At 41.8% G+C, this 72,089-nt stretch overlaps 2 protein-coding genes across 8 annotated transcripts in view; one reads left to right on the top strand and one right to left on the bottom strand.

Moving 5' to 3' along the window:
- Nucleotides 1-20,034: 20,034 nt before the first annotated feature.
- On the bottom strand, nt 20,035-46,416 carry LOC146550561 (protein FAM110A). Of its 7 annotated transcripts, none has more exons than XM_085260416.1 (4): nt 46,281-46,380; nt 45,513-45,590; nt 22,649-23,045; nt 20,035-22,363 (listed from the first exon to the last, which is right to left on the bottom strand). In XM_085260416.1, the coding sequence occupies exon 4, from the start codon at nt 22,351-22,353 to the stop codon at nt 20,968-20,970; it is 1,386 nt and encodes a 461-aa protein (XP_085116542.1). In that variant the 5' UTR covers nt 22,354-22,363; nt 22,649-23,045; nt 45,513-45,590; nt 46,281-46,380; the 3' UTR covers nt 20,035-20,967. The 7 variants fall into 7 exon arrangements, with proteins under 7 accessions (XP_085116542.1, XP_085116541.1, XP_085116540.1 ...); XM_085260415.1 differs by having other exon boundaries at nt 45,521-45,590; XM_085260414.1 differs by lacking the exon at nt 45,513-45,590 and having other exon boundaries at nt 46,281-46,416.
- Nucleotides 46,417-70,969: 24,553 nt separating this feature from the next.
- Nucleotides 70,970-72,089, top strand: part of cox4i2 (cytochrome c oxidase subunit 4I2) — a 7,764-nt gene continuing 6,644 nt past the window's right edge. Inside the window, exon 1 of the mRNA XM_085260245.1 lies at nt 70,970-71,129. The gene's annotated coding sequence lies outside the window, so the exon portion shown is untranslated. The remainder of the gene's footprint in view (nt 71,130-72,089) is intronic.

The following is a 72,089-nucleotide window of genomic DNA, read 5'->3' as shown; positions in this document are numbered from 1 at the left end:
CGAAGCTGTATTAAATCAAAGCAACAAACTTGTACTGTGTAGTAAGCCATTCTCTGATGGACAGTTTATCAAAGATTGTTTGGTCACTGAACTGGGGCAAACTGTAAGGTTTATATTTATTTACATCTCACGCAGGTCGCTCAGGGGAAACAAACAGGGCTCATGTGGCCTGTAGAATATGCAGTGCCTAGGTCTAGTGAAGGGACATGTACTGCAGTGGTTATTAACCAGAAAGGACATAATGATAACCTTTGGCCTGAGAAACTGATGATAGCAAACATACATTGCATCCACACTTGAGCACACACCCACACAAGTGCACTGAAGAAATTCACTGAAGCACACAGTATTTTAGATGCAGCCACCTTGCTCTGATGAAACTGCAAGCATACACGCACGCACATAGAGTTAAGCCCCTGCACATACAGATCTAAATGCACGCATACACACATGAGATGAGTACTCATTCTCAAACACACACACACAAATCCATTGTACAACAATAGTGAAATATTAATCTGGGTTCACAGGCAGACTCTTCCTCAGTTAGATGAGCCGACGAGACGAGAAACAACATTCAACAGTAACCTACATATCATGCTGGTTCACCGGGTTACATCACATTAAATCGCTCCAGTTATTTTACTGTCTTCCACAGCTCTGTGATAATTTAGCAGCAGTCTTTTGGCTGTGTAATGCTGACTTGGAAGGAGAAAAGAAGCATTAAAATAGAATAAAACCTGTGTGACAAACTGCTATGACTGCTCCTTTTTAATCAGTTTGTAATGCTGGTGAACTGACATTTGATGAAACTGAATCCTGAATATCTGGAGCCACTGCAGTGTGTGTTACTGCAGCTCTAGGTCACCACGCACAGCTTGGATGTGAAACCGTACATGATAGGATGCTGCTGCTCGTACTGTGTTTCATTCACCACAAAATCCTTCATTCTCTGCTTCAAATGCTCCATCATCATCAAAGCATTTTGTTGTGTGTTTCTGCACCATCAGAGATATTTTTATACATGTGTAATAAAAGGGTTTAGTGTCCAGGTGCATTGGGTATATGCGTTTAGACTGCAGGAGAAAAAGCTAATGTGTTTGTCCGATGTTCTGCACGCTTAAGTGAAACAAAAGAGATTTAGCTTCATTGTGCAGCCTAGTATAAGCTGTGCAGCCTCATGCAGGCGGTTTTACAGACATAAACTCAAACATAGTCAAAAGTGGGTTAGCTTGTGCATGTGTAACTAGAAGAGGGTTTTTGCTTTGTCTTCTCAAAGGATGAAAACACAGCTGAAAGAAGTGAAATAAAAAGCTGTCACTGTTTGTATGTGTGTGTGTGTGCATTATTTACATGGTTTGAACACCCTGAGTGTGTTTCTGTCGCCGTGTGCGTCTATGCTCCAGGCTCTTCCTGTCTGGCTTTTTTGGTCCCAGCTGTTCTCAGATAGAGGGAACAATTCAAGCTCGCTGGATTACAAATTCTGGTCAATTTGTGAAATCGCAGTTTGATCCTTGAGAGGTTTCCAGACACTTTAATGTCTCGGCAGGGAAACGGCACCCAGATCAACTTAAATATTTTTACCCACTGGGAAAAGCTCCCCTGCGGGGGACATTGCTTAAAGTTGAGATGAAGCCATCAAGCTGGTTTTATCAGCACAAGTGTTTTTTTATCCACATCACATATAAAGTTTTTGCATTTTAATACAGACGCAACATCCTTAAGTAGGATTTTCTAATCCACAACATCATAGCTGGCATAAACACACTTGGCAAAGAAGACTTGGCTCGCGATCCTCTTTATTAAATGCTTTCCCATAGTTGAGTTCAAATGACAGCTGCACATGGACGATTTACTGTATTGCTGAATACCAGCTGTGATCCAACGGTCAAAGACAGCTGGCATGCAGATATACATTTCCTGTGGCCATGAAGGCCCCATAACCAATCACCATAATGATTCTAGTAGCACACAAGGAGTCTCTGGAGGCACACGTGTCAAGCACTGGCACAGATATCTCAAAAAACAACCCTGCTCAAGTAACGCATTATCACTTCCAACTCGTCACAAACTGATGCTTAGTCAGGAACCCCACTCGCCATATTTTTACACATTTTTACTCATTTTCTGACTCACAACAACACTCCTTTATCACTGATGAGGAAGTCCCTAAATGCCAAGACTATTGAAGACCTTGCAAAAAACTTACATAATAAACATGAGCAGCAATACTGATGTTCCACGACATTATAGAGTCTGTGAAGACTCATAGAGGAGTTCGGTGCCTCCTGAAGAAAGCATTCTGAGTAAATCCCATGCATATAACCACAATATTAAAAACCTCTGACCTCGAAGTGAAGAACGCTGATCATCTTGTACAGTGCAATCTAGTAAAACTTTGGAACTTGGCATTCATGCAAATGTTGGATTATATTTAAATACATGTTAAATATTATGAAGAACATTAGTGTTTTAATATGTGAAATATAAGTTATGAATATAAATTATTTTGGTATGAAGTAATCTAAAATACTTTATTGAATATTATGAAATTTAATGTCTAATTGCATTATGAAATGAAAGCATATCACAACTAAGCAATTGGAGTTTTATTCTTTCTACAATAGAAATCAAATATTCTTCAGAAAGTTCTTCCCATATCTGTTTGCAGAAGTTCCCATGAACATGTGGCACTTGTAGGTTGCTTTGCTTCTGTCCATTTCATCCCAAACAAGTTAGATGGGGTTTAAGTCTGGAGACTGTGCTGCCACTCCATGTTTTCAAGCTTACAGTCTTGTTCTTTTTTCCTCAGGTAGCTCTAACATAGCTTGGACTTATGTTTTGGGTCATTATCTTGCTGTAGGATGAACCCCTGACCAACTAGGCGCATATCAGAGGGTACTCCATGGCGCTGCAGAATGCTGTGGTAGCCTTTTTGGTTCAGGGTGCCTCTCACTCTGTACAAGTTACTGACCCTGGATCCAGTAAAACCACCCCAGACCATCACACTTCCTCCATGTTTGACAGTTGATGCCACACACTGTGGAACCACCCTTTCACCTACTCGAGATTTCACTTACACCTACAAAGATCCTACATGATGGATCAAAGATTTACAATTTTAATTCATCAGTCCATAAAACCTTCAGTCTTCTGTAGTCCAATGGTGGTGTGGCCAAGGCAAGGCTCTTTGTCTTATTCTAGCGTCTTAGTAATGGCTTTCTTGCTGCAACTTGTCCCGTCAAACCTGCAGCTCGAAGCCTTCTCTTCACAGTTGAAACAGAAACTTGCTTACTATGACCACTATTAAGCTGTGCTTAAAGGTGTCGTCCTGTGAGCCACCTATCACACAAGCTGTTAACTCTCAGAAACTTGTCCTCTGATTCAGTTGTGCCTTTGCGTCTGCAGAAGCACAGACCTCGTCCTTTCAGTGTTTTCCCCAGTTCTTGAGTGGCTTTTGATGGTGAAGGAAACTGTACTCATTGACACCTTGACTTTTTTTGCAATTTCCCTGTAGGAAAGAAATACATTTTTAAATGTTAGGATGGTCTTACTCTTTTCCATTGTTAATTGCCATTTTCTCGCCATTTTTGTAGCAACACACTACTTTCTGCAGTGCAATACTGTTCAAGTGATGCTCATGAGGGTATGGTACAACAGTGTGTTCCAACACTGCTTTTATGCCGACAGAGGGGGTTGTACGTAATCCAGAAAAGATGGAACACCTGCAGGAATTAGTAGCACCAGCTTTCAAGATTGATCAACCTCCGCTGCTGTCACAATCTGGCAGAAGCAGACTGTCTGGCGTGAGGAGGAGTATCCAAGTGCGGACACATGAAAACAAAACTTTTATTAAGGCTGGATTAATGGACTTGAGATTTTTGTGAGCTTTTCATGATCCTTCTTCCTGATGTTGCTTTCACTTGGTATAGCTACATCATGTCACATACAGCTGTGTGGCAGGCATGGATGGAGACACCCAGGGCTGGGTGATAGCAAGAATGAACTAAACGAGGCAGTTTAGAAAATTCTAAAAACATAACCTAGAGGATCTTAGCTTGGTCATTCTCAATTAACCTAGGTGATCATCGCATTTTGACCTTGGGATTTCCAGGTCATACTAGTCACAGATGTTTATGGCATTCCATATATGCCCTGGCTGCTAGCATCTGCACCCAGCTGTTATGTGCTGGATTGTCTGAGAGGCATTTTTGCACAGCCTGCACTGGCTGTGCTCTATCGCTCTTGTTCTTAGAGCGTGTTCCTGTGCTGCCATGATTAGTTCCTCTGTACTCCAGTTTTCTCCATCCATTGATAGGATTTTTTGATATCAGTCACTTTTTCTATCTGCCGGTGATACATGCCGTAGAGGGGCCTCCCCTTCCATGATGAATTCTTTTCTTGCTCCTCTTCCTCTGGTTGCTGCTACCTGAGGTTTTCACTATAAGCACATGATCAGTCATGGCCATCTTCCTGGTGTACTCATGGATCTTTTTTGTTTCATCCCGGATAGTGGTTCTGACTCTTAGTAGTCCCCAGCCTCCTTCCTTTCTATTAGGGTGCTGAGCTTGGAGTGAAACGCTATCTAGTTTGATGTCAGTGGCTTCTATTTCCTTATTGGCCAGTGTAGTATCCCAGCAGGGTATCTGGTAGTCTGGCGAGGTGTTGACTGCCTGGATCTTGTTCTTACTCTTCACCTGACTCCTCAGGACATGCATTACTCTCTGCAGGTATTTGGTGCTTGTGGCTTTCCTAGCAGCCTCTTCATTGTTCCCATTTTCCTGTGGGATCCCAAGGTACTTGTAGCTATCCTCAATGGCTGCAATGGTAGTGCAATCCCCTCAGTTCTGATTGCTTTCCCTCTCTTAGTTACTATCTGACTACACTTATGCAGTCTGCTTGACATTTGAATATCACTGCTGTAGATCCTTGTGGTGTGGATGAGTAAGTCAATGTCTTGTTCACTCCAGCTCAACGTCATCCATGTAGAGGAGGTGACTGACAATTTCTCCATTCTGTAGTCCCTATGGTTCATAGGGAAGCTCCAGGCACTGATGGAGCTTCTTTAGCCAGTAGGCATGAATCATGTCAGGACTTAGTGCTGTCCAACTCTTCATACTTGAGACTCTTTCATGGATTTTCAGGGAGGTTTCTATGGTCTGCAAGTAGCTCCAGTAGCCGCTGACCATTGTTGTTATGAGTTGTGTCCTTCTTCCATATGCTCTTTCAGTATTGCTCTGTTTCCAGCCATGGTAGGGGTGTTTTCAGATTGTTGCTCTGCCACTGGGAGTAGACTTTGGATGGTTCAGTGGAAAACAGTTGGTTAATTCTCCTGTCTGTGAAGGTTCTCAGTTATCCAGGTCACCGAAGTCTAAGGAGCTTGGAAAGAAAAGCGTGTGTGTGTGTGTGTGTGTGTGTGTGTGTGTGTGTGTGTGTGTGTGTGTGTGTGTGCGCGCGCGTGTGTGTGTGTGTGTGTGTGTGTGTGTTTGTGTGCGTGAGAGAGAGAGAGAGAGAGAGAGAGTGTGTGTGTGTGTGTGTGTGTGTGTGTGTGTGTGTGTGTGTGTGTGTGTGTGTGTGTGTGCGTGTGTGTGTGTGTGTGTGTGTGTGTAACAGGAATCATCGTCTCATGTTATTTTAGTTCAGATTAGGCATTGTCCAAAACAAAATGCAGAAAACTGAACATAGAAGTTTGGTGACAGAATCCAACCAGAGGTCATTAATGAATCATTATATATATATATATATATATATATATATATATATATATATATATATATATATATATAGGGGTGCAACGATATTCGTATCGATATTGAACCGTTCGATACAGTGCTTTCGGTTCGGTACGCATATGTATCGAACAATACAACATTTGTAATTTATTTTATCAACTTTCCTTCTGACGATGCTGTCTGTGTTGAGCGCTCAGTGAATCTGTGTTCGACTACTCCGCCTAGGCTGCACTGTCGAGCGCAGATCCACTGAGCGCTCAACACAGACAGCATAGTCAGAAGGAAGAGCGCAGGGCAAGCTAGCAAGACAGAAGTTAAGCTCTCCTTGCAACAGGCAAATTGAACGTCATTCAGATCTGGCGTTTGGAATTATTTTGGTTTTCATGTGACGTATGACCCTGAAGGTAAGCGAGTCATGGACTAAAGTAAAACAGTATGTTGAATGTGCCATGCAATGCTCAATTACATTGGTGTGAACTAGTGTGTTAGCGCAGTTAGCTCGTTAACGTGTTGGCCGTCTAGCCCCATGCACGGAGCGATCGGCGGTAGCTCGTTAACGGAGATTTGCCGTGTTGTGGCGTTAAGGTCATTTCAACGAGATTAACCTGAAAGCACTAGTGGGAACACAACGAATATGACTGCACATTTACGCCGACATCATCCTAGTGCAAAGACAAGTGGAAGCAGACAAAAAAAAGCAAGCATGCTACTAACTTTAGCCGAGTCATTTAGACAGCTGTTAGCACATGATTCTCCTTATGCTGCTGAGAATATAGCCCAGAAGAAACGGATAGTATAGCTTTTATTTTGGAAAGAGCCATTTCTCTGTAATAAACTCTCTTTTCCAAAGATGAGTGATTCCTCAATCAGATACAGGGCTTGCAATATCGCTAGCCCGACGTCCCGGAGCTAGCGATTTTTTCAGTCTCTTCCCTGCCCGTCGGGCTATTGTAGGAAAAATATGTGTCAATGCTTTTGCATTCTTTCAGAAATGTAGCTGGGTAATTATGTCATTGGCATCGGTGAGCCACTGTCAATATGTGACATATTGAAGTCGCGTTTGAATTTGCGCTTGTTTTTTTGCTTTCACTTTGCAATCGTGCGAACTGTGTATAGAGAGCGACAGCACTGATCTGTGAGTGATGATAATTTGTGCACCAATTCCTCTGACATCGTCTCATTAATCGTCATGTTTGCATAGTAAGCTAACAAGTGAAATCTCCCGCAGCAAGCTTAAACATGTGAGACGTTGATCGCGCAGAGAATCGCTGAGCTTATGTGAGTGAGTGTGTAAAAGCATATATATGTATATGTATATATATATATATATATATATATGTATATGTATATATATATATATATATATATATATATATGTATATGTATATATGTATATGTATATATATATATATATATATATATATATATGTATATGTATGTATATGTATATATATATATATATATATATATATATATACATATACATACATATATATATATATATAACAAGCCTCTCTGTTTTGGATTTGCATGTTCATCCATTAATAAATGGGTTCTCTGCAGGTGCTCTGTCTTCCTCCCTCAATCCCACAATTAATTCTAAATTGGCCTTTGTTGTGCATGTGAGAATGAGTGGTTGTCTGTTTCTTCGTGTTAGCCCTGCAGGGTCAAGTGACCAGGATGTACCCTGCTTCTCGCACTATGACACCTGGGACAGTTTTCAGCTCTCCTGTGACCCTGAACTGGAAAGAGGGTAGCCAGCAAACATATTTTCTTAATTGTTACTATTAATTGTTTAATTTGCCACCCACAGCGGAAGACCTGAACAGTTGAAGTAACAGCAAGTTGGAAAATTAACTATAATGCAGTTGTGTCAAAAACTGGGATTTTTCATTCAGTCAGAGGTTAGGTAAACATTAAGCCTCTGGAGATCAGCCTACTTTCTCTTTGCCTCACACACACTTGCCAGGCACATTTGTGTGCGTCTGGCAGTTTTTCAGAGGCGGGTACACTCCATGCATCCGCTGATTACTGCTGAGGGGAAAAGGAAGAGAGATTTTGTTTTGGCTGCAGGAAAAAATTCTGTCCAATTATTAAAAAAAAAAAATTTGTCACAGTGCTTTTAAGCTTTGCAATGACGTATATTCAAATCAAAGTTTCCTTGGTTGTACTTTGCTCTTTTCTTTGAATGTTCTTTTAGGAGTACAGTTATTTGTTAACTGTGTCCTCCCTCTAAGGCACTGGCTGCTGTACGAAAGATAATTTACATGAGAGCAAAATGACTGCAAAGGATCCAAATCCACGTCTGTTTGGTGTTTGCATGTTGTTGTCTTAAAGCTCAGCAGATTTGTTCACAGATTACTTGGCTGAGTCTGAGACCTCAGGTCAGTCCAAATTCTTGTCGGAATGTCAGCACATAAAATCCAAGAGGCATGAGTCATAAAAATGCCAGGGCAAGGAATAACATTGACAGAAAGAGAAAGATTAAACAGATAACAGAGGAAAAAAGAGAAAATACGGGCGTCAAGACATTTTTTTTGAAACTGTAATGAAACAATCGAGGCATTTATATGGGTACTTTTCATGTTCAATACTTCAAATTTGACCTTTTCTATTTGGTTCCCTCACTACCTTTACAGCTCCATTGGAAAAATTAGGTACTTTTCAGATTGTCCTTTGTTTCCTTTAACTCTGGCAAGGTGTTTCAGACTGTTTTCAAACTTTCCACATCTGTCTCCGACATGTCCAGCCAAGACTCCTAAGGCTCCAGCCACATAATCCTTGTTTACTTATAACGACAGACCGTCCAGACAACCATTTGAGTATTTGAAACAATCTAATTCTGACATGCCTGTAAATATATATCACATGACGTTTATACTTGGCAGGTATGCTTGTGGAACAGTGGTGGTAAAAACTATATACATTGTTACTACAACATTGCTGGCCCTGTAGAGGAACACGTGTAGATCAACAAAGTTCACGTAACCATTAGGTTTTTATGGCAGCGCAATGCAGAACCATATAGCTACTAGGCAATGTGAATCAAATGGACTTGACTAACTGATTATCAGCAAGTGTGAGCATCTCTATAAAACAAGAGGTTTTGGCAGTTTGCTAGTCTGGAGCATTCAGGTATCGGGAGGAAATATATCAGCAAATATGTGAGAAAGAAGCAATTGTTTCTGCCAGTCAATTTGGGAAACCCATTTCCAAACAACTTGAAGGCCATCCTTCTACAATGAGAAAGATTATCGACAAGTGGAGTAGACCTCCCAGCAAATTCACCTTAGACTGTGTGATACTCACAGAAACTGCAAAAAACCCAGGAGCTACATATCAGACTCTACCAGTTAGCATGTTAAATATTAAGGTTCATGCGAATGAACTTGAAAACATGAAACATCTCATACCAGCTGTCAAGCACGGTGGTGGAGAGGTGATGATTCCAACTGCAGGACCGGAATGCCTCTGTATACAAATGTGAGGCATCTGAAGTGTGGTTGAAACTGGGTCATTTAACAGGTCAATGTTCCCAAAGAGCAGCAAATCTACAACAGAATGAAAAGAAAAGAATCATGCTGGTCCAATGGGCCAATCAAATCTCAGACCTGCACGGCGTCAACGCATTAGCGTGGTTAGCTCATTAACACATTAGCGCCGTCCAGACCCACACACGGTGCAATCCACGATAACTCACTAACGGAGATTTGCTGCGATAATGTGGTTATGGCGTTAAAGTCCTTTTAACGAGATTAACGCTGACAACACTATAAATAATATTAGAACCTACTAGACTAGACTAGATTATTTTTAATTATGTCCCATAATTTACTTTCCTTTTCACAACTGCACTTCTTGAATCAATGTAAAGAACATAAGGGTAAAGATACCATCACACTAAATTCAAAACGCGACAACTGTGAGACTAAGGCCAATTTATTTATAATCACTTATGTAGGCTTTTACACAACACCTGATAAGCAAGCTTAATTACTGGCATCTTCCCTTTGTACAGACATGAGTGTGTATTTCAGATGTGGCTTTGCTGCTCTGCAACTCTGTGCTGTCCCGTCTGAGTGTGTCTTGTGTGTGTTATAAACTGCTGATCTTTGCTGTGGTCTGTGAGTGCGTCAGTATTATGAAATATCCACAATCCACCTCATTTAATCACACGCATCCTAAACACACTCTTAATCACACCATGCTTTCTAGATCAGCCTCCCACGTCTTCTGTTTCTAGTGGGAAAACATGGGAGTAAAATTGTGCCTGTCAGCAAACACTTGGAATCCTATCTTGCACAATGCAGACACACTGTAACATCACTATGGGTGATTCTTACCTCACCTTAGTAGAAAAATGCTTATATTTTTAACCTATTACTGTAGTTATTCATGGTTAAAATGGGCTAAACTATGTGGTGAAAATGTGTACTTTAAACCTGATAGTGAAAATGACCACAGCAGCACCAATTCATCTCTAGTCGGAAAAATGAAAACTTTGACTTACTGATGGCATTAGGTGAAGGGCACTCATTCTTTACTGTTTTAGAAAATATCTTTAGTGATCATATGTGATTTCAGGGTGGCCAGAAATAACTGTCAACCCAAATTGTGATAAAAATTCTATTTATTTACATTTTATGGTTTGACCAGGGTTACGGTTAGAGTTACAAAAGATGACATGACACCTACAACCCCCAAAAGTCTCAAAAACACTGGAACACTGTGTAAATTATAAATAAAAGCAGACTGTAATCATTTGAAAATTTCATAAATGCATATTTGACCGTGTCCTTCTGAATGCCCTGTGGGGGTTGCTCCGGGAGTGTGGGGTGTTTGGCCCATTGCTACAGACCATTCGATCCTTGGTTCGCATAGCCGGCAATACGTCGGACTCGTTCCTGGTGGGTGATGGGCTCCACCAGGGCTACCCTTTGTCACCAATTCTGTTCATAATTTCTATGCATAGCCAAGTAGCGGAAGGCTTTCACTTGGATGGTCTCAGAATTTCGTCTCTGCTTTTCGCTGATTATGTGGTTCTGTTGGCTTCATCGTGTGATGGCCTCCTGCTCACATTGGAATGGTTGGCAGCCAAGTGTGAAGTGGTGGGAATGAGACTTGGCACCTCCAAATCCGAGGCCATGAAAAGGGTGGAGTGCCCACTCTGGGTCAGGGATGAGTTCCTGCCCCAAGTGGAAGTTTAAGTATCTCGGGGTCTTGTTCACAAATGACAGGAGAAGGGAGCGGGAGATCGACAGACAGATTGGTGCTGTGGCTACAGTGATGTAGTCTGTTGTGGTGAAGAGAGAGCTAAGTGTAAAAGCGAAGCTCTCAATTTACCGGTCGATCTACATCCCTACCCTAACCCTATGGTCATGAGCTGTGTGTAGTGACCGAAAGAAGGACATTGCAGATACAAGTGGCAGAAATTGACTTCCTCCGAAGGGTGGCTGGCCTCTCTCTTAGAGATAGGGTGAGAAGTTCATCCATCCGGGAGGGGCTCAGACTAGAGCCGCTGCTCCTCCACATCGAAAGGAGGCAATTTAGGTGGTTTGGGCATCTGACAAGGATGTGTCCTGGGCACCTGCTGGGTGAGGTGTTCCAGTCATGTCCCACCGGGAGGAGGCCCCGGGGAAGACCCAGGACATGCTGGAGAGATTATATCTCTTGGCTGGCGTGGGAACACCTTGGTGTTCCCCCAGATAAGCTAGAGAAGGTGGCTGGGGAGAGGGAGGTCTTGGCTTCTCTTCTTAGGCTGCTGCCCCCTTGACCCGAATGGATGGATGGCGTATTTTATACAGAGTATAACACAGAAAACAAATCAAATGTTTAAACTGAAAGTCCAAAGCCTAAAGCCAAAATGAATACATGACTGTGCTGGACTTGTGTTTGCCTAAAATGCACCATTTTTATGTAGATTCTTAGTCATCCAGGTCATGGTAGACGTAGGAGCTTAAAAAGGCAACTGGAGTTCATGAAAAGTTCAACTAAAGCAGGCGTTTGGAAGAGAGGAGTAGCGTCTAGAGCAAACATAAAGATGTCCAGTCACCTTCTTTTTAAGTTTCTTAGTCTACCATTTTAAGAAAAATATTCGTTCACTTGAAATGTGATGGCAGCAACATGTTTCCAGAAAGTTGGGATAGGACCATGTTTACCAAAATGTAGCATCCACTCGTCTTTTAGCAGCAGTCCATAAACATTTGGGAACTGAAGGGACTGGTTGCTGGTCTTCTTTGTGATCATTTTCATTTCATAATGCACCAAATGTTCTCAGTTGGTGAAAGGTCAACTAAGAACATCATTATATACAGACAGACATAGATACTGTCATAACATTGTCTTGATGAAACATTTCTTAGATAGTCTGGATGGAAGCATATGTTGCTTTTAGCATTGATGTTTGAGATGTTTAAGCTGCTAATTTCAGAAGCCCTCCCATACCTTCAGAAAACATTGCACTGAATCCTGATAACAAACTCCTGTTTAGCCTGCTGGTGGACACAGCACACATGTTATCAGAAAAGCATTAAAATGTTCTCTTGTCTGATCACAGAGCAGTTTTATACTTTACTTTTGTCCATTTTAAATAAGACTGCAGTGTTTCTGGACTATGTTCACATATGGATTCTTCTTTGCATGGTGGAGCTTTAAACTGCATTTGTGGATGCCACACTGAACTGTGTTCACAGGCAGATTTCTGAAAGTGAACATGTGGTGATTTCTATTTTTAATGCAGTGCCACCTCAAGGTCCAAAGTTCAGTATTGATTTTGAGCCTTATCATTTGAGTACAGATTCTCCAGATTCTCATAAACTCTTGATGATGTCATGTACAATAGATAATTAAATATTCAAGGTCGACACAATTTTATGTTAAGGATCATTATTCTGAAATTTTACCACACTTTGTAGACATTGTGTTCAGCTTTCTGAGCTTCTGTCCATCTTTACTTGTAAGAAACTCTGCCTGTCTAGATGCTCTTCTTAGACCCAGTCGTGTTAATGACCTGTTGCCAACCTAACTATTACTACATCTTTTTCTTGAAATAGCTGTAGTTATGTCTGTAGTTATGTTAAAATCAAACAGGCGGTGGTAGCAAACACACAATGGCACTGCAACCATGTAACAAGCAATTGTGGTGTCTAGACACATTATATTTACAAAGTTTTCATTTCTACCATAATTCCCCAGTGAAGCTCTCAATCACTACCAAATCCTTCATCATTCTAGTTCATAAAACATTTTTTAAACCATTTCATTCAAAATAACACCTGCCGCTGTTTTTGCTAGCACTAATGCTGTTCAAATACTTATGGCTTATGGCCATACCACCCTGAGCACAGCTGATCTCATAAGCTACGCATGGGCAGGTCTGGTTAGTAGTTGGCTGGGAGACAGCCTGTGAATGCTAGATGCTGTAAGCTTGGGTGGCAGTGGTCAGCACCATTGCTTCGCAGCAAGAAGGTTCCTAGCTCAAACCCTTGCTGGGGCCTCTCTGTGTGGAGTGTTTCCATGTTCTCCCTGTGCCTGTTTAGGTTTCTTCATGATACTCCAGCTTCTGCTCAAAAACATGCATGTAAGGCTTATTGATGATTCTACAGTGGCCATGGATGTGATGCAGACAAAAATGGATGGTTGTATAGTAAAAATGCGACGTAGTCTAAAGTGCTTTGCGCAGTCAGTGAGACTAGAAATGTGCTATTTATACATTACATTAAACATGCTTTGTGAAACACAAGCAGCCTCATATGAGCAACATTGTGACTATCACAGTAACTATGACTAAACACGCTGATACTGATGTTGCTAAATTTAAATACTGAATCATTAAACTTGGTAATTACATTTGAAAAAGTTTGATGCAGCCCAGTCAGCAAGATTACAAATCAGCAGGTAATTAAAAGTAAAATGACGAATTCTTGTCAGTTGAAATTCAGCATTCAATTAAATCTCATTTATATGGCGCCAAATCACAACAGCAGTTGCCTCAAGGTGGTTTATATTGTAAGGTAGACTATAACAGGGGTAGGCGACTCCAGGCCTCAAGGGCCGGTGTCCTGCAGGTTTTGGATCTCACCCTGGCTCAACACACCTGAATCAAATGATTAGTTCATTACCAGGCCTCTGGATAACTTCAAGACGTGTTGAGGAGGTCATTTAACAATTTGAATCAGCTGTGTTGGACCAAGGACGCATCTAAAACCTGCAGGACATCAGCACTGGAGGCCTAGAGTTGCCTACCCCTGCTCTATAACATTGTTGCCACGTCGAACATTATGATGTTGCCCCTTACTAAGGTTTTTCTATCTAGGATAACACATTACATATAAGTGTAAATTTACGCTGAAAAAAAGATTGCTAATCTTTTATTTTAATTAAATTTTTAATTCATTCTAATTATTTGTGAGCACAACATAAAAAATGTCACCTTGTGATTATTTATTTGCTCCATGGAGCCAACAAAGGACTCCCAATCTGAAGAAAAGGACTTTTCTTTGTGACTGATATAAATAGCCACCCAATCCTGGACTGTAATCAACACTGACTACTGTACATAGCACCATAGACAGTATAAAAGATGGACAACCAAATCCTGGTTTAGCTCAGTGGGATGAGCCATATGAGCAGAGAGGAGTAGGCCTGAGTTTGAGTCTGGAGCCCTTTGCTGCATGCCTTCTCCCCTCTCTCTCTTCCTGCTTTACTGTCTCTATTGGATAAAAGCTAAAAAAAAATTAAAAATGATGAATAACGAGTTGCAGTAGATCACTGCTGCTCCCTGAGAGTTTTTCCTTCCCACTGTTACCAAGTGTTTGCTCAGTGGGTCATGTGATTGTTGCAGTCTATTATAGTAGGGTCTTTACCTTACAGTATACATTGAATTGAGATGACTGTTGTTATGATTCGCCTCACCAGCAGTTATTTGATCTGTGATTACTTGAAGTTGCTGAATGTAATTGACTGCCAGTGATCGCTCTGGTCATTGGTGTTAGTTGCTGTTTAGACTCTCTTACGCTACACAGGAGTGCTGAACAGCTCCATTTTCAGAGGAAAAAAATCTGTCACCACAGTCTCATGTCTTGAAGACAACCTGCAGTGAATTCTTTGCTCGGAATAAATAAGATTTGAATATTGGTTCTAGTGGATATTCAAATATTTTGGACTGTTTTTCAATGCACTTTTCCAGCATATTCACAGTTTAATATGCCAAATAGTCAAACCACAGCAGGAACTAAGTATCAGGTCTGTCTGAGGCCAGCTGAATGACAAAAGCTGCTTCGTGTCCATATGTATAGAGGAATGTAAACAAAGCATAATGCTCCATGTGATTAGGAAGCATCCAGAGGCTGGTATGATTTAGATGAACAGATAAATGCTCAGAGTCTTTAGACGGAGCATGGAAAATTGGGAGATGGGTGTCGAGAGATAAGGGAAGCAGCGCAGCACTCTGCAACAACATGTAAAGCTAACACAGACAGCCCAGTTTTGCTTTCCCACGGGATGTACAGTAGGTCCCACTGAAAGACACACACACACACACAAATATAGTAAAAAACACAGAGATCCCATCTGCCCCAGCGTTTTAATCAGCTTATCACTCCCAGGGCCATTCAGAACGACTATATCAAGCTCTGACATACATTAGCGGTACTACAGGGATCAAGCGATATACAATCCTCACTGCAATACTCCTCACGTCACACACGTACTCACACGCACAGTCACACAAGTCCAGCACAGTTGTGCATTCATTTGGCCTTAAGTATGCGTGCAATGAAAACATGGATCCCAAAAGGATTGAAAACATCATCTGTGTGTAAGCGCCACAAAAGTCATCAAACATGCTAACGCACTCACACAAATACAAACTCTGTGCGTGTGCTTGTGTATTCTGACATAGTGCCAAAGCCCAGCTGATCTCTCAGTAAATATGGACATATGGTCAGCCAGAGTGGGGAGAGAGGTAGTATGAGGATGACACAGAGATGGTTCTTCGTGTGTTTTCATTTGTCTGTGGGGAGACCACAGCAGGGGGAGACATCTTATCCTCTCGAGACATGTGTTGCTCTCCCAAAGCTGAAGTGCTTAGCCTTTTTGGACTCTTTACATCAGCCCATACCACCAAACCCTACCTCACCCAGAGGAACAGGTCAGAGGTGTCCGCTCTTGGTTACGTAACTACTCTATTATGGAATGAAAACAAGGGAATTGTTGTGCCAGACTGAGGGGCTTGTTATGTAAGGCCCAGAAGATGTGATGCAAGATGATCAGCTTGGAATACTTCCTGGCAGCTGAAGTCAACCTGTGACCTCTGTCTTTCTTTCTCTATATTTGTCAAAAACCCAGGGCTGCTGCCCTGTTGTCCTTTTTATTAAAGAAAATTAATCAGTGTAGTTAACTTTTCAGATCTTTTATCTATCTCTTCTCATAAAAAAGTGCAAACACAGTGACAACTAATTTTGAAAAATAAAGTAAAACAGACTTAGAGTGGCACTCACGTGTGACCTAAAAGTCAATTTAGCAGAAGAACAGATTAAAGTTACAGAAATGACTTAGTTCTTCTTTCACAATGCTATAATGGCACCACATAGAGAAATTAGCAGCACTAGCTTGACAAACCGACCAACTGCTAATATCCTTGTGAATGTAGAGGGCAGAAAAGCATGCTCAATCACATTACTCTCTGTTGATTCGATCAAAATTTGGCTAAAATTAGCACTGAATTTGGATGACAAATGCAAACCATTAACATCCACCTCCCAGTAATCCTGTCCCTACTCTTCAGAAGATCCATCCATCCATCTTCTGGTTATCAGGGGCCAGGTCGCAGGGGCAGCAGCTTAAGCAGAGAAGCCCAGATCTCGCTCTCCCAGCCTCCTCCTCCAGCTTGTCCAGGGGATCATCAAGGCGTTCCCAGGCCAGCAGTGAGATATAATCTCTCCAGCATGTCCTGTGTCTGCTCCAGGGCCTCCTCTCGGTGGGACATGCTCGGTACACCTCGCCAAGGAGTTGCCCACGAGGCATCTTGTCAGATGCCCAAACCACCTCGACTGGCTCCTTTCGATGTGGAGGGGTCCTGGGTGAGGGACCAGACAAAGAGCGACTCAGAAGACCCCTTTTGAGCAGAACACCAGGGGAGCAGTTCACCCTGGATAGGGTTACTGGGCCCTGCCTTGGAGCCAGGCCCGGGGAGGATGAGCCCATGTCCCCAAATACGGGACATGGGCTCATCCTCCTGCAGGCCCACCACCAGCATTGTGAGCCGGGCGGCGACCAGGAGTGGAGGCCCTGGCAGACCGAACCCCGGCTACCAACACTGGCAATTGGCACATGGAATGTCACCTCTTCAGAATATGATGTACGTACTGGACCTGTGGCATCTACAAACCAAGTTGTATTTTGCTAATATTATATCACTGAAAGTACTATTAGCTAATATTGTAAGTAAGTAGCAACAAAGTAGCTGGGCAAACCATAACCAAGCTAGCATAACTAGCTAAAATAACTAACATTATTGGGATGGAAGAAGCATTTGTAACAATGTGGCATTACTTCAGTGTTTATAGGCATTCTGTAACATTAGGCACATCATTAATTAAGGCTATCGGCTATCTTATTTTTTATTTCAGATGTCTGTTCAACTGAAATAATTACATTCTGATGGTGTCAACTAAGCCTGTCATACAGTATCAACAGCAATTGGTCAATGGGTTTGTTTTTCATTTTAAAGAGCTGGTTGTTAAAAACTAACAATGTGCTGACCAAATGTAGACTAAGTTAGCCTCGGGCTAGTTTTCTCTAATTTAGCATGAATGATCACCTGGATTCAAGATAAACCGATCAGAATTTGTTGTTCAAAGGTCAAAGTCGGTTTAAGTTAAGACTTGCCCCACTCTTATTTCAGAAAATAAGATCACAGAACATCTGATACAACCAAATACTTACAAAATGAAGACTCAAATAATAACAGAATTTCAAGCAGATGTCAAACAAGTGTTGACATTATATCCAATGATATGGTTCCCAAAGTTCTGCAAAAACACTTCTGGTCATTCAGCAAAAAATAAAGGTTTTTATGATTGCATTTCATATTTGGTTGGTGCTCACCTTTCTTCTACACTATAATGACACACATGACTAGTTGCTGGAAACGTTACCCGATTCCTCGGTAGTAACATTTCCATTGTAAGTTAACTTACTGCGATTTAAAGGAATACCCAGCTGTTTTGACCAAGTTACCGTATGCTCAGAAGTCCATTCAATTCTCGCACAAGTCTTTACCCCAATTTTCTTTCTTGTTATTTAGCTCCATTCACAGGCTTCTCTGTGGTGCTCTTCCATCTCTGAGCCCTTGACTTTTGCGATCCATTGGTCAGTTAGATTTTCTACTTCTCTCCTTCCAGCTCAGTGTTGCTTGCTGTTCATCAGAGCTGCTTGGGAAATGAAGCAGGCTGCTGTCGTGATGCCCAAACCCAGGTTCCAGGCAGCAATATTTATCATTTGCAACAAAGTTCCCCACTTCATCACACTTCAACTCTCTAGCCACCCACACACTAAAAACCAGTCAAGAGAATGTCAATCAAAGCTATGTTTTGGCAGACATAATGAATGAGACCATACCAGGGTTTGAAAGGACTGGTTTCAGGCATGAAACAAGAACCTCAGTCCAGCTGTTTGAAAATGCCATAACACAGACATAAGAAACCAGAACTACTCATCTGAAGTGGTGTTTGATCTGAAGAGTTGGTCTGGAGGGGTGATGAAATTATAGTTTACAGTGAACTGGATCCCAGACTGTTCAAAAACCCAGGATGGTTGAGTTGAAACTAAATGTTATTCCTTACAAAACATATTAAAGCAAGTTTATTCATCATTAGTACAAAATATTCTTACACTTGAGGGCTTTGACACTGCATCTTGCCTGAATTGTTGAGTATATTTAATATGTTCTGGAAACTCTCTCTGCAGCTTTAGGATCAAACACTTATGTGATAAAATAAATCTATCAATTACAAATACCCTAACAAGTCCACAACTGAGTTCTTAGTCTTTAAAGCGCACAACTCTCGAGAACATACATCTTGCACCACATGCATGTTTATTTCAAGTCAGTTGCAGTGGAATCAAACAATAACAGAATCACTGTGTTTCAGGCTACTCCAGCATGAGCCACTTCTCTGCACGTGTCCTTTGATCCATAAAGCACTAAGCTTTTCGGTCACCTTCCAAAACCCAAAAGCAGAGATTCTGGAGTTAGATGGAGTTTCAGCTTTTGATTGCAAAGCTGCTGCTAGAAATGGGCCCCTTTCACACTGCCTCCCCTTAAATAAAGCAGTTTAAAGACCTAAAAGGTCCAGATCTCTGAAAAAGGTGTCACAAATGGCACAGTGAAGGAAAGTCGGACTTTATCTACACTGCAGTTTGTTCCGTCTCACTAAATATCCGTTTCAGTACTTTTGAGTAAAAACATAACAGTAGCTCCTAACCTGGTGTTACTGATTACAACTTGCTCAGCAATTTTGTGCTGATGTCAGATTGCCATGTGTCAATTATTCATGTTGAAATATAATTTAAAGCAGACCTGCTTCAAATGAACTGAGCTGGACTCGGCAGCAGCCTATCATAAACACCAAATAAATCAGAGGAGTGACTGTTTGGAGCCATACGCTGGAAGCACCACCATCTGCCTTAATATTTAGAGAGAAATAAAGAAAAACCACAAAGAGTAACGTAATTGAACATTTTGTTTTTTTTTTATTAACTGCTCAGAATACACCATGGTAAAGCATTTTCCATCTCTCATCTCTTGAAGATTCTTTGGGCATTGAGTGATGGACTCAACAGCATACTGCATGTGTTCTCCGGCCCTCTCGTCTGAGGAAACGTGGCCGCCACTCACACTGCTGGATAACTTACGAAGGCAGTAGATGCAGAGGAGAACTCGAGAGAACTCACACAGGGTGAGGGAGGAGACAGACCTCTTGTTCCCAGACAAACAGGAAGTTGAATAAATACACAACAGTCTCACTTTCTGTGCTCCCCACAGAGAGACAGGTGCAACATTCACACTTTGCATTTGTCTCCTTCCTGGATTTAACTGTCATCCTACATATACTGTGATTCTAGTAAACACCATCAGATTGCACTTAAGAACAGAGATTGAATTCTGTACACAAAGTCATCCAATATTAAAAAATACATTAAATTACATTTTCCAAATAAATATTGGTCCATTTTGTTAGTATGCCATCTTCCTGAGACACTTTCAGAGCCGCAGACATATTCATACAGCAAAGGTAGCTTTTCTTTTGATCCATGAGTATTCTCTTTTCAGTCTTCCTTTCATCCATCTTTTCGTTTTTCCCTCCAATTTTTTCCCACCCTGGAGGCTAAATATCTTTGTCATGTTACACTTACTTCAACCGTCTACATGTGAGCTCATCCTTCATCATATGACTTGCTCTCATACGTGCAGGGACATACACAGCAAACTGATTTCTCGGGCTGCACCAGCACAGCGTGAGCCACGATGTGAGAAAGTGTTGCGGATGCGCACAATTAGAAGACGTTGCACTCCGATATACAGACAGCACTAACTGTAATTGACCTGAACGTGAGTCAGTGCAGCGAACTTCTGTGCAAGGAAGACGTGTGCTTGATGACATACCCTAAAATATAATGTATACAAATGATTCACTTGCATGCTGACACAAACGTGTATAATAACAGTCCAACAGCCTAAAAGGTTTTTGAAAACAAAAAAACAAAAAACAGGAATATGATCGTAGAAGCTTTTTGTGTGAAAAAGTTTCACAGTATCAACGTGGTTTTCTTCCTGGCTTGCTCAGTGGCAGTCTGCCTTTGTGCCAAAACACACACACACGCACACACACAGACACACACACAGACACACACAGACACACACACACAGAGAGTACCTTTACATAAGGAGACCCTATCGCAATCATCCTCTGCCTTCATCCTCACCATTCTCTGACTATTATTGCTTTCAATACCAATATTGTTATACAAGACCTACAAAGGGGGGGGGGGGGGGGGGGGGTGCATCTTCCGCTGCAAGTACTGACTTGCAGCCCAGTTCTAAACATCCGATGTGAAATTCCGAGAACAAAAAAGAAAGTCTTTACAGGAAACACATCAACTGCAGGATTATCCGTATCTGTAACGTAAGGCAGCAAAAGATGAACAAACAGGAGTCCGAGTCCCTGACGGTCTATACGTTAGAGACGGCGTTGTTAGAATCTCTCGCCTGTCGGATGCCATACAGCCACTTGATGACTCGAGCGTTCCTCTCGATGACAGAGATGCCATACGGGACCCGCTCGTTGGCCCTTGACGGACCGTCGTCTTCGTCGTCCTCCCTGACCCGGTCGTCCCCACACTCCGAGCTGGGCGTGCTAACGCTTCGGAGCTTGGAGACTGACACAATGTCTGAGTTGGCCCTCGTGAAGCGCTCCACCCCGCCCATTCCCTCCACCTCCTCGGGGTCTAACCCGCAGTAGTTAAAGAAACGCTCCAGGTCGGCTGTGGCACGGGAGTAGCGGTCGCTCAGGTCCGACTTGGAGCGGTGCAGTGATGGGTGCTTGCGGGCAGACCCTTTGGAGCTGGCGTTTGAGATGCGGGTGAAAGCGGGTGAGGCTGGAGGGATCATGCCTGCTCGGACTAGCATTGGACTGGGTGGCAGGTAGGCTGATGGAGCGGGGATGGCTTGGGATGACTGAGGGAGGGGTTGCGGTTGATTCTGGGAGGGGGGAGGGGGTGACGGGGGTGGGACTTGGGGGTGTGCGACTTGGCCCTGGGGTGTCTGTCTGGGCCTGAGCTGTGGCTGCAGCTGAGCTCTCTGGGGCTTCCGTATCTCAGCATGAGGCCGAACGTCCACCCTGCGTACTGTCACCGAGTTAGGGGAGCTGTAGGGAACTGGAACGCCAAAGCGGGGTGCGCGAGCTGGCACAGGGGGTGGACGTCGAGTCACTTCTGCTGCCGCCGTCCGAAGATGATTGTTGAGTGGAGAGGAGGTGCAGGAGGAGGTGGACGATGAGTTGGCGAGGGCGTGATTCAAAGGTTTGAGGTTGTTGGAGAGTCGGCTGCTCCTCTCCTGCTCTCCTGAAAGACTGCTACTGATGCTCTTAGCTCCCGATGACGGAGATGACGAGGAAGGGGAGGTGGAGGAAGAGGACTGGGAACAATGTGATGGTCCATCACATACGTCATTGATTAGGTTATTTAGAATATCCAAGTTTAGAGCAGGTCGTCTCCTGTCTCCTGCTCCCTGCCTGCCTGCAGTGTTCTCCCCCTCAGCCGGCGATCGGTTAACTTTCCGGGCTGGAGGGGTGTTGATCATCATCCCCGAAGGGACGAGGGGCTTGCGGATGATTGGAGGCTGGATGGGGGCCTGGCGGGTGAGTGCCACCTGCTGGCTTTTAACATACTTGGCCTTGTCGGCCTCCAGGCGCTCCACGGCGCTCAGTTTGCGGGCCCCGGGCTCAGCCTGTCGGCGGAAATAATCCGGACCCTTATTGAGTATCCTGAAAGGCATGGCAGAGGTAAAGGGGACCCCGGCCAGACGGCCATCTGAGGGCCGCAGGGTCTCCACTGGCATTCTGCACGAGCTGGACAGAGAAAATAGAGATTTTCCATGAGTTACAAGTAATTGGAACATAAAATAATTCACTTGTATGTGAAAACAGTTTTACAGCTTCATGGTCAGACACTAGCTGACAGGAGGAGAGGCAGGCAAACACCTGGCTTTAATGGTCAGTGAACATCCTTTTAGAGCTCCCACACATCCTCTCTAAGCTTAAGGGAAACAAAAAAAGGGCTCTTTTGTACTCTTTTTCTCCCCACTCCTCCCCCTCTCACACCCGTGCTCTCAGAACCCCATTTAACTTCCTTACCGGTCGCTGTGCTGCTCCTCTGCCTTTCGTCTGTCCTCCACGACACCTCTCTTGCACTTTTATTTGTCCCTTTTCCCAGTCCGGGCTCAGTGAAAGGCTACTTGCGAGACAGGGTCAGTTGGGGTCAGATCCTCCACACCAGCCTTGTGCAGACCACCTCTATTAACTCAGCTGTGATCCAGAACAGTGAGAGACTGGGTCAGGGTCAGTCTTTTTCTTTTTTTTTTGTTTCTTTAAATCCAAAAGGCAAGTCTTGTAGATCAGTCGCCAGTTACTCAGACAACACCACAGTCTCTCTGATCCTCTTTACAATCCTCTGTTTAGCCCCAGCCCGCCTGTCCAGTTGTGATCAGATCCAAAAAGCCGGCCGGCAACTCAGCAGGAGCGCCCTGTAGTCCTGGAGAGGGTTAGAAAGAAACAAGTCCAAGTCAGATAAACCTCCACTTTCTTTCCACCGCTTAATACCATAACGCATCCACACATACTCTCTCTTTTTCCACACATGCACGCACACTTCTCTGGCTGACAGACGGGGACTCTCTTTAACACTGAAGTGGAGCAGACGGGACAGGCTTTAATACAGAGTCTGGCTCCTCCCAGCCAGCCAATCGCATGTCGCCGGGAGACTCGGAGGGGTACAAGGGGCGGGCTGGGAGGCGAGAGGTGTGCTCGCATTGGCTAGGCTCAAAGGAGATCCTGACCAATTGGGCCCCTCCCCCTGCCTTTCAAGCACAACAAAACTGAGGCAGGGCTTTCATTCAAATGAAAATTCTTTGAAAGGGAGAAAGGGGGGAGAGAAAGGGGACGGCGGGGGAAAAGAGGGGCACCGCAGATGCAATTTTTACATTGACTTGCATCAAGCTCAGTGGGGTGCTATGAAAACATGTGAAAAAAAAAAAACCCGAAACAAAAACCACTGAAAGCCTGCACAACTGTTCCTGCTGCTGAGCTCTTTGTGTGGCTGTTTGTGTGTTTGCATTTTAGCCTAATGAAGACAAAGTAGATGAAGATCACCGAAACCAAACCTGATTCAGCTTTTAAAAAAAAGAAAGAAAGAAAAGAAAAATAGTGTAAGAACAAAGTTTAAACAAAGAACTGGGACAAAGTTTTTCCTCTGCCGGAGCACAATTAACTTGTGGATTATTTCTCTCAGTTTCAGGGCTTTAAAACACTGCTAACACACATGCTGTTCATTTATTTCCCCCTTCAATTCCACAGAAAAAAAAAAAACAAAAAAAAAACAACCCCACTCTCCCCCTCCTCCACACCTCTTCCCTGCTGCATGTTATCATTTACAGCCTTACACTCCAGGGTTACATCACATCCAGATAGACGGCACGGTGCGTCCCCTCCCCCACCTCCACCTCTTCTCCAGCACGTCTATCCACACATTTTTAATTAATCTTTTTATAGCCGTCTTCCTTCCCTGTCTCCCTCAACATGTGACCCTGTTTTTCCCCCAACATCTCGCCCCGTCTGACTCCCTCTTCACGCTCACATCCACAAACAGCAGACCAGCAGCAGACGAGAGAGAAAAACTGACAGCTTACACTTAAAAAGAAAAACGCACACACACGCTTAGCTTTCATCTTGTAACAGACCAAAGAAGAGTTTAAAATAGCCTACCTCAAACTACTCAAACTAAACACTTTTGCAGCACAAAAATAAAAACAGAAAGAAAAAAAAAAAAAAGATTCCCAAGCATGAGTGAGACGACCTGAAGCTTCTGCACAAAGCCTTTGGGAATATATGCATTCAGGGGATGGAACAAAAAATAATAATAAAATAAAGAGTCTTTCATGAAAAACACAATACAGAGAAAGCTTGAAGTGAGCTTGAAGTAGGAAAAGAAAGGAGAGGTGGATTAGCGGACAAAGTCACGAGATAGATGACGTCAGCACAGACTTGTCTTGGTGTCCTAAAAAAGCTCAAACCACTGCAGGGAAGCAGCTCTACTGTATTTTTTCCACATGTTCATCCTTATCATAGCGCTCAATGCAACTTAACACGGTTAAGCTTTAACGCACAACACGTCCAGTTATGTGACACCATGGTGGCGCTCCACCCGCTAATGTAAATGCCTGCAGCGCACAACAGTAAATACACTGAAGACCACAACCCACCTGGAGCCACTCACACACTCCCCGTCACTGTGCTGATTAGCACTTTCATCTGACTGTGTAAGTTGAGGAATTCGCCATAAAACATATGTAAAACATCACTGATCTGCTGCTGCATGTGGATCTCTTTCTTTCACATTGTTGTTTTCCTACATTCATCATCCTCACGACAAACTAACTAGTAGTTTAACAGCTAAAAGGTTAAAAGGTTTCAGGTAATTATAGAATTTCTTGTCCCTGAATCTACTCAAAGAAACTCATCTTAGAGAAAATGCTTTAACAGAAACGGTGAAGACAAACGTTAGGTCACAGAAACCTCAGCCACCTCGGTTTTAGTATGCTGTGGCCTTGTCATTACACTTACACAGCCCTCTGCCAAGAGGAGGAAAAAACACACCTCCTTTGCTCCAGATTTAGAGTCTTTTCATGTCTTTAAAAACACTAATTTCTGTAAGAACTGCCAACCTTTGCTGGAGTATTTGTTCTATTTCACTGTGTCCCAAAATGTCCAGCCAAACAGCTTGTGATCCAAAGTCTACACATTTTGTCTTTTTAAAGCGTGGTTATTGATTTCTATCACTCCTAATGACTAACATACACTTATACACAATTACTGGTGTGAACAAATCCCACAGACACAAAGGGGGCAGGAGATCCCTGTCACACCAGCATAAACCCACCTCTGCTGATAACTCTAATCCCCTGATCCACCCTTTATTCAGTCTTTTTGTTATCATTCTGCGCTCAACAGTTTGTGCATTGATATTGTTAGTGAAGGAGAACGAGTTCCAACAACTGACAACAATTATCGTCAAGCTGCTAAATGAATTCCCTCTTCATGGAGATTAGATTTGCTTTAACTATGTAAATGTTAACCCAGTTACCCTCCTTCCTTTGAGCCTGCCAATGAGAAGAGTCGTCCACATGCAAATACTGTGAGCCTGGATAGTCACTACTTTAAAAACAGCAGCTATTGTCATTCATCTTCTCCAGTGAAAGGGGTCAGATGGCTAAAAGCCGCTCTGCTAATGGGACTAATGTGTGTGCAAACGGCACCATTAAGCCTCTCGTCCCCACTGGTCCACGAGTTGAGCGTTGCAGCAGCGCTCAGTCTCGTTTCTCTTAACTTTTCTGCCTCTTGGTTTCCGTTCATGTTCTGTAACTGCAGTTGATGATGTCTCCAAAAAGGCAAAGGGCCGAGGAATGATATTCCTATTCCTCAATGGAAACTTGCGCATTGTGATTATCATCACAAAACTATGCAAACCGCTGAGTTGTTATGAATCGGACTGTTTTTACGTTCAGTTTTCTAACCACCATATAAGTGGCCAACAACATGGTTTATGATGTCTGCATGAGAGAGAGAGAGACTGTGTTTCATGGCGTGTGAGTGACTGTGGGGGGTGAATAACAGAATGTTTGAAATCAAAGAGAGAAGCCCAAAATGTCTGCGCGCACAAATGTTGTAAAGCAGCTGAAAGGAAACAGTGACTGGCATTTTACCACAGCTGACTTGACCGTGCCGCCGGCTTAAGTGTAATTACAGAGAGAGCCCATGAATGGGAGCAATTTGCTTCGCCAATATTTTCTAGCAAGTTACTGAATAAGTAGCAGCTCGTGAGGAAACGGGTTGCAGTAGGAGGGTGGGGGAGGAGGAAAAAGGAAAAGGTGAGAATAGGCAAGATTAGAAAATATATAATAGCAGAGAAAACAAGAGAAAGCCCAACTAAGAGAGATGGTGTCAACCTCCCATCCAGGGTGAGCCTCACAATAAGAATGAATCATACTGAGTCTTAAACAGTTCCTGATGCTGACTCAAAGCCAGAGTGCAGCTCCATGCGATACCATTCAAATCCTTCAGTTTTTGAGCCTGTCAGCTTTACCCCAGCATGGAAGGAAAGAGGTGGTGAGTTCATCAACAGTGACTACTCAGCTGCTTCACCCACTGGAGGGATGAGCAGGAAGCCGGGATTTATTTCACAACAGAACGTGAGTGGGAAAGAGAAAACCAAACAAACGTCCTCGGCTGTGGGCAATTCCCGCAGGTTGACCCTGTTTCGCGGTGAACTTAGCTCATCTATTTCTGGACACTTGGAGTTTCCCGATTTGCTCCTGAAGCCTGTGAACACCCGACTGTCAACTGCAAGGAAGCCCACATGGAAATGCTGCACTACAATCCAAAGTGTTCAGGAAGGGGGAAAAAAGAAAAAAGCAAAACAAACAATGCTCCATGCTCATAGAAACAAATAATGAAGTCAGTGAGTGGGTAAGTGATCTAGTGAGCCAAAAGTCACATGCTTCAGACTGCTCAGGCAGTTTTTTTTCTGCTCCTAGCTCTGTAGATGACTGAGCGCACTTATCCCTGATTTAGTTATAACTAAATCATTCACCTGCTGTGCAAACCTGTTTGCAAGTTAAGCCAAAGGAAGGTCTACAGAGTTATAGTTTATCTATTTGGACCAGACCTGAATTTATCTGTACCAAAACCCAGTTCAACAAAAGGTCAAGAAACGGGACAGTAAGCAAGATGGATCGTATTAACAAATCTCTCATCTCAGTGCAGGGTTCAGCTGGTGTCCTCCCTGTGGCTTCCAGATGAACGATAACCTGATGAGAATCAGACCAAGCTTGGACAGAAACTAATGCAACACAAGCCCCTGCCCATTATCCCACTGGGACACTCAGCCGACGTTTTTAAAAATCAATAGAGAGCTTAAAAGAAGGGTTCAAAAAGTTATCAACCACTCCCCTTAGGGCTGATTTAGGGAGCTCCAAAGAATGATAATGAAGACAGACAGTTGGTCGTGACAGCGTCAGACCTTGCTGTTATTCTGTTGAGCGGCTATCAGCTTCAGCCACGTTGCTTGTTTCCAACTGAAGAACTGCTCCTGGCTGGATGGACTGACATGCATGACTGAAGTGTCTGGACAAGGTTATGCAACTGTTTTTATACGGACAGAAGTCGAGTCGACTGCAAAAACAACCACTGAACCATAAACTGACAGTTATTATAGCATCCAGCTCGTCTTTTTTCCCCTGGATCTCCCCGCTTCTGTCAATCCATCCGTCCGTCTCCCCTTAAACCCCCTCCTCCACCTCTGCCCATATCTGTCTGTGTCTGTGGCCCCAGGAAACGCACACATCCATGTACAATTACACCAGAGGGGGGAAAATGGAGGTCAAACCAATGAACTCTTGTGTCTGTGTGCCTGTGTGTTCACGTCAGGAAGAGAGTTTTGACTGAGTAGGTAATCACAGGAGAGCAGGTGGCTGAGTCCTCCCTTGGGAAAACTAAGCCAAGCTGTGAAGACAAATACAGAACATCTGTGATGTGTCCACATTTGTAAAATAAAGGGAAAAAATAGATATAGGGATCATTTGAGTGCAGTAAGTAGTAAGAACAGTGTGTAAAGTGTATGCAAAGAAGATGATAAGAACATCTAACGGGTATATAAATGAAACATCTGCCTTTTACTCCAACTTCCTTTTAAGCTGACATCAAGTTAAGATGTGCCAGACATAGAAGACTACATAAACAGTGCATACAGACACAACATTAACATAAACAGATTCTTATAGTGAGTCAGGTTAGCAACACAACCAAGTTAGTTAAGGCATTATAACAATTTAGCTAATTCACCTCTTAACCCGAATTTGCACTGTAATATGGTGAACATGTCTCAACTCTGTATATTTTATATATTTTATTTATTGTTTACTCTATTTAATTTGTAAAATATGTGTACACACACACACACACACACACACACACACAGAAAAATATTTAGTATACACATCCAGAAATGCATATACTATTATATATTGTACATATATTTATTAGTTTCAGATGTAGCCATTCTTGTATTTTGCTTGTTTACATTATTGTATTTTGCACAACTCTGTTGCTTGTGAAGCTCGCACACAAGAATTTCACTCACATGTGCTGTACCAATGTACCTGCACATGTGATGTGACAATAAAAGTGATTTGATTTGATCAGAACAGAGGTGGCGGACGTTAGCAGGCAGCAGTGCAAACAAGACTGTTGAGTTTATGGATTTATTGATTTAGCTAGTTCTGACCACAATTAGTTCATTAGAGTGTAATTAAAATTGCTGCCTGAGTTCTAGTGTATTTTTGCTAAAGGTCTGATACCCATGAAGTTTAGGTTTTAAAACTAAGAACTATTCCTGAGCTCGAGTGCAAAAGGTACGTAGGTATATAAATTAGACTGCATGATATTTGCATATCATTAGCCATTTTTCACCCTTTCAACCACTGATAGAAAATGCATATTTTGTTAACAACTGTGATCCTAAACTACATATTGTCAAGAGGCACTTCACACTTATTGGTGTGACTCTCTTGAGTGGGGGGTAAACTATACCTATGACCCCCCCTCAGGAGGGTCCCATGAGGCTCACACCCTTCAGTGGTATGTAAATTACTTGTGTGCTGTGCTTCTATTTTCACTTTAGAGCTCATTAGAGTTACACGGCTCAATTGTAATCTCAGAGCGCCACCCTCCAATCGTCACGAAATGTTAAATATCTGTGAGATTTATATAGTTTAAGCACACTGTAACCGCTTGAGGTAGAGCATCAGAATTTATAATGACCCTTGATTTCCTTTACACGTGCAATGAGTCTCACCACAGCCACTTCAGACTTCTGTACAGAATGTATGTAGGGTGTACAACAGGGGTCCCCAGTCCACGAGGGCCGGTGTCCCAGTAGGTTTTAGATCTCACCCTGGGTCAACACACCCATGATTAGTTCATTACCAGGCCTCCAGGCCTCTGGAGAACTTCAAGACATGTGAGGAGGTCATTTATCCATTTGAATCAGCTGTGATGGATCAAGGACACATCTAAAACCTGCAGGGACACTGGCCCTCGTGGACCGGGATTGGGGACCCCTGGTCTACAACATAGCCTATACAAGTGCCCACTGCCAACCTTTATATGCCTGTGAAGGCTTAAATTTATGATGCAGAAAAAAGATTCAGCACTGTCATTTTTATTATAATTTTCCCCCCAGAAATATAACAAACTGTAAGAACTTGGACAATTCTTTTCCCTCCTATTCTGGGTACTAACATGCAGGACTACCACTCATTGACTTTACAATGCCTGAAGACATTCTGCCATTGCTGCATCTCCAGAGGATAAAATAACTCTGATCCAGCAAAGATTTTTTGCTGATTACAGAATCCACTATGATATACCCACCCCCCATCTGATCGGAGTTTGCATCAGTGGCTGGGGGCAACTACTCCCACCTCAGTCAGCTGGAGCTAATCTATTAGACAACGCACACTCACACCTTGGGGTATTAAAGCATTAAAGTAAATATACATACTAATGCAATTACATGGTAGTTATGTCCTTTTAGTATGCAGCTGTGTTAAGGACAGTCATCTGCTGCCATAAAGAGACACACACACACACACACACACACACACACACACACCTCTGCTGTAATGGGAGAGCCTGAAAGCAACCGAAAATAAATAAATAAAATAAAACAAGAAGAAAAGGGAGGAGAAAATATCCCCCCTTCAACACGGTGATGAACACATTCCAGACACAATCACCCATCGCTGTCCTTAGTCAGATAAAGAACACACACACACACACACACACACACACACACACAGGAGGGAGAGCGGTCACTGGAGTCGTCTCAGTGGCTAGGCCTCAGAGTTGGCTTGGATACAAGGAGTGTTTTACTCATACATGTACAGACACACTCACACAGGACACATTCTTCTGCCTTTAACCCTTTGTGTAATCCTTGATTAGCTCTCACACTGGTGCTGAAAGCCTAAAAATCATTCATGAAAAAAAAGAGTGGGGAAAAGTCAACTTGTTTAAAGAGAGATATTATGTGGGAGATAAAATGAAGCACCTCTGGAGTGACAACAGTCAGCACAACACGTTGCTCTACAACAAGAATTTAAATTCAGTTTTAGGGAGGGTATATTGTTGGCTCTGCCAGTACACGTGAAGCTTCGCAGCCCCTTACAGCTGAGAGAATGAAATTAGTCCTGGAGCAGAGCTGCCAAAAGTTATAATCAAGACCAGTATTTTTAGGTTTGGCACCCAACTCAAGGACAAGGAAGTACCGGCAGCGACAGAGAAACAGACAATAGCACCCGCTGTGATAATGCAGGATTTCATCCAGAACTGAATGTCATTTTAATAAAACAGGGAAAAGAAAACCAAATCGTTCCATAAACTGACAACTTTGAAGCGTGACCTGTCCTGTGGATACCTGCCAGAGGAACAAGCCCTCCCCTCCGTTTAGATAAACAACCCCCACGTGTACACACTGCTGACTGTGCTCAAACAGGAGAAAAAGCAAAGTTTACTTACGTTCTTTAAGCTGTTAGCCGGCTCTAGGAAACCCAAAAAGAAATACTGAACGTGTCAGGCTGAAGGAAGCAGGCAGCAGCTCCGAGCGTGCAAAGCTGTTCTCAGCTGCTGCGAGTTGCCAGTGAGCCAGTACTTGTGTATGAGCCAAATGAACACTAACCTGGAGGGAGTCTCTGCTCTTCAAGCTATAAGACTCTCCCCCGTCTCCTCCCACATCCAAGGGAAGACTCCACCTCAGGAAAAGACCGGAGGAGGAAAAAAACCCAACACTATGTGAACAGGAAGCCTGAGTTTTTCCAAGCAGTGACACAAACCTTCCTGACACTTTAACTCTTTGAAATTGTCCCGTCAGTTACCCAGAACAGTGGCACCGTTAATACCAGAAAAGGTAACGGGGCTTTGTGTATCGCATCCGGATGCTGAGGTATCGCCAGTCACTATAAGGGAAAAATCCGAGAAGAATAAAGCAGTTTCTTTAACAGCTTTAGCAGAATTATCAGTCTCAGGGGGGAAAAAAATGGTAAAGAAACATTGTAGGTCATTGAAACACTTCGGTAATCAGCATCTAGTGGAAGCAGTATGTAAACTGTATGTGTTGCACTCCAAGCAGATTACTTTGCAAACACTGAATTACTAGTTTTTACCTCTTGACCCTCTCGTCCCCATGAAGACTTTTCAGAGCAAATAATTAAATCTAAACTTAACTCTGTGGATTCTATTTTATCATCTCATCTTAACACTGTAGAGATAAACGGCCAGTCCCTCCGGAGCAGAGATGCACTCATCTAACATGTGGACTGTACAGAATTCTGATCTTGACTTAAAAAGCTGCAGCAGATATGAGTGACAACAGCTGATGGGACAGCAGCAGCTAGCAGGAGAGCTAATGTACTCCCAAAAATGCCTGCGACACAGTCTCCCTTTACTTAAATGTAAAGTTGGTCAACTGTGGTCACACCAAGTTGGTTTGACTGGAAAGTTCCAGCAAGAAGACGCCTTGGCCTCCATCTCTTATCTACTTTCACTTGTTATCTTTATTCAGAGAGACATTATATAAAGGTAGAAACTAGCAGGGCATTTGTTTGTGTAACACTTAAGTGTTGTCATCAACTCAATTATTGTTATTTCACTTCCTGCCGTTTTTTGCAGCTCTACAGACGGGTGGAGGGCGGGTGGGGGCGAGGGTCCGGAAAAGGAGAAACTAAACTGTAAATAACAGTTTCATGCAGCAGAGTAATGACTCTCACGCAGAGCTTAAATTAGATTTGTGCCTTAGATAAATATTGCCCATCTCAGGCCTAATTTGATTTGACATTTTCCTAAATGTTAAATACAGATTTAGTACATTTATATTACTGGATTTATTTGCAAAGTTGAAGCAAAGTTCACCCTGATGTTGACTTACTAATAAAAAAAAATAAAAAAATGATTAGGTGCTAGGTCAGTGTTCAGTATCGGTACCCAAAGCCAACATGTGCATCTAATCCCAAATGGAAACGTGGCATCCCTAATCATAAGGGCTTTGTTTGGTGTCAACCTCCAAACCATTTTAATGGTAGAGTTGAGAGGACTACAATTTTCCAGGTGGGTTCCATTTAATTTACCATCTGTGACAACGTCCAAATAAAAACACTCGTGGCTTTCTTCAAGTGAAATATTACCCTTTTCCTCTCCAACAGATCCAGAGATAACGATGTATGCTAGTAAGTGAGAAAGTCAGGAAGGGGAGTGGCTTAACAGACAGTGGGCGAATTCAAGAAAGCAAATATTATTATCAAAGAGGTGTGGCTGAGGATATCCTGTCACTGAAGGCAGTAAAACAGCAGTTCAGGAGAAGCCTTACTACTGGAATACCTCGACAGGATTCCTGGAATACTATATATAAAGCTCTGTGTACTATATTTAAAGAACACAAAAAAGCAAAACTTACTTGTCTTCTACATTCAATATTTTTTTTTTGTTAACATCTTCCACACTGTGGCTGAGCTGCTCTTGCTCATTACAGTCTGAACACACAGCGGCGCTTGTTTAAAGGAGCAGTCAGGGCAGGCTGCACCAGACCAACAAACACATACACAGATTCAGGTGCTCACAGTCACAGGTCTGAGTCCGACACACATGAACACAGCGGTCAGTCATTCTTCTGAGGCAGCAGCAGTAGGAGGGGACTTTCACTCCATGCTGCAGAGGAAACGCTGTCGACGGCTCTGCATTAACACAACGGGAGTAGGTTAGATAGGACAATAAATAGTTCAGCTGGGTTGACACATTCCAACACCTTCTCTACCTCCACTTAGGCTCTCCTCCCTCCCTTCCTTCCTCTCCTCCCTTCCACTTCATCACAAAAACTTCTCTATTCCCCCTGCGCATAATCTGCTAACTTTTATCCTGTGTCAAAAATTTTCCCCTTTTAGCCTCTCCCTTTCTGTTCCACATTCTCTCGTCACGCATGTAGAGCTACATGATCTCTGACCAGTATGACATATTAGCCTCTTTTCCCCACTACTACCTTCTCGGCTTGACCAGACCATTAGGGTTTTCAATTAGGTGGTAGGACAGGTACCAGGTACTTTTTAGTACCTACTTGACGTAAGCAGGTCGAGATGAAGGGGGGAGTGACATCAATGGATGAGTCATGACAGCAACTCCTTCACAAGAATCAAACCCGCCATTTTTGAAACCCACAACAAGTGAAATGGCTAAACACAAACTGACACCATGGTCCAATAATGAGGTGTTTACTATTGGTTTAGCAGCAGGTATATATAACGACACCCCACGCGCATTATGTTGGTTCTCAAATGTAATGGAAAAATGACCGAAACCCAGTAGAGTAGAGGCAGTGCTAGTGAACAAGAAGCAATTGTGAACACCCTCCAGGCAGAAAAAAAAAAGAAACCAGAGATGTGACAAAAACTGCAATTTCTTTCATGGTCACTTGAGTTTGGCTTTAAAAGGTGAGTCAATCTCAGAGGGATCCCATTTTAAAATACCCAGCTTAAGAGAATTATTACTTTATATATAAGCAGTTATCCAGTTCTCTGTAATGCACCTGTATAGTTTATTTGACTAACTGATGCTAGCAAGATTGCTAACCCAGCTTGCTAGCATTAGCTAATAACTTCTGTGCATTTATTTGGGAAGTTAAGCTAAATCATTACATTTATTTTTATGATTGCCACACCATAAAACTGCAGATCAGCTGAGCAAAAACAACAACAAAAGTTTACTATTTTAGGGTAGAGTCAGCAATTGGCTACTTCAGACTGACATCATTAGCCATCTCAAGCCCAAAAAAAACCCCCAAACAAACAAATATAATGATCAATGATGAGATGAGAGATGATGATGAGATAGCCTTTATTTGTCAGTTGCAGGTCTTTTGCCCACAACCGAGCATCACATTGGGGAGACAGGTCAAATATCCCAGCATTTACAGAAAAGATCATTTAGAAGGTTTAGTGGAGTTACAAGCCAGCCATAAAATCTAGAGCTGACATATTTCAGAACGATACCTCTGTAACTCTGAACCTAAACAACGATGTAAAACTAAATACCAGATTTTATTATGAAATTATATTAGGATCCTATAAGGACAGGACTATATCGTGTAAAAAGGATGCTGAAGCACCAAGACAGGATCATACTTCTTTGCAAATGCGGAATTTTCTCATATATTTAAATTCATGACTGAGACAGAGACATGGTGCTCTAAGTATCTAAAGCAGTCAGAGAGCGTTCCCTGAACGTCTTCCATTAACACACATGACTGTGCTCTGAGACTCAGAGGAGGCAGGTGGATTAAATGTATTAGTGTGAATGTGTGGTGCCTTCTCATTTGGCAAATACTCTGATCTATGATACACAGATGCAGACACAGGCTCTCATACAATGTTGAGTCAATATTGACAACCCACTGGAAGTCCCCCCCCCCCCCCACACACACACACACACACACACACACACACACACTTTTTGATTCCGAGACCACCGAAAGAGTGTGAGGGGGGATAAAGTTACAGCTCCACCCACTTTCTCTCATACCACAACTATAATCTCTGTCACTTGATGCACACACCCAGATACACTTCACAAATGCAGGGACTTGCTGGGCTAACATGTCACATTACTCTTCCCGTTACATGCTGGCATGTCCAAGCAGGCCCAGTGTCTGTCATCCTGCAGGAATCAAACTGAGGTAACAGAGTAGGAGTGTTCACATAACTCACAGAAAACTTCTCAAAAGCACTGCTGTAAGAGCTTGGATGAAAAGCACAAGAAGTTACGTTCCTGTGGTCCAAGTTTCTCTATAGATACTCCTGCTAGTTCGCACAGTGAAGGGCATTTGCATTCAGAGACCACAGAATTTCAGTGACACTGGACAACTTTAAACTTCATGTTTCCAGCAGTTATTTAAGTGGGCAGGTCCCAAGTTAAACTGAAGCAATTACCAAAGAGCGAAGGTTACCATTGATTGACATATGACAGGGCGGTAAATGGACATCCCCATACACAACAAAGTGCTGCACAAAGAGCAAACTGCTTTCTGTGTGGATGCACCTAAAGTGTTGACCAACACAGAGCAACATGATACTCAAGGACTCTTCACCACACAGTTCTTACTGAGGCAGTTACTCATTGAACATTTCAGGTTTTATTAGATTTTTGCAGGCACTGCTGTAAATGAAATTGTACGTCCCCACTAACCCAGGAAGAGGATTTTATTCATACTGCCCACTTCTACTCTACTCTATTAAAAAGGTACTCCAGAGATTCAGTAATGCCGTTTAAGTAGGAGAATTCACAGGAGGCAGATTTTAAAGCAGTCCTGTTCTGTTCACGTGCACATCCACATTTTAAATTCCAGGACTTGACCGTGACTGTGACACATGAATTGTGTTAAAAGGTACTCAAGTGAACTTTCTTCTGATTGCCTCCCTCACCCCCAGCATATACAAAACACACAGTAAGGAAACATATGATTGGTCACTGGTTGAAATAGGTATACACTGGATTCTACACTTCCCTCAAAGGTTCATCTCATGAATACTTTTTCCATCGTTTGGTTATTTATTTAAACAATTGTACATTCAACCATTTCCCAGGCATAAATACTCCTCAATAGCTATATTGGTGCAATATAAAATCTAAATCAGAATCCTTTAATAATCCCTAAGCAAATTATTTAAACAAATTGTAAACAAAACAAATAAATGCAGCTAATTTTTATATCTGAACACCTGAAAAAAAAAGGTTGAAGCTCCGGCAACAATATGAGTGTTACAAAACTAAAACTACACTTTTCACCCAACAAGTGGCCTTTAACATCCAAACTCCTCAGTGCAAATCCTGTGATGTCAGAGTCAAGCTATGATCCCAAATTCTTAAAGAGAGAGAGAGCGAGAGAGAGAAAAAAAAAATGGCAGCATAAAGAAGAATGATGCCGCTATGAATTCTTTGCTGGTTAATTACATTTTTACTTGACCTACAACCACTCAAGCTCTAAAAACCCAGCAACACAACACGTACCAATGCTGTGCCTCAAAGCAAGACTACTCACTACAACCCTGCACATAACTTTGCTAATGGTGCATCACGCCTTGTAACTGGATGCTACAGGTCCATTATGGAATTAGTTGGAAGAACACTAATGACTGTGTACCAGATTACATCTGTGCTCATTAAGAACACCGTTTACTTAAGCTTACATCAATCCGCACACTGTTTCAGCGAGCTGGGAAAGGCAGCTCAGGAGTAAACCTGCATTTATTTGCTCTTAGGAGAGCCCCTCCTACAGAGTTGGAAAGTCATTTTCTGACTTGTTTTGAAGTCAGAAACAAAATTGCCCTTAAAAGACCGTGTGCTTTGTTCAAACAACATGTGGATAACAGTTTCCCAGAATATAGCTCATTTACCCGTCTTACTCACGTATGCTGATAATAACTATGTTTTCCCACTATGGTAAGCTACCCCTAACAATATAACCACAAATCTAACAATATGACATAAATAACCCGACAACCTGCATGTACTTATTTTAAAGCACCATGTTAAGTAACTTTACTTTCAGTAGTCACCAGTGAATAAAACTGCATTTATAGAATAAACAGTCAAATCTGACACTTTCTTAAACTTCCCTTCAAATATCAACTTCTCATTGAATTCTTTGCCATTTATCGTCTCACGTATGCATTTCTTTCCAACTCAAAAACTAACTGATAATCACGATCGGTCCTTCCTCATGAAATGGACTCTGTACAACACTACAAACAATTTGCATCTACATGAAGACAGCATTGCAAAAGTGATACTAACATGACACAGCAGCAGAGATCTATAGCATAGCGACATGTTAAAAGCTGTTTATTTAGTTAGTAGGTCAGTAGCCCCTGTGTAGAGGGGGCAGGGTAAATAATGGTTAACTAGAAGCCCGTTTCCAAATAATGACCTCAAAACAGCCAGAGGCACCGATGACAAGCAAGAGGCAGAGTGTCCCACACATGCAGTGATGAAACGTAGACCTCTGAGAATAAAGAAAAGGATGGGTGGCATCCAGACATCAGTCAGTTGTGTCAGCAGGGTGGAGCACATGGAAGATCCTCGCAAAATAAAAACAAAATACAGAAGCGCGAACACACCGTATCACTCACTCACTCATTCACACACACACACACACACACACACACACACACACACACACACACACACACAGTCATGTGTGTAGAATCCAAGAACTGATGAGCAAGCAGTCAGTGACACGTCAAAGCTAAGCACAGACTCACCAAACCAGATATTTCTACTTCTGTCGTTGCAACTACTTCAGTGTTAACTGTCTAGATCCCAGTATCTGATCCAACTATGATTAATGGCCCTGTGTGTGTGTGTGCGTGTGTGTTCCTGTCTAGCTATCTTTGTGAGGACTGAAATCTGCATTCTACTATACTTGTGAGAACCAAGAGTCACTTGTGAGGACACACTCACCGGTCCTCACAAGTTTGAAGGCCTTTTTGAGTCTCAAAATGTGGTTCTGTGTGTGTGCGTGTGCGCGCGTGTGTGGAGGCTGCTTGTATATAATAGCGCCAAACAAAAACACCATTAACTGTAGATACTGGGAACAAAATACCTTTTTTAGTAAATAAATGCTCGAGTAACACTTTCAGAAACTTGTTTTCCTCTTGTGGAGGCTCGCTCAGCTAGCAACTCCACTGAAAATAAAACTAAAAACAATTAAAAAATAAATTAAAAAAAATATCATGGGTTTTCCTTTTAATAGGTCAAGTTCCTCTCTGTGCTATACAGCATCTCTTAGTCACTACACCAACATGAGAGCCCCGAGCTGCTGACCTCGAGAAGTCAGGAGATACAGAGGCACAGATTGCCTGGACCAGAAGTCACACTGACCTCATTTCTTAGGAGGAGACTTGACTAAACTGTAAGTACGGCCGCATGACTCCTACAATCTGGGATATTTGGACCAGAGAGGGCTTAACCTGACTGGGAAATTCAAAGAATTCTCTCTGTAAAAAACAAACAAAAAAACAGCATGAACACGAAAAAAAAATAAACATGTAAAAATGTTTTTTTTGATCAGTTTTTAGAGCCTTTGGTTCTAAATAACACTTCTCAGACACTGGGGGCAGAAAATCTGCTTTGCTCAGCTATTCAAAAATAATAATTGGAAAAGACAAAAAAGAATGATCAATCTGCAACTGAAAGGAGACACTAAACAATCTCTGCAAGTATTTTCTTATATAATGAAGCATTATAACCAGCTCCTCCTCTGGTGAGTGCAGCTGGGAGTCACTGCAGCCCAGTAAGCCCATCGTAGAGACACATAAAGCAATTCTCCACTTGCTTTAGGCTCAAGTGTCCTTAAAGCCTTCAGCCGATCCTCACCACCATAGCCAGCTGCAGTACACTGAAATGAATCTTAAATATTCCCCTATTAACACTTTATGAAGGTTGTTGAATAAGTTAATATATCCACTAGACCATAAAAAATTCAACAACCTCACATTAACCTTCACTTACGAGTTCCTGCTTTTATCTCATGACATTAAAATATTGCAATGAAGGACTTTCTTAAAGTAGACCTATAATTGTTCCGTAGATATACTAAATACTAGAGGTGGGAATCACCATACATCCCACGATACGATATTATCACAATACTTAATGCACAATACGATATTATTGCAATATTTTTTTTAAAATATTTTGCGATATTCAGATTCTGTACATAAAGGTAAACTTTATCAATATTCATTTTATCTAATATCAAAGTCTTTCTCTTTCTCTTTCTCTCATTTCAGTCAGTTTTATTGTTTGTATTACAGTCTAGTCCAACTTAACTGAATGCAACCATCTGGTACAATTATAGCTATTCTGAACTATGCAATTTGTGAAAACTATGCAGCCCCTTCAGCAACTGAAGCATTTGAAAGTAAATTAAAACAAAATATAATTTTACATTAAATAAAAAAGTTTTAAACTTAATTAAAATAAAACATGTCTTAAATTAAAATAAGTAAACTGTCATGTTTATTGCTGCCATAAAAAAAGTTAAACACATTTGGACAGTGAAGGAATGTCAGGATTCTTGCTCAGAAAAAGGATCAACATGCTCTGAAGTCAGAGTTCCAGTCCACAAAAACTTTTTTTGTAACAAAATATCGATTTCTGCTGTCCCTGTATCGATACATTATTAACAAACAAAATATCACGATACCACACAATATCGATTTTTTTCCCCACCCCTACTGAATATATAAAATATATTTAATATAAAATATTAAAACATGATCAATGTCTAAAAGCTCATCAAGATCAGTGAGTGCATGTAATCTCTGCAAGCATAAAAAGCTCAGACTTCAGACTGCTCATGTTTTGCTTTAGGGCTAGGGGTGTCCAACTCCAGGTCTCGAGGGCCGGTGTCCTGAAGGTTTTAGACGCGTCCTTGATCCAACACAGCTGATTAAATGGCTAAATTACCTCATCAACATGTCTTGAAATTTTCCAGAGGCCTGAATCATTTGATTCAGGTGTGTTGACCCAGGATGATATCTATAACCTGCAGGACACCAGCTCTTGAGGCCTGGAGTTGGACACCTTTGCTTTAGGCAGTCCCACCTGTGAACACAGCAGTCCTGCATAGCTACATTTCAAGTCTACTGTAATGGACAGCCAATCAGGAAAAAAAAGTTGCCTCAAAGGGAGCAGAGCTCGTTTCTGAAAGAGGAACTGAAGAGCTACACGAAGGCCTAGTAACAATAAGTAAGGATTATTTTTTAACTGTCCGGGAGTTGAAAACAAGCAGAATAGGTTTCTTTTAATGGCCAAGGAATGAGTTCAGTAAACTCATTTCAATGTACAGTATTGTGCAAACACTTTAAGTCACCCCTCATTTGATTTATTTTGCTTCCAAGGAGGACTTTGTCATTTTTAAAGTGGTCTTGAGCAATAGTTAACCAGGCTTTTCTGAAAGGCTTTCAAAGTTTAAACATTGGCTGTTCTTTTCACTCATTTTCAGTCCACACTTTGTACCTGATCATTTTCAGAGGAATGCTTTGTTTGCTAACCCACTTAACACAGACCCGTGAGTCATTCAAGCATAAAAACACACATAACTAAAGGGGTAAACCAGTGTTGTGTCTACACAACAGAGAATTTAGCAAAGAAGCTAAATTTCAAATTTCTTTAGTTGAATCTATGAAAAGATGGTTACACAGTGTGAACGGTATCCGAAAGCCATGTGCGTAAAAAACAAGAAACGAGGTCATTCTGAGGACCAGGACTGGACTCTGGGTGATCGATCCAAATGAAATATAATGAAATATTTGGTTCAAACTGTCATTAATTGCAGATGAGAGATGTACAACAGTGTCTACAGCCGTTAGTGAAAAATGGTTGAGGCTCTGTCAACCATTTTAACAGAGAGCCCAGGTCGATCCCCGGGCTCTCCACCCTGGTCGTTGTGTCCTTGGGCAAGACACTTTACCCTACCGCCTACTGGTGATGGCCAGAGGGGCCGATGGCACGATATGGCAGCCTCACTTCTGTCAGTCTGGCCCAGGGCAGCTGTGGCTACAACCGTAGCTTGCCTCCACCAGTGTGTGAATGCGAGAGTGAATGAATAGTGGCATTGTAAAGCGCTTTGGGTGCCTTGAAAAGCGCTATATAAATCCAATCCATTATTATTATTATTATTATTATTATTATTGTCTGGGGCTGCATTTCAGCCAGTGCACACTCTGCACCCATTTCCCATTTTCTTAACAAAAATATCAGGAAATAATGGGTGGGTCAAGACTTTCGCACAGTACTGTATATATGGGCACAAGAAAAGATGCTTGACCTCTAATCGCCAGCACATTTGGATGGCTGTGACTCAGCAGACGACGGAGTCTGTGTGATCGTTAGAAAGTGCTATGAAAAAGTGCTTTGAGGGCTTAGACTCAAAAAGCCCTTCACAAGTCCATTTACCATTTACTTGCAATCAAAATGAACATCATATTTAGTGACATGTGAGTAAATAAATCTGATACTAATCTGGTTCATCCAACGTAAAGTAGTTCGTGGAACAGTGTTGCATAACGCCCAACTGTAGCTGTGGCTGCGCTGTATACTCTGGCCAAATGGAGCAGATTACCCTCCCCAGTCTGAATAACAGTGTCAGTGTAAGATGACCTCATTGCCATGTCAGTGCAGATAAACTGCAGGACAGGACGAAGATAAAATTCAAAACACAGGTGGCACCATGGAACAGATGAGAGCCAGAGACAAGTCAGGAAGCTACAAATACACAAAAGAGGAGAAGAAGAGAAAGAGACAACAAGCAGGACTTGGCAAACTCAGCAAAACAACGCAACGCTGACAGCTTCCAGGCAGCAAGTGTGAAAACGCAAGCCTCTGAGTCAGTCCATGTGACACGATGAATAATACCGACTGTTGCAACAAGCGTAGTGGGAGTCTTTGTGCCTCCTACGAACACACCACTCCAAACTCTCCCTTTGTTAATCTTGGCTAAACTCGACTAAAACAGAACTCATTGTAGTTTCTCTCAAAGATGAGTGTTTACATGTAAACACACACATACACACACGGAAACCCAGCGTGCACTCTGCAAAGAAAAACATTTTCCCTTGTTGTTGGCTATATTACAGTCTACAGCTAGTGGAGCATTACATAGCTTAAGCCACACTATTATTTTGGTGGCTATTTGTTGTGATGGATTGTGTGTAGGTTTCAATGGAAAATATGATATTTTGCAGCTAATCACAGGCTTGCTGCCACATAAACAGTGTGGATAAGCTGAGAGAAAACGGAACACGACTAGACTCCAGCGGTGAGCCAAACTATTATGAGTGCCATCTGGGGTAACTTTTCAGATGAGATGTTCCAGCATGTGTGTGTCTGTGCGGCAGCTATGTTGGGCACAAACTGTGACATTACAGTCACTGACTAAAAAGGATTGCTCCCCCCCCTTCCCAGAAAGGCTAAAATTAAGATGAGGCACCACCAGAAGGACCAAAATACTGAAAAGTAAACAACAAGAAAGATTTTTTTGTTCTTAAAAAGATGCTCTGAGAGATTCTGGGACAGCAAAGCATCATTCTGGGTTTCTGCTGGTTCAGAATGACATACATCCCCTCCTCTTACATTAAAGTCCATGAGTCTGATACTTTACTGTGACAAATATATCCATCGTCTTATCTTTTCACACCTGACATTTTGATGATCAAACATGTCTTTTATATTTGGGCAAATATTATGAAATATGTTGTGCAAAAAGAATTTTTTTTAAACAAGAAAAACCTTGCTCATTTAAAGCAGATTTATAAAGATTTACAGTCCCGTGTTAAACGCTACTACGCAACTGGCCACTTTGTTAGGTACACCTGTTTAATTGTTCGCCAACATAGACATAGCATTTATATTATTTATACGAGCACAAAATCATAACTACAGTCATCTACAATATTAGATATTCACTTCTGCTTCAGGATGCATCAGATAACCTAAAAGACCGAGTCAACACGTCTTTAGAGGGGAGAGGAGGTTCATAAGAAAACAGTGGATTGCTACGTCTAACCATGCACCCTTATACAGTGGGGCAAAAAAGTATTTAGTCAGCCACCGATTGTGCAAGTTCCCCCACTTAAAATGATGACAGAGGTCAGTAATTTGCACCAGAGGTACACTTCAACTGTGAGAGACAGAATGTGAAAAAAAAAATCCATGAATTCACATGGTAGGATTTGTAAAGAATTTATTCGTAAATTAGGGTGGAAAATAAGTATTTGGTCACCTCAAACAAGGAAAATCTCTGGCTCTCACAGACCTGTAACGTCTTCTGTAAGAAGCTTTTCTGTCCCCCACTCGTTAACTGTATGAATGGCACCTGTTTGAACTCATCATCTGTATAAAAGACACCTGTCCACAGCCTCAAACAGTCAGACTCCAAACTCCGCCATGGCCAAGACCAAAGAGCTTTCGAAGGACACCAGGAAAAGTATTGTAGACCTGCACCAGACTGGGAAGAGTGAATCTACAATAGGCAAGCAGCTTGGTGTGAAAAAATCAACTGTGGGAGCAATCATCAGAAAATGGAAGACATACAAGACCACTGATAATCTCCCTCGATCTGGGGCTCCACGCAAGATCTCATCCCGTGGGGTCAAAATGATCATGAGAACGGTGAGCAAAGATCCCAGAACCACACGGGGGGACCTGGTGAATGACCTGCAGAGAGCTGGGACCAAAGTAACAAAGGTCACCATCAGTAACACACTACAACGGCAGGGAATCAAATCCCGCAGTGCCAGACGTGTTCCGCTGCTGAAGCCAGTGCATGTCCAGGCCCGTCTGAAGTTTGCCAGAGAGCACATGGATGATACAGCAGAGGATTGGGAGAATGTCATGTGGTCAGATGAAACCAAAGTAGAACTTTTTGGTATAAACTCAACTCGTCGTGTTTGGAGGAAGAAGAATACTGAGTTGCATCCCAAGAGCACCATACCTACTGTGAAGCATGGGGGTGGAAACATCATGCTATGGGGCTGTTTTTCTGCCAAGGGGACAGGACGACTGATCCGTGTTAAGGACAGAATGAATGGGGCCATGTATCGTGAGATTTTGAGCCAAAACCTCCTTCCATCAGTGAGAACTTTGAAGATGAAACGAGGCTGGGTCTTCCAACATGACAATGATCCAAAACACACCACCCGGGCAACAAAGGAGTGGCTCCGTAAGAAGCATTTGAAAGTCCTGGAGTGGCCTAGCCAGTCTCCAGACCTCAACCCCATAGAAAATCTGTGGCGGGAGTTGAAAGTCAGTGTTGCTCGGCGACAGCCCCAAAACATCACTGCTCTCGAGAAGATCTGCATGGAGGAATGGGCCAAAATACCAGCTACTGTGTGTGCAAACCTGCTAAAGACCTATAGTAAACGTTTGACCTCTGTTATTGCCAACAAAGGTTGTGTTACAAAGTATTGAGTTGTATTTTTGTTATTGACCAAATACTTATTTTCCACCCTGATTTACGAATAAATTCTTTACAAATCCTACCATGTGGATTCATGGATTATTTTTTCACATTCTGTCTCTCACAGTTGAAGTGTACCTCTGGTGCAAATTACTGACCTCTGTCATCATTTTAGGTGGGGGAACTTGCACAATCGGTGGCTGACTAAATACTTTTTTGCCCCACTGTACACAAGCACGGTTTTCGCGAGTGCTATTCAGTGACACGCTCTTCAATGAATTAAAACAAAACCAAACAGCACTTGTCATTTCCACCACTATTTTGGCACTGCTGGTACCAAGTAGCATGCAAAGTTTCTGAACTAGACAAAAGGCTGTTATCAATGTTAACGCAACATCTTCCAATCACATTAGAAGAGCAGGATCTCGTCTATTGCTTCAAAAACAGTGAAAATACACCCTCGGGCTGTGGTGGGTCTCCGTCTAAAAGCCCCATAAGCTTCTTTCCAGACAACACTAACCCACACTCCTGCTACTATTTGATGTTTCCTCTCTTCAGAAACAAAGTCTTTGCAAATTCTTCAGCAGTCAAATGCGAATACCAGTAGGCCAGAGCTTCACCACTGCTATAAACATGTTTGAATAGTAGTAATGTTTTTCCAGTATAGATGTAAGAAGCAGTCCCATCTACATTAGCTCAATTACAAGCCACAGCAACAACAAAAAAGTGGCAAGTGAGTGACTTTTCTAGGCTGCAAGACACACATTCCTATCCTGGAAATTATTAAGAATGGAAATTACAAGGGTGCGTTTGTGACTGTCGCCCCAGGTGAAAAGTGTTGCAAGGCATTTACCTCACCTCGTGCCCATTACTGCAATCTTTTACCTGCCTACCTCACGCGCAGAATTTTGTAATCAGGTCCCATTGTGGTATCTTAAAGATAACTCAGCTGACCTTTTGACCCTGGAGGAGTGGACAGAGAAATTACCCAACATGATTCAGAGCTTACATCACATACAAAACAACTCACTTTGTCTAGACATGCGTTTGACATAGATAGATTAGATAAAATAGACTATATAGATTGAAAGGTTTAAAAAAAAAAAAAAAAACTTAATCAGCTGAAGAGAAGGCTGCTAGTGTCAATACAGGAAGGGACCTCCAATTCAACAGCAATGCATTTAGGGCCGTAACTTCCTCCTTTGACACACAAAAGGGAACCGTTTTCCTCCCCCCTGGCAAAAACCTGAGCTTCAATACATCAACATCCCGAGCACAGTGAAGCTCTGCATGACCTTTAAACCAGACTCACATCCTTTTACACGACTTCCTCTTCTTATGCAACACTTCTTTTGTGCACGTTTCCAGTTAAAGAGCACATTTTCCAGCATGGTGTTCTCCGCAACATTTGAGGCCTGCTGCAAGCTCAGTGGGCCATTTCAGACTCTACAATCGCGAACCTACAGATCCACAGTCAATATCTTCAATAGTAAAACTAATTCGTATCTCAAGGTCCCCTTAACACAATGCAAAAAGATGTCCATCTTCCTTAGATGCGACTCCACTAGCCAATACACTGTGGCAAAGGTGTATTCCTCATACAGGTGCGTAACATTAACCTATACAAATGAGCAGTTCAAAAAGATTACTCACCTGCAAAACCAACTGAGTAAAGCAAATACAGTTCGACGTTCAAACAGCTGTGTCAAAGCATTTAAACACAAGTAAACCAACAGCAAGCTAACGGCATTGGAGTTCACTTTCACGAAACTTTCAATGTTGGCGCGGACGAATCCATTAATTAACTCTGAACACACGGTTACATTTGGGCTTTTGTAAAAGGGCACATTTAAAGCTTTGCAGTCTCTCCAATAGCACTGTAATAATGCGTTTACACTGTTGTCCCTTTCATGTTGTGAAATTCCGAGTTCCTTTAATATTGCCAAGTTTCTTTGAGAAAGCTTTAAGGAGCACCCCTAAACCGGTTCCCACTTTGGTACGGTCCGAGCTCCCCTCATTGGCTAGCCGGAGGCATTTGCAATTTTTGGAGGACGCTGCGTGCCCGGTACCTTGGTAACCCCATTGCTCTCGCGAGAATAAAAAACAGGCTCAGAACCGAATTTTGAGGCAGAGGCAGAGCAGATTTTCCAGCAGCCGTTGTGTTCCATTATATTCATGAGCAAAATTGTGGAAATACGCATTTTTCAATGCTATTCTATATATTAAAAAAGGAATATGTATGAGAAATGTCGAACATGCCTGAAAATAGAAATGTTTTTCTAAGGGCTCTGTAATCAAGCAGCTGTACAATCCCCAAATATATCATTATATTCTATATATTTTAAGGGATAATATGCTTAATCCTACACTAACATGGAATCAAAATGACGGGATTGCTATATGACCGCTAGTGTGACTATATGCAAGAACAAAACAATATAGGTTGTAATAACGTAAAGTCGGGGGGAGTTGAAAGTTGGACATTAGTAAGGTTACAACTAGCAGCTCTCTCCCACTGGAAACACAAACTGTCCTTCATGTTCTTCCCACTGAGAGGAGACTAATGCAGGGACACAAGTTCAGCTAATGACAAAACAAGCTGGGGGATGATCTAATGTTTTGGCAACAAACTGCTTTAATTAACTAATTTAGGATGACCTCAGCTTCAAGAAGAGAGGAGTCCTTCTCTTGCCTCTCTCCTCACATACGTGCAGAGGAGGATGTATCACTTACCGCACCAGTTCCCACGAGGAGAATCTTTGTTTTCTTCTCCTCATTTTATTCCTCCCTGCATCATCCTTTGAGTTAAAGAGGCAAGGCTAAACGTCTGGATAAGTGTTGATAAGAATGAGAGTGATGCAATGATTATACTTAGCACACATCAAAGAGCAGCCAAGAGCTAAATGTGAGGCGATCATAGCACAATCACAATATAAGTGAGGGTGTATGATGGTGGATGGTTAGTTTCCATGAAATGTTTCTAGAAATGTGGTGATGTGAAAAACAGGATTTCTTCTTGTTCTCTTTATTTAAAAAAATAAAAGGGTGGAGAAAGAGAGTAACACTTGATGGGCAGCATGACCTTTCCTTTCCTGACCTAACAGCACACATCATTACACACATTACACCACCTGTTTCAGTGTGTAAGCTTGTTTGGTTTTCAAAGTAGGATCCAGTCAAGAACAATATAATGTTACACATCATAACAGATTTCAAGAACTATTGAACCTGAAAAGACTGGCTTTTGAAATGTTCTGGTTTCAGCACTAAGGCACAACTTTTATTTTGAAGGTTCTTTGATTCTTGTTTGTGTAACACTTTGCTGTGGTTTCTGTAGATTGCACAGAAAATGCCAACTTATCTGCAGACGCTTGCCAACTACTTAATCTGCTAGCAACTAAAGCAGTCGGAACAAGGTTTTCGATGCAGCACTGAATAGTCACCTACAGACAGGCAGCAACCACTGCCCATCTGGCATACTCACATTTCACCAATGGTTGCCAACCACTCACCAACTAGACTTTTATGATTAAAGCCATCACCTGTTAGTGGGTGGGATATATTAGGGAGCAAGTGAACATTTTGTCCTTAAAGTTGATGTGTTAGAAGCAGGAAAAATGGGCAAGTGTAAGGATTTGAGCTCATTTAACAAGGACCAAATGGTGATGGCTTGACAACTGGGTCAGAGCATCTCCAAAATTGCAGTTCTTGTGGCGTGTTTCCAGCCTGCAGTAGCCAGTATCTATCACCATTGGCGCGCGAGGAGGCATGTTTGGCACATGTGGTCTGATCCAACAGACAAGCTACTGTAGTTCAACTTGCCAAAAAAGGTAATGCTGATTCTGATAGAAAGGTGTCAGAAAACACAGTGACTTGCAGTTTGTTGTGTATGTGGGTGCGCATGCTGACCCCTGTCCACTGCTGAAAGTATCAACAATGGGAATGTGAGCGTCAGAACTAGACCACGGAGCAATGGAAGAAGGTGTTCTGGACTGAAGAATTACATTTTCTTTTACATCATGTGGCTGGCCAGATCCACTTACCTGTGGAACACCTACCATCAGGATGCTCCAGATAAAGAAGGCAAGCTGGCGGAGGCAGTGTGATACTTTGGCAAATTCTCTGCTGGAAAACCTTGGGCTCTGCCAAACCATGTGGATGCTACTTTGAAAAGTACTACTTAGCTAAGTGTTGTTGCAGACCATATACACCCTTTCATGGAATCGAAATTCCCTGATGGCGTGAGGTACCATTGACCTTTACCCTGCAGACCTAAAAACTTTCATATAACACTATTACACCCAAATGACTTGCATACACCCATACAGATGATGTGAAAACAACACAACTTTTCTTTTTTATGGTTAAAAAACAAAAACACTCGGGAGAGTCAGAGCCAGGAGGTGCTGTTATGTCTTGAAATAGCTTTATTCAGTTCAAATTAACTGATAAAAGACATAAAATAAATAGATACAAAGTCAGTAGAGCGTCTTTGAGGTTTTGTATATAAATATGGCCAAAGGGGTTAAAATGAAAGCTCCAGAACTGTTTTGCTTTTCTAGTGATAGAAGGAGTGTTGTGTGAGTTTGATATCAGACATGTCATGAAATCTTTTTCTGTGACTCTTTATTTTTCATAAACAGGAGTTTTGGTATCAGGTTGTGTGATTGTGCCTTTATTTATTAGAGGCTTTTCTGATTATATAACTGTTTTATATTTGCCACCTGAGGCCTGCATCAAAATACACCACTATGTACCCACTCCTGAAAAAACAACTATCAGACCACACACATTCATAAAGTGAGCTTCCCAATTCATATAAATAGTATATATTTTCTAATCATTTGCCAGAACACTTACATTAGTTTCATATATAAGACTGTTTCAAATCTTATGTAACACAAGAACCATTTCCTCCATGGAGCAACAGTGACAACGTTAGATAGAAAGATCCAGTTAAACAGCAGGATGACTATTGTTTACAGCCTATGCTGGCTGATTGTATTTTCAATGACTTCCAGGGAATAATCAGGAAGCTCATGAGGACTCACGCTCCTTACCTTTTAGGAGAGTTTCCTGAAAGGTATTTCATCGCCATTGGTGGTGTCTGTTTTTGGTCACATGGGGTGTAGCAGGGTGTTGAGATCTTTTAGCCTTCTTCCCTTCCCATAAGTGATTTCTTGATTCCAAAGATCTGTCAGTAATTTTGCTTGGGTAAACTGAATTCTGTAACTGAAACCTCCAAGTTTGACAAATATGCAAAAATAAGAAATCAGAAAGGAGCAAATACTTTTCCACAGCACTGTATAAGCCTGTATCAACTAACAGCCTGTGCAGGGTATACACCCTGTTTGACAGCTGTGACAGGACCCAGCCCCTCAGTGGCTATGGACTGGCACAGTGGTTAAAAAACATGGATAGATGAATGTTAGAGAATGAATTTAAATTTCTGTTCACATAAACTCTTTTAAAGGGGACCTGGCATGCTTTTCTTTAATTTTGTATATTAGATATTGTCAGTAAGAGTGGATGTAAAAACCATCTTGTTTATGAGAGGCAGCTACTCAGTGGAAAGCTGGCTTAAGGAAGTAGCTAAAAAAGCTTTTTTAGGCAGTCAGGGGCTACAGTAAGGTTATGTATAATATAGATAATGAATAGTTCCTATTGTTACATCTTTCACAAAGTAACACTTTATATGACAATAGGAGAAAATACCTCAAGTTATAAAGTCTCGTTGTCTCTATTGTGAGGGGGGAAGCATGCAGGCTCGCAAAAACTCAAATGTACTCGGAAGCAGGAAAAGTTTCATTCAGATTTATAGTATAAAAGGGCTAAAGTGTATCTTATTCCAAAATGCAGCAGTTAATACTGCCAAAATCACGATACTTAAACAAGTGGTTATTGTGGGGGGAAAGCTGGTAAATATAGACAATAAGATGTTAATAAGTGCTTTATAATAGCTAATATGTATCCAACATCCTACTGATATAAGCTAAAAATAAATATAGTTAATGGTTAACTTAATGGTTAATATGTATAACCTAAGATAAAGTGTTTTATCCTTTAAACGGGAAATACACTTAAAAATCAGCCTCCTCTAGAATTCCTAACCAAATAGAGCAACTGACATTAGTGTGTGCCAACAAAAGGAAGTTCATACAGTCGACGTGCCACTCCCCCACCCAATAGTTTTGTTGTTTGTCAAGAACAATGATGTCGTGGTCTTCACTGCAACATACTACTTGCTCTGGAAGTTCCTTGGAAAACCTTTACTCCCACTTGTAAATTCCTTCGAGTCAGGAATGACATGATTTTGCTGAGTGGGCTGGAGCCTGATAAGCATCTTTTTCCAAAGAAGTTGGCCCAGATGCACATTTTTTCCTGCAGTACAAGTAAAATCAGTCTGTGTTTATGTAAACATCAGGATCAAAAGAAAAAAAATGAAGATTATTCACGTCATGTTGGGGTTTGTTTTTTTTCCATTGTACCTGGAAATGTTCAGATTGTTTTCCCTCTCACTTTGAGCATTTATGTTGATTTGTGTTGCTTCAGCTCCCTCCATCAACTGTAGCTGTTTATATGGCCAGTTTCCTGCTATTCAGAGGCAGAGAGGCTACTGCTGAAGAAAGGCTTGGCTCATATACAGGTAGTCCATCACTGCTGACAGCTTCTCTCTTTAAAGTTTTCCGCTCGATTCATCCAACCAGTTATGTCACTTCTCATCGACACTTCACAGTTTCCATCACAAAGCTATTTATGGAGCTGCAAAGGAAGTAGGTGTTTAAAAATAAAATTCTTCTGTTTACTTATCAGAACTCTAATCATTATTTTATTTTAATTTTTGGCACTGGCCTGTTGTTGTTTCTCCGACACACCATCAATCACGCACAGACTAGGGTAATTATCTGACATGGATTTCTACTCCTTTGGCTGCTTAACTTCAAGCCAAGTACGACAGTGAGCCCAAAAGGTGGAGAAAATATCACTAAACAGACAGCAAAAGCAGGGAAACAGAGAAGCTCGATGGGGTGAAGTCTCGAGCAGCAGCAAGCAGGAGTCTGATTTGCCTTGGCGCTCTGGTTAAAACGTGAGTTGCGGACAGAGCAATTGCCCCGGCAGCAGACAAGACTTCCAGCAGGGCCAACCACAGCGTTCCTCCTGGTTTTATAATGGCAGTGTACAGCTGTGTTACCCCCACCAACAGGAATGTGAGAAAAACGGAAAAACTGACACATGCATATAAAACACCAGTTGCTAAATTACATTCAGCCCCTCTGTGAGCTCATGGTAAAGTCAACAAATTTCTACACAGATGTGGCAGCAGCCGCTAACACGTGCTCACACGGTTGCCGTTATTTGTTCACTGTAAACAGCACACAGGATGAAGACGTCGTTACAAGTCAAAGTCGCTCAAAGAAAACTTTCTTTCAGTGCGTTTCGTCCAGACCGTGACTGCAAAACGCCTCTGTCTCTCTTACTTTTTGTGGTATCTCGCTGTGCAGATAGTTTTGGGTTTTATTGGCCCTGTGTCTGAGATACCACTAGAAGACAGTGAAAAATGACAAAAACAAAATGTGCCTTTTCTGAAGGGTATAATTTCCACTGGGGATGCAGGAACACTGCAATCTCTTTGTGTCGTCTTACCTAAAGTCCAGATGAGAGAAGATAAACATGTTGATACAATCATCTCAATTATTGCTTTGTACTCTAGGCAATAAGCTTCAACACAGCACTTTGTTTTGGAGACTTTATGCCCCTGAGCCAATATTACAAGCTGCCCTGTCTTCTTGGCTGGAACTGTATGCGGTCTGAAAGACAGACACGCAACACTGGGTTGTTACATAAATGACCATCAACATATTCCGCATGTTTTCTGTAAATACAAACCTGGATCACAGCAGTTTGTGATACAGACACAAACTTTATTGTATGGCAATAAATAACAGTAAAAAGACTGTAAGGAGACTATTGCATACAGCCAACTGTAACTTCCTTTTACACTTGTAAGAGTTGGTGAAGATGCATTCGAAAGCAAAAAGGCAACTCTTTAGTTTCAGTTTGTCTTTTAGTGTCATCTCTCTGCGTTTAGTTTGTTGGGAATGGGTCATCCTTTTTAAGTCCCATGTTTGTGTCTCAGAGGGTCAGATTATAATATAAGGTGTAGAAAAGAAAATGAAGGAAACTAAGCAGAGTTAGAATAATATTGTTGCATAAACTTGGATTTATCTACACTGTACAGATTAGTTAGACTTGTAATAACAGAATACTGCTCATTTCCTCCTCCATTTAAATAATTTCAGGAAATTATTTAATTTTGTTGTCCTGGGACTTTTTCTCCATCGTGTTCCCAGTCACTAAAAATATGATGGAAACCTCCTCATAACAAAAATTAAAAAAAACAAAAACAAATGGTGGTTGCCAGGTTATTACACAGATTTTTTTTTTTCACATTTGGAAACTAGTTGCAAGTATTTACAGCGATCTCAGCAGCTGAGGGTGTGTTGCACACTCAAATCATGGGCAACCACTTTACAATCAATTGCAAGGTGATTGCACAGGAATCACCTTGCAATCACCTCTGACATTTGCAAATAATTGCTGTCTAATTTGTAAACACAGGCAGACTGCTAACACATTGCAATAAATAAGTTCTGATGAGTTCAGAATCTGAGCTAATTTTGTTTCTGGAACCAGCAAATTTAATTTGCAGTCATAAGGTCTGTCTTGATGTAACAAATATGTCATTATTTGTGATTCTGAAGTTACATTAACTACTCAAGCAAGTAAGTAGTTAATGTAAATTTCCGTTTAATGTAAGATTCTCTGTATGTAGATCCCATAAGAGATTTTTGCAGATTTTAATCATAGTTTGTTGCATATTATCACAAAAGAACGCATGACATTGCTAACTTGACCCCATTCAATCGCAACCTGATAGCAGACTGATTCTGTTTTATCTGCATTTTATCGTCATTTTTTTGCAACAAAGTCACTTTCATTATGGCAACTGACTACAAGTGTTCGCAGATCTTGTCCCCATGGAAGCAACCATTTAAAAATCAATAAAATACTAATTCCTTGCACATGATTAAAATAATTTTGATTTCGAACTGTTTCCTCCAGTGTGACTGTAGCAAAACAGACATTGACTGTTATTATAAGATTGACTGTTTTTTACATTCATTGGGTTACAAGTGCACATCTTTTTCATTCCGATTTAAAATCTTCTAATTGAAGTGAGAGGATTTGATACAATCTGGTGTTTGCATCCACATCCTTTGTGCTGCACTTTCAAGTTCACTGAGTTAAATGACACAGTTAGGTAGTTCTTGTGTGTGTGCAGGCTCAGCAGGCACGTGTGAAGGAGTGGAGGGGTAAAGGTCAAGGTTGACCATTTCAGGTCAGGTGATCCAAGACAGATGGTGATTTCCTAGGGTTAGGGTGGCAGATTCCTTCTGGGACATCACAGATGCCCAGGGGGTCCCATATGCCTAAAGACAGAATGCTGAATGACTGTATGAATGAGTTATAGTTAGATTGGTGACGGTTAACACAAGCAAGATATTTATACAATATTGTAAACAGCATAGAGTATAACGTGGAAGTAGACCTGGTTCAAAAACTGGAAGGTTTAATGTGTCCCTGAGAATGTGTTGTCTAACATAGTATAACTTTATATGTAGTGTATCTGACTACACTCCAGCTCACTGGGATCACCCTGAGTCGTCTCTACCTAAAGGGTCTTAAGGTGATTGCTCGAGTCCACACCAAACTATCTTCTGGCAGCTGGATAGTGTAGTGGTAAGACTACATGTCTTGGAACAGGAGTCACAAGTTTGATTCCCACCCAGTATCCAGTAAGGGTCCTGGCTAGATCCCTCATGCTAACCACAAAAAAAATAAAAAATCCCTGGGACGGCGCAGCTATGTCTGCAGCCTGTCCACAGCACGGACACAAGAGCATTTCACTACACATTGTACCCTGTATGATAATACTGTATGTGACAAATAATAAAGTTTGTTTGTTGTTCTAAAACGAGTCACACAGAACAACAATACAAACTAATGCAGGTTTGAATGTGACCTAAAACTTACTAATGATTCCCTTACATGTCACTGTAAAATGAACATTTGGTGTAATAGGGAGTTATAAGGTAATGGAAATGTTTTATTTAAAAGCCTTTCCTTCCTGGAGTTATGAAGAACAGGTGGGCACACAACCACAACTTGCTGTTTTTTTATGCCTCAGCTTCAGAACGGATCACACAAACAAGAAGTCATCTTTCAAACCGCTGGTTTGATGATTTTTCTTTTCCTGTGCTTGGTTATCCATTTCTCCATTTCCACTCTTTGGTTAAAGATAATTTAACCAGGGTTGCTCCTTAGCTAGTTAAAAACAAATTACCCCAAAACGTGACGACTATTCCTGTAAGTAAGAGAACTTTGATGATTCCTAAAGAATATCCCTGTTTTCGATTATTAAAAACAGCATTTCACATTTGAAGCAAATGGTAGTAAATCTATAACTAATTTGCTATAGGGGCTACTGAAGTCAAGGATATCTGACAACAATGCAATCTGTGCCAAAGGTTACTGAAAACTCATAAATAAGATCAATTTTTCTATTATTCTTTGCTCCCCTCCTTCTCCCATATATCTATCCCTTGACCAGCTCCACTTAACTCTTCTTTGCAGACAAACAGCTGCTGCTCGACACCTCCACCAGAGCGAGGAATCATCCCCAGAGAGGAAAAGAGGAGAGGGTGGAAGGATGAGCAGGATAGAGGGAGGGAATGGATGGGTGAGACTAGACGCTCTGGGTTATAGGTCAGGCCTGCATGTGCTTGTGTGCTGACACATGTCCTGAAGACCCCCACACATCTCTGGAGGTCTGACACACACACACACACACACACACACACACACACACACACACACACACACACACACACACACACACACACACACACACACACACACACACACACAGGCTTCTAAAGGCTTTATGGGGATCCACATTCAACAGACCTCCCCACTTGCACACTTGGGGATTTTTAACCCTGGATGCAGGATACGGGGTTTAGCTTAACAGCAGATTGAGGGTCAGAGCCCAGGGGAGTCGAGGGAGATTTCCTAACCCCATCCACCACCTTTAAGACAAATACACACACCCTGAAGAGATAAGTCATAATCACTCCAATATTTCATCTCCCTCTTTCTCCAGTCACCTTCCACCTGGAATAATACTCATTCTCTGCCTTTGCTGTCACCTCTTTAAAAGTTTTGAAGAAAAGTGCTGCCTCAAACACCTTTTTCTTAATTAAAGAAAATCAGGTCACACAACTTCAATTGGTTTCTACTCGGCAGCCAGGCGGCTGCCATTAGCAAACACTAAAAATGCAAAATGCTTGACACACTTTCTAAAAATTTCCATAACACTGCAATAAACTTGTACTTCTGGGAAAAGGGTAATGGAGCAAGATTGCTGTTTGGTGGGACAAAAAGAGGGCTTAGGGTAGAAGTGTGAACGCTCTTTGAGGTGTGTAATTGCCTTTAAAAGAGGCCAAGTTTTTATTCTCAAGGGAACTTTGGCTGGATGACAAATGTCTGATGATGGACACATTGCAGGCAAATGAGAACAGGAAACCTCAGCCATCACCAATGTGCCAGTCATGCTCCATCTGTTACTCCATCATTCCCATCCAAGTTAATACCTCATCATGTTTGTTTGCTAGATATGAAGCAAGCAGTGTATTTCTCAACAGTCAGACCTTTTCAAAAAAAAAAAAAAAAAAAGCATGTGTAAGCAGCACTGAGCATGGAAGTGCAGGTTACTCATTGTAATCTCAGGAAAACATGTACACCTGCACATTCATGAACTTATCCAATCATGCTGCAGCAGCACAGAAGAAGAAATACTGTGGCTACAGGTCAGCAGCATCGACGTTCCCATTAAGTATCGGAAACCAAACAAAATCCTGTTTAGATTCGACATTAAGATGCTTCTGGGTGATCTCACCATAAGTGTGAATGAGTCCAAGTTGGGTCAAAGATTTTCTGGCCTGAGTGATCAGATGTCTGTTAGCGGTGTGTATGCAGATGTGTGTTTGGCCAGATTGAAGCCGAACAGAAGCACACTCTTATTCTAACACATTTGGAAAACACAAATTTGGAAACACAGATAATGTGAGTTGGTTTGTTTTGTTTGTTTGTTCAAAACCAAATGAGCATTCATTGTATTCATTGTGTCAGAGGCCCGCACCTGCATCCCAAAGACTCAAAAGTATCTGCAGCCAATGTTCTGGAGTCAATAAACCATAGGACACCTAAGAAGACCTCTATTTTGGGGGGCACAATGAAGACTTAAACAAATACTTTGGCTGACAGATATAGACTCGGGCTGTGAGAGCTAATGACAGATGTGAACTGATCTACTATGAATTGCTCACTTATGATCGGATTCCTCGAGAGGCATGTAATGCTAGTCGTTAACAAGGCCTCTGGGATTTTGCCATGTTTGTCGGTTGGCAGACAGTTTGGCTTATTTCTGGACCTTCGGATCTACTGGATACGTCTTCACAACTCTTAAAAGCAGAAAAGTATGTCAGGATCGAGTAGAAATAGGCTTAAACAGCAGAAAACCATGCGCTTTCCTTCCTTGCTAACCGAGAACAGAAAACAAAGGCACTGACTTGCAGATTCACCAAAACTGGACAAATGTAGCCTTGTTTGATAAATCCTGACACAATATTAATATTGTGTTCCCATTGAGCTACACTGGGCTTGTTTCTTTAGGCTGTCTTCTGCTAGTCTCTACCTTCCCCCATATCATCATCCATTCCACAGCCATTACCCTATCATAGTGCATTTTCTTCAATTGTAGACCCTCCACTCTGCCTCCCTGTTAATCTAGGACATACGATGTGGAGTGTGTGGCACGTGCTACACTGCAGCAGAAGCATGGACACCCCCCCTGCAGACTCTCAGCTGCGTGCATATAGAGTCACTTCAACAAGACATGAATTATGGATCATATGAAAATGAATAATGAAAAGAAAATGATATGCATAGCTGGTGGGAGAAGCTTGCAAGGTCCCAATGTTTGTGGTTCATATGGCAACATATTATTTTTCCATTTATAATAGTCAGATTCACAGAGATTAAGCCACTAGTTAGAAGCGGGGGGAAAAAAACATTAAAAAAATTAAATGCTGCTAAAACGAAGTGAAAACTCCTCCAGTTTTCTGTATTTTGGATGTGTATTTTACATTGCTACAGTGACTGCAGAGCAAACAAGCCACCATTGAAAATAACTGGGCAAGTGCAAAAAAAAGGGAAAAAGAATGAGGGAAAAAATGACAGAAGCAGGAATGAATTTAAATAAAGCACCAGGTCACTGAAAGTCAAAACATGGGAAAACCTGTACAGAAAAACTATTTTAGTTAACAGGAAGACAACAAACTATTTTTATAATCAAAAGTCCAGTTACATTCTCTGTTATACCTATTCTCATTTCCTTTAGTCTTAAAAGAAATTTTATAACACACAGTGGTACAACACACTTCAGAGCTACACGATATCTGGCACGCTATCTGTATGTATCCATAATGTACGATATATGTATCGTATATGAGTCAAAAACCCTGCAACATACTCAAACGACCTCAGGCCCAGTTCACATTAGCATCTCTCCAGGTCACCTGCTTGGCAACCTGGATACAAAAGCATTTCTTTTTAGAGACTAACCAGCCACGGAGGCTGCAAGCCAATGTACTACTAGTGCCGGTCCCAAGCCCAAATAATGGGGAGTGTTGTTTCAGGAAGGGCATTCAGCATAAAATTTCTGCCAAATCAAACATTCAGCTCATCGAGAATGAGATTTTCATACTGGATTGGATGGACGGATGTTAATAAAAGCACTTCCAGTACTGTTGACCAACAGGGTGCCAGTGGAAACTGTGCTACTGCTGGCTGAAGACAAAGGCAAAGGAAAGAGGGGGGGAGTGTTAGGAGGTGAGAGCAGGGACTTTAAATGAAAGAACTACGAAGTGAGAGCAGGTACAATGGAGAGTGGAAATCCAGTTGGTCCAGTTGGTTTTGAGAAACTGTTTATGTAGAGTGCTACACATGACTGGCTGTGCTAAACAAAAAAAACCCAAAAAAACACTTGAACAGGAACTTTATCTTATTGAGTGTTCGTGGCATATTCAAATGATTTGACAGTGACTTGTAAACATGCAAAAACACAAAAGATGAAGTGATTGCATGCCACACTGCTGTGATTGTGCTAGTTATTTGAAAGTGTATTCATGGTGGAATATTTCAAACTGTGTTAACAAACAAATTCTTTAATTTATTTGTTCCACAATCACATCCCTGGAAGCATGTCAAGGTGTGCTTATACGGTTACCATGCAAGTCCTAGGAATAAGTCAACCGTATTGTTCAGGCTGTAGCTTGTTGGTTGATATGATCACTGCACGCCTGAAATTCACTTTCGCTTTTACATAAACACACGCGCACGAGGAAACCAGGAGCTGAGGGGATAAACTACGTTTTTTGTGATGATGATGGAGCAGTGAAGCTAAGTCAAAAGTTAAAGTGTGCACACTTGTGAGCAGTGGCAGTGTGTATGTGCATGAGCGTGCATGCCCACATGCCGCTATTCTAAGTGCAAGTGACACCATAAACGAGGAATCTTAAATTTTAATAAGCGATGATCACGCTATCCCCAAGATCATCATCCATCAGCAGAACCCTAATAAAGTGTCAACAGTGGACTTGTTTCACTGCTGAAACTGTGATTTAACATCTGAGGTTGAAGACAAACGACATATTATGAAGCCAGTTAATTTAGTCTGGTTCTCATTTTGTTACTTGGCAACAGTAAGCCCAGCACATGTTACCGTAAATGCCACCCTCTCTTTCATTTGAGCAATATTTCATCACAGAAACAGCAGCAGGACACATGAATAATTATCTTTTAAATAAACAGATGATCATGATTTAACGTTAAATATCATCTCATATTCTTTGATACTTTAACCTCATCTAGTAGCTCTTCATCAGAGAAACTAACAGGTGAGTGGGTTGCATAGGTTCAGTCCCAAGCTCTTTTTCTTGTCCGTCTGTAAAAGAAAACCCATTAGCACTAATTGCATCAGCTTGGAGCCGTTTTATTCCTGTCACATTTACCCGAGGTCCTGCACATCCATGCCCCTTCACAAAATAGCCAGAGTTGACAGAAGACAGCAGAGTCTGTAGATTAATTGGTATTAAGTTAATTACTGCGTAGATAGGAACCCCATTGGGTCAGGACCCTGGTATTGTGTCCACAGGTGATCAATCATGGGAACCAAAGGTTTCCTGACACAGAGGCTTTCAGCTTTCAGGACATAGACAAAAACCGGGCCACCACTGCCACGGTAACCAAGCCACACAACAACCCCACAAGCATATTAACAGAGTAAGGCCATGAAAACCAACTAGTTCAGAGTCTTAACAACATCTAACCAGACTCTGAATCTTCACAAGCTCCACTAGTCATTATTTTGTTTGTGTGACCCACTTACATCAAAAGGCTATGCACAAGTTTTACTTCTCCTTTTACTTCTTCTTCACAGCACATTAGTCAGCAGTAAATAACAGTGATGCTGTTTAGATGTATTAATTGCGACAGGATTCAGATTTCTAAGAGAAACACTATTGATACATTTCTATTTGATTTCAATTCCTGATATCATGATGGGAATTAGGTCAAATTTTCCAGTCATTTCATCAGCAAAGACTCCAACACAAAAAAGTAAATGGCAAACTTATTTATAGCAAAGCTGTGAGCTAGGCCGGAGGCTGCAGTTTGGGGAAAGTTTCACTGAGGACCAGCAGCAGCTCCCAGGCCTGGCAGGTCCAACATTTTCGCCTCTCGTTGTTTGTCAACATGTGTTGACAAACTGAATTATAGGTCAGTTGATTCACTAGCTTTGTTGGGGTAAAGAGTTAAGGAAAGTTCACATCATAGGTTTTTACCTCTCAATCGTAAAAGGCTGATGAGGTATCGGCTTACTTGAACATCCGAGTTTGTGAATGCGATAACTTGAGAACAAAGCCATGTAGGATTTTGACATTTATACTGCAGGTGCATCTACTGAGGGTTGCTCCTGGCCACCGCCAGTATTTTTAAAAACTGCTCAACACAGCGAGACTCTTAGCTAATTAATCAAATGTTCTAGTGGTATGATCTATCAGTCATGCTAAACTATCAGATAGTAATATAGTAACATAAATTAAAATAATGCCAATTTGGATTACCTAATCGAGTAAGGAAAGCAATTCCGCGACTTCAAGCAGCGACAGGAGAAACAACAAGTGGTGACAAAGTGGTCAGGTCCTGAGTTAAACTTAATCAACTCTGAGGAAAGAGGAACTACTAATTTGAGACCAAAGGATAACGGTCACTGACTTATATCCATCCATCCATCCGCTTCCGCTTGTCCTTTTCAGGGTCGCGGGGGGCGCTGGAGGCGGGGTACACCCTGGACAGGTCGCCAGTCTGTCGCAGGGCCAACACACAGAGACAGACAACCATTCGCACTCACATTCATTCGCACATTCACACCTAGTGACAATTTGGATTATCCAATTAACCTATCCCCACAAGCTGCATGTCTTTGGACGGTGGGAGGAAGCCGGAGTACCCGGAGAGAACCCACGCAAACACGGGGAGAACATGCAAACTCCACACAGAAAGACCCCGGCCTGATGTTGGAATTGAACTCAGGACCTTCTTGCTGTGCGGCAACAGTGCTAACCACCGTGCCACCGTGCTGCCCCCGTGATAAATGTCGTGATGCATGCTCAGTCATCCAGGTAAGTAAACTAGCACAACTGACTGAACAATGGGCTGTGAGGTCAGTTCCTTAATCATTAATATGCAAATTCTCATGACCATTGATCAACAACTACCGATCAAAGCCCAGTGCTGCTAGTTTCAGTCACTGTGCAATGTACCGTTTATAAGGTTGGGGAAACCTGCAGTCAGCTGAGACTGAAGAGTTTTTCCACTGAAAACGCTACGCCCAGATGAACAGAATCAGCCTTTTGGCAAGGTGATAAATATTACATTGTAGGCAACTTCATACCAAAATGTCTGCTAACAACCAACCATCAGAGATGCACGATGAATGAGTGTCTTGGAGTGTAGACAACCCTTTATGTATCACACAAAGAAAGTCAAGAGAGCAAGGTTGCTTGTTTGGCCAGACTTAAACACCAGTTCATATGATCGTCCTTGCACATACATGCTAACATGAGGTCATGACTGCTGAGCGAGGGAGACTGCTGCCTCGGTTGGTTTTGCAAAAAAATGTGAAAAACCTCAGCAATTGCTTTGTTTCCTGTTTTGGTTTGTATTCATGTTCCAAATGTGATTTTTTTTCTGAGCTGGGACTACCAGAGGACTGCAGCACGTTGAGTATGCCTCAGTACAAGTATAAATAGTTATGGGAAGATTTGGCATTTTTCCATACCTGTACTTCTTATAAAAGTCTTCTAAGAAACTTCCTATAAAGAAGAATGAATCTATGCTTATGAGTTTAAAGCATTGTGCTGAATATTAGCATTCCATTAACCCTGTTGCTTTGGTTGCATTTGAACTAATCGCAATGAGCATGTTTAATTAAATTAATTATCATCAGGCAGTAATATCTTGGGGACTGAACACTCACAGAACACCTCCATTTGATGATTTTTGTAGTAACTTAAATATATTTCAAGGCGACTTGAATGTGCTCCTGTAACTTGAATTCTCTCAGTGTGATTTCCTTTTGGACAAACAAACAGCAAATCTGGATCAGCTTTCCTGGATGAGAGAAAATAGCCAAACCACAAAATGTGGGTGAGAGATCTTGCCCAATGAAATCAAGACAGCACAAAGCCTGCAGAAACAATGTTATCGCACTACACCAGAACTAACTTTAGAAATTTGGGAGCGAACTGAGAGGAGCACATTACTGAACAAGCTACTGATGAGTTTGATTTCTAAGTTAAAACGAATCAAATTATCTTTTTCATTTCAAACTAAAACATGCTGTTAAAATGAAACTCCTCCCTAGGACTGAGAGGGACAAGAAACTCTCAGGGTCAAATGTAGAATCTGTCCTGGGTCATCATGCTGTACGGGCTGTAAGACAACTCATGATCATGTCGCCAATGTATTTTAGGAGATAAAGTGTAAGCAGGGAATGTGGTGACATTGAGCTGGAAGTCAAGTCTATTCTTTATGGACTGAAGAATACAGCCAAAGTATGAAATGTATACGTGAAGAGCAAAGTGACCTCAGGATCATTTTATTTTCAGATGTTGCTGCTGTTTCCAATGTGAAGCTTTGCAGTTCATTGGGAAGCAGAAGAGATGAGGTCAGGGGCCTCCGAATCTATGGCCCTGAGGAGGAATCTGACCCTGAAGCAAAGATATTTGTCAGTGTACATGTTCATCTATGATGAAACGTTATGACAAGGCCGAGAGGATACAATACACACAGAAGGAGTCTAGTTTCCCTGAGAGGATTTACAAAGTTTCAGGCAACAAAAGACCAAACTTTAGAGGAGGCACAATTGTGTACAAGGTCAGTGAAAAGGCAGGTTTTATGTGAATCTGCCTTATAAAAGCACAGAGAGAAGTGTAGAAACTGAAAGACTAGAATTCTTATTGAGTTCTGAGCTCAGTGAGGCTAAACTAAATATGTCAAGCTTCTTAGACTAAGCTAAATATATGACCTTTTCCTAAAGCCAAAGTCTGTATCCATTGCTACCTAATTAATGCATATATATACAGTGGGTCAAAAAAGTATTTAGTCAGCCACCGATTGTGCAAGTTCCCCCACCTAAAATGATGACAGAGGTCAGTAATTTGCACCAGAGGTACACTTCAACTGTGAGAGACAGAATGTGAAAATAAAATCCATGAATCCACATGGTAGGATTTGTAAAGAATTTATTCGTAAATCAGGGTGGAAAATAAGTATTTGGTCAATAACAAAAATACAACCCAATACTTTGTAACATAACCTTTGTTGGCAATAACAGAGGTCAAACGTTTACTATAGGTCTTTACCAGGTTTGCACACACAGTAGCTGGTATTTTGGCCCATTCCTCCATGCAGATCTTCTCGAGAGCAGTGATGTTTTGGGGCTGTCGCTGAGCAACACGGACTTTCAACTCCCGCCACAGATTTTCTATGGGGTTGAGGTCTGGAGACTGGCTAGGCCACTCCAGGACTTTCAAATGCTTCTTACGGTGCCACTCCTTTGTTGCCCGGGCGGTGTGTTTTGGATCATTGTCATGTTGGAAGACCCAGCCTCGTTTCATCTTCAAAGTTCTCACTGATGGAAGGAGGTTTTGGCTCAAAATCTCACGATACACGGCCCCATTCATTCTGTCCTTAACACGGATCAGTCGTCCTGTCCCCTTGGCAGAAAAACAGCCCCATAGCATGATGTTTCCACCCCCATGCTTCACAGTAGGTATGGTGTTCTTGGGATGCAACTCAGTATTCTTCTTCCTCCAAACACGACGAGTTGAGTTTATACCAAAAAGTTCTACTTTGGTTTCATCTGACCACATGACATTCTCCCAATCCTCTGCTGTATCATCCATGTGCTCTCTGGCAAACTTCAGACGGGCCTGGACATGCACTGGCTTCAGCAGCGGAACACGTCTGGCACTGCGGGATTTGATTCCCTGCCGTTGTAGTGTGTTACTGATGGTGACCTTTGTTACTTTGGTCCCAGCTCTCTGCAGGTCATTCACCAGGTCCCCCCGTGTGGTTCTGGGATCTTTGCTCACCGTTCTCATGATCATTTTGACCCCACGGGATGAGATCTTGCGTGGAGCCCCAGATCGAGGGAGATTATCAGTGGTCTTGTATGTCTTCCATTTTCTGATGATTGCTCCCACAGTTGATTTTTTCACACCAAGCTGCTTGCCTATTGTAGATTCACTCTTCCCAGTCTGGTGCAGGTCTACAATACTTTTCCTGGTGTCCTTCGAAAGCTCTTTGGTCTTGGCCATGGCGGAGTTTGGAGTCTGACTGTTTGAGGCTGTGGACAGGTGTCTTTTATACAGATGATGAGTTCAAACAGGTGCCATTCATACAGGTAACGAGTGGGGGACAGAAAACCTTCTTACAGAAGACGTTACAGGTCTGTGAGAGCCAGAGATTTTCCTTGTTTGAGGTGACCAAATACTTATTTTCCACCCTGATTTACGAATAAATTCTTTACAAATCCTACCATGTGGATTCATGGATTTTTTTTCACATTCTGTCTCTCACAGTTGAAGTGTACCTCTGGTGCAAATTACTGACCTCTGTCATCATTTTAAGTGGGGGAACTTGCACAATCGGTGGCTGACTAAATACTTTTTTGCCCCACTGTAGCTGACAAGTGACTGATGGGGACAGATAATCAATCAAGCAGTCAAATGTATTTCACAGAATTTTGCCTGCAATTATTCATACTGCTGCTAGAGCTGATTTAACTCCAAAATATAAATATAGGTCATAATAACAGATTTTCATGATGCTGCATCCTATTTACCAGGAGAGATGTGAGTGTGAGGAGCTCATGTCATAAGGTAACTCAGAATGGGTCTATTTCTTTGTGTTGAAAGGGGTCAGTTGAGGTGGTTCGGGCATGCTGGCTGGATGCCTAATGTTGATATATTCTAAGCATGTCCAACACCCAGAATGTGGAGGGATTATATACCCCATTTAGTCTGGAAACATATGCATTCCCGCAGGGCTGAGCTGAGACATCCGGCGAGAGAGAAGGACTAAAGGGCCATTTTGCTTACTCCAACCCAATTAAAGAGTAGCAAATGAACAGATGCAATATATAGAATTAAGCTCAGCACGCACTGCAGTAAATGATCCAAAAATCAAATGTAGCTCGTATGTTTGGCTACTAATGTGGATTATGCATGCAGAACGAGCACTTGATCCCAGTCCCTTTCATCCTTAGTCATGCTTTGGTGTTCTCTTTGAGGGGATGCCAACGAGGGGGCGATGGCACACTGCTCACCGATACAACCCAAAGCAGCAAGGCTCAATATTACAGAAGGGACTGGGAAGTGAAAGCGAGCACGAGCAATATTGCTAGTGTGGGGGCAATTGGGAGTATGCCCCAGTTATGTACAATGTTGCAAGGGCAGAAGTGGAGGGGACAGTCGTGCAGACTCACGTGCCAACGCACGCTGTGATATTTTGCCAAGGTCCAGACAAGTTATACAGGAAGAACAAGGCCAAATAAAACACGTTGAGACACGCTGAGGGTAAGCTGTGACAGACAGAGCCAGGCACGAGTCTGAGGCTTTCGCACACACACAGAGCACGAGGGCAGGCAGCGGCAGAAAGATCTGAGGCCACACGGAATCAGAATGAGTTCTTGCTTTCTGTGACCTACATACACCGTGTTAAAGGAATTAAGAGTTTGTTGTAGACGCATTTGTGGCTCGTGACTGACGAGCAGACGCTCAGTCCTCGATCCTTGTGGGTCTCTGCCCTGCGGCTCCCCACAATAACATATGATCAATAGCACATGAGGAAATGAAAGAAAAAAAGTCAAAATAACAAAATAACTTACAGAGTGCAGGAATCACAGGGTGCGAGTGACTCCCAGAATCACTTTCCTGCAGGGCAAACTCAGTTGATTAAAAAGATGTGATGAAGCCCTCATCTTGACAAACGGAGATGATAACTGATGACAAGGCACTTGCCATCAATTCCAAAGAGCGTCAGTGCTACCGTCTGAGATCAGTGTGCTGAGTGTGGCTTTTGTCAGGACATCAGATGGGAAACATGTTTGAGTAGGCAGCTGAGAGATCTGCCGTTAGGCCCGTTTTTAAGGAGGCGTGTTGATGTCTGTGTGTGTTAATGTGCCAGATTGACTCCAAGCTGATTCCCTCCCTTCAGCCCTGATTTCTGCTGCTTTATTGTCCTAAAAAGGCACGATGGCTTAGTGGTGGACAAAGGGGAGAGAAGAAATGACTGATGGCAAATGCTTCTCATGAGAGATGGAGCAACATCTCCAATTCTAATGGGACAGCAGAGGGTGGCTGGGTGGGGTTGGGGGGGTCAAAACAAGGTGAAACCCCAAAGGAAATAAAGCACAAGTGTTTGAGTAGGAACGAAGGGGTAGGCTTGGGGATATCTGCCCCGTCACGGTCCTCATCTCATTTCCATAACTAAATCAGGGACGCGTGCCCTACTGTGTTTGTGTTGTACTGCCAGCTGCTGCCTTCGTTTGACAGACGCAGCACCCTCGCTAAATGTCACTGAGAGAGCTGCTTTGTGTCTGCTGAGATAAATGCATCTCACAAGCTTGATTTTCGAGAGTTTTATCATCCGTGAGGTTGCTTTGGCTGAAAAATGGAAAATCTGAAACTTATGCGTTTCTTTGATTCAAATACTTCTCGAGAACTGAAAGCTGAAACCTACTGGTCGGGCAGCATGTGGCTGCTTAATGACACTGACAGACAACACGAGAAGCTTGAACGCTCACAGGCACATCTGCGTTAGCTATTACACTGATGTAGAAAAACAGGACAGGCAATGAGCTTCAGGGAAATAAGCAGTATTTTTAAGCTGCGTTGGAGTTCATGAATTATGAAACCATAAAATAAAGGTTTTGTCACGCATTCAAAAGTTACTTTAAGAGAACTTAACTGGTTACATATGTGGTGTTCTGAACGACTGTGCAGATGGTTTTTCTTGTAGTTATGCTACAGGCATAAATGTTTCAGTCAACATCTTCATCTCTGTCACATCCAGTTCTAAAAATAGTATTCCTGTTTTTATTCAGCTAAATCAGAAACTCGAAACGCTGTGACTGAATTCTCAAATGCTGAATGCTTTAAATGGTTGAAAAGGAACTTATATACACCAGTGAAATACGGCCTGGATCAGTTCCAGCAAGATAAATACTTGGCTTTGTTTCAACTCTAACTGACAAACGTGCCTTTTTTTAATGCTTTCATTTTGTAATTATGATGCAAGCAGGGTCGATTCTAGGATCAACCATAATGTTGCACATACAATGCTTTGAACTTAATATTAACAGACTATGTTTGCAAATCTCTTTAGATCTCGATTCAGTTGCATACAGATTACATTGTTGGCTTCAACGCCATTCAATTTTATTTATATAGATTGATATTACAACAACAGTTGCACTTTATATTTTAAGGCGAAGCCCCAAAATACAAAATTTAGAAGCAACCCAATTAGCTGGATGGTCTACTGTAGTGTCTTAGAATAATTCATAGTAAGTAATCAATATTATTCACTAGATTTAGGATGGGCCCTTTAGAATTTTCCAAAGTAAGTTAAAGAACAAGGAAAGAAAAGAGGACAAACATACACAGCATTGTTTCAGTCTCTTAACCACATACAGCAGAGGCAGTCCACCAAATCATTAAGCACTTACAGCACCATTATTCAGCAAAGACAGTGGGAAATCACCCTGCCTCTCCACACAGCTGGACAAGGAGCGAACTGGTAACAGAGTCGGTTTTACACAAATGTTTTGTAATTCATACAAACCTGTATTGTCCAGACTCAACACAGAGCATTGTGTATTCAAAATTTCAAGAGTGGAGAATAGATTGTAGTCTGTCACATGAATGTGGACAAACATAATTTCTTGAATGTGACATGTCCATTCGTTTCTTTTTGCTCCCTCTCTATCCTCCTCTCAGTCTTTGTGTTGCCACCCAAAAGTTTAATGTAACAATGAAACAGAATATGCTACTAATGTCTAGTGATCTAGCTAAAGTCAAATATAAACAAGTAGACACTTTATAAGTCACAGCAATACCTCCACGTTCAGAACAGTTTGCACTTTTGCTATGTTTCAGTTGATGAAACATAGCAAACAACAACAGCAACAAAAGTCTTATTCAATAATGAATCCGTTAAAAACAATGGCATAAACTAATACTACATGCATTATTATGATTATTATGTTTTTAGTGGTGCTATGAAGAAACCTAGGGGTGTTTAGACTCTTTTTATGGGTGCTCAAACTCACCTATGGTTACAAATAAAGAGATCAGTTCGTTAGTCTAAGGATGTTTGTGTGGTACTGCTGTCTAGTGGGTGTATCTGGTATTACCCCTAAAAGCAAAAAGGGTAAAAGGTTAGTCCATCATTTGCAACTACAGTTTTTTATTTACCATTATCATTTTTTTTTAAAGAATAAAACCCTTTAAAGTCTCTTCTTGTTTTTAAGGTTCTATACTGATTACTTCAATAATATCCATCTATCCATTCTCTGCCGCTAATCCTTTTTCAGGGTCGCGGGTGGGAGCCTATCCCAACTGGGACTCTTCACCATTGGACCCTAGAACTGAAGAAACTTCTCGGATGAGAGGTAAAACGTCTTCAAGCAACTTAAAGAAGTCCAGAGGCTTTTCTTTCCAAACTCCTTAGACTACATCCCGGACAGGTCGCCAGTCTGTCACAGGGCTAACACATAGACAATCACTCACACCTAAGGGCAATTTAGATTTCCAGTTAAACTAACTGCATATCTTTGAACTGTGGGAGGAAGCCAGAGTACCCCGACAGAACCCACACAAACACGGGGAGAACATGCAAACTCCACACAGAAAGAGCCCGGCCTGATGGTGGAATTGAACTCAGGATCTTCTTTCTGTAAAGAACAGTGCTAACCACAATGCCACCCACTTTAATAATATATGACTTTTCTATTTATGTTTTAAACTGTTTTGTTGATGAATGTTAGGAACCACACTGTGTGTTGAAATTTGCTTGTGAAGGCAACTACTGCTACTGAAAAGGTAGCAGTAGAAAAGGTAGCAGTATATATATTTTTTTTTTCTTTCTTTTTTTCTTGCAGTGGCCAAGTGAAAGTCCAGACCGCCATTGATTGTGGCGAGGCTTAAAGAAAGTGGAGCATAACTCAGTTAACTCAATTGAGTGACTGATAGTGTCATACAAAAGACAATTACATAAAATTATTGTTCTAAAAGTTATTGTACTAAGTGTGCTCAGGTTTTCCACACACTGCTTTGTCATTTTGGCTCAGTTATTGTTAAGTGATGACACAGTGTAATGTGGCATGTGCTGTTGTTCATCTCATGTTGTATTTATCTAATTTTAAGACTTGATAACGACTAGATCTTTTTTATTGTGTCCAGATATGCAAAACTCTAGAACTGACAGAGAGTGTACTTTGATTATGACTACAGATGGTAGGGAAGGAAGCAGCATGGGCAGGACGTTCCCCCAACTCTGCATTCCTGCCTCACACTACCACCTGGCTGAATTCCAAAACTTAGGAGAAAAATGGCACTTTTTTACTTTGTTTATCTTTTTGATTTCGCTCTGGAAAGTGCATTTAAAATTCTTTATCTACTTAGATGGAACACTAAACAAAGATGGGATAATAATTTATGACAAGATTTCCTTTCTTAGCAAATAACTCTAGCTGTACTTTGACCCATGCTGGCTGGCTTACATTATCAGCCAGCTTTTCCTGCATTTCCCAGACTATAAACTCAGATAGTGTCAGTGAACCAAAGCGTATAATCTTAGGGTTATATAAAACAACATGAGTGAAAGAAACATTCCCGACTAGCTCCCTTGCTTTTTAATAACAACATGTCTGCTTTATTTTCCTTTTTTTAAGTCGAGTTTAACTGAAAAGTGCTTTTTATGTCCCCACCCCCTCATGAAGAAATGTTTAAAAGGTTAATACCACCTTAACTGAATTTTGGGTTCTAGGTATTTTGGCAGACTCACACAACTGAGCAGTGTGAGGTTACTATGAAAAGTCTGTCCTTATTTGACCCCTGTCCTCCTGCCTGCACATAGGAGACTGTTGACCAGCTTGTGCACCACATATAACCCAGTAGCAGTTGGTCACAGCTATGAGATTAATGAGGACCTGGTGCCAGCGTGCACTTGTGCATGAATTAGGGGTAAATCGTGGAAACTTTACCCTTTATTTCCCGAAATCTCTGTCTGACTGTTCATATACAAGCACTCATCTCTCATTTTGTACTGTAAAAGATAGCCCACTGTGTGTCCTAATGTAAAATCCACAAATGTGAGCCCAAAGTCTCCACTCTGGCTGAATGTAAGCAGTGAAGAAAGCACATGGAGATGGGTCAGTAACAGAAGTGTAATGTGCCCTTGTATTGCCTTTGTTCTGCAGTCTAAACTCTGCCTGGCTCCCTTCTTTGCTATCACATGCTTTGCTTGATTGTTTACTTGCACTAGTTTGGTCACTCTCAGTCTAAGCTCCCTCCCTCTCTTTCTCTCTACACTCTTCTTTCCATCCAGCCTCTCTCACCCACACACCAGCTGATTCCTGCTTAGTGTTATGTGGCGATAAGGGCAGAGACGAAACGGGAAAGAAAGCTCTAAAGAGACCTTTTCTCTCAAGATTTGGCTTTTTGCTGCTGCAGCTTTAATTCATCTACTGTGAGTATCTTTCTTTGCCCGATCCAATAAACAGGCTGTAGTGTTGTTTGGCAAGGAACACTTTAGGAAATAGATGAAATAATAGACGAGTCTCCCTGCTCACACAACCCCAAACTGCAAGGGAGAGGAGGCGGACGTGCAGAAAAGCAACATAGATTGAGCTGAGAGATTTCTAGAAGTGTGTCAAAATGAACAGCCTAAAAAACCCACACTTTTAATGCAAATTAAAGTAAATCAGCACTACTGGTTATTTTTGCAGAATAAAAACTGAACTTCAAGATTTGTTGATGCAACTGTATAATTTTTTGTTTGCCAGTGGGTCTTTGAGTCAGTTTTATTCTGCAGAAAGAAACGGTGTTGTAAAGGCAAAACCGAGTCTCTTATTTCTTTCCAAATATGTGTTTGTAACACGGTTTAAATGTTTCCATTTACCTCTGCCCTTGCAGAAGGTCAGCTCAGACACTTCAACTGACTCATGGCCAATTTCCACCATTTTCACTTGCTGTGTATGGGGGTGGGTGTTGAGTAGTGGTTTGCCAATATGAGTGAGGACCAGTTTAAATTACATACCATTAGAGTGAGGGCGTTTTTAGGAAAGTGCGGCACGACCTCACTTTGGCACGGACTTTCAATGCATTATTTGAGTGTTACAATTTGGTTTAGAGTTCAGTTTAGAAATGAGAAAAGGCTGGGGTAAGGGGTAGGGATGTAATTGTGATGGTTATGATAAGGGGCTATGGAATGAATTTCCTCTGTGAAAATCCTCAAAAAGATAAACGTGTAAATTGAGGGTGTATGCTGTGCAGACATACTTGGTACATACTTTGTAGGGACTTTGCCACCTAACAGAGATTTTAGAAACATGTAATTCATTGGACAGATACTTCTAAAAGGTAGTTATTATCTGAAATGAACTAGGCCACTGGTATGGACCCTGCAAATAATACCAGGTAACAGTTT

Source organism: Mchenga conophoros, linkage group LG20, assembly GCF_057382185.1.
Source record: "Mchenga conophoros isolate Kocher_MC1m ecotype Shallow Benthic linkage group LG20, M_conophoros_male_GT1.1, whole genome shotgun sequence".
Taxonomy (NCBI): Eukaryota; Metazoa; Chordata; class Actinopteri; order Cichliformes; family Cichlidae; genus Mchenga; species Mchenga conophoros.
This window is presented reverse-complemented; position numbering and strand designations above follow the sequence as displayed.

Bases quoted from the DNA above. Each gene is read 5' to 3' on its own strand.
- LOC146550561 (XM_085260414.1), bottom strand. From the start codon at position 22,353: ATGCCAGTGGAGACCCTGCGGCCCTCAGATGGCCGTCTGGCCGGGGTC.